This window comes from Neofelis nebulosa, chromosome 14, assembly GCF_028018385.1.
Source record: "Neofelis nebulosa isolate mNeoNeb1 chromosome 14, mNeoNeb1.pri, whole genome shotgun sequence".
Lineage (NCBI taxonomy): Eukaryota > Metazoa > Chordata > Mammalia > Carnivora > Felidae > Neofelis > Neofelis nebulosa.
In genome coordinates, this window is record NC_080795.1 from 6,055,157 (window position 1) to 6,127,245 (window position 72,089).

Consider the following 72,089-nt stretch of genomic DNA (forward strand, 5'->3'; position numbering starts at 1 on the left):
TCTATAAGTGAGCACGTATGAAGCAAACCAAAAAAAAAAAAAATGCCCATTTTTCTAGAAGTTAGAAATAAAAGTCCAGCTCTCTTACCATTAAAACCACTAAGGTATGTCACCTTTTTCTGATTGTTTTATTCTCTGAGCCCTAGACGTCAGGATTCACACATCCTTGCTTGATCAAGTTCTGGAAACGTGGCCCAGCTTGTAGCAAATCTTGGTAATGGTCCCACACTATCCAGTCTCCCTTCCTGGGCACAAAGCCGTCAAAAGAGGGACTACATTTCCCAGCCTTACTTGCAGGTGGGTGTGGCCATGTGACTCATGCTTAACAAATGGAAGCCTTGTGCCTCATTTCAGGAAGCTGCTTATGTCCCCTTCCTCTTTCCCACTTTTGACTGACTAGGAAATGGCAACCAACTAATGCCAAGAAACCCACTTGCACCCTGAGATGATAGCTACCTGTTGAGAAAGCAGGGCCAACTGAGGAGCCCGGCCACCAAGATAACCTCATGAAGCAACCCCGCTTAATTTGCCCAGGGCTTTCTGGCCAGGTCTGGACTGGTATGTAAAAGAGAAAACAGACTTCTAGCCTGGCAAAGCAACTCCCTTATGTGTCTTTTTGTGCCAAAAGTAATGTATAGGTGAAGACTGTTTCTTGATAGCTACATATTGCTTCTGCTATATTCACAAGTTCGACTCAGACTGTCGAGGGCTAATTCATCATCAAGAAGCAAAATCAATGAGCAGTATAACCCTATCTCAAAGCCATGAGAGGCTGCAGTTCAAAGTTCTCCAACTTCGTAGTTCAAAGTTGGGAGTGTCGTCAAGGAACTGAGCCTACTAACCCTACCATAAATACACATTTCTTTTTTTCCCCACAGATACTTCTACACTTCTTTGGGGCGTCTTTTTGCCAGATTGTTTTCCAAACGCTTCAGGGAATGTGAAATGTGAGTGAGATATTATTAGTAGTCCTTAAAGTGTATTATGATGAAGATACCCATAATTTTTTTTTTTTATCCATTTCTAAAACTCCAAATCTGGGGCTTTAATTTAAGGAAGTACTTAATTTTTAAAACGAAAAAAGTGTTGGGAAACCTGGGTGGCTCAGTCAATTAAGCATCTGGCTCTTAATTTCGGCTCAGGTCATGATTTCAGGGTCATGGGATTGAGCCCGCATCCAACTCTGCACTGACAGCAAGGATCCTGCTTGAGACTCCCCCTGCCCGACTCTCTCTCTGCTCACGCTCTTTCTCTCTCTCTCTCTAAAAAACTAAAAACTAAAAAATAAAATGGAAACAGCATTATACAGAAACTATACATTATTTTAATATTTTTAACAAAGAAAAGTACAAACATTTAAATCTCCAGAAATTGATGATGGTTAAGTAAATCATGCTACCGCCTCTCTATGGTGTTTTATAAATATGTCGGGAATTAAATCATTAACATTAAAGGAAAATAAAATGATACACCTAACACAAGGTAAGTCAGGAAAACTGAATAAAAATTTTATTTTTACTATGACTATGAAACATAACACATACCCATTAGGACAAGAAGTAAAGAAAACAGAAAACTGAGGGATTATGGATTATAGGGCTGATACTCTGGATGATGCTGTTTCCTCTTTTTTAGCTGTGTGTTCCTGTTGCTTTAGGACTACTTGAGCAATAAATAGCTGTCCATTTAAATTTATTTTAGATTTCTTTCCCAAATTTATGAGAACATATGCTCACCGAAGAATACGATGCCTTTCAGCGGCACATCACCACTCTTCCCAATGTCCCCAGCCTGCGTAGCCAATATACAGCCACATAGCAACGCTTCCATGGTTTTCTCCATGTTCAAACAATGCATACCTAGAGTCATATTGTAGGGACGCTATTTTGTTGAAAGTTATTTTTAGAAAGCAAGAAAGCGAGAGAGAGAGAGAGAGAAAGAAAGAAAGAAAGAAAGAAAGAAAGAAAGAAAGAAAGAGAGGAAGGAAGGAAGGAAGGAAGGAAGGAAGGAAGGAAGGAAGGAAGGAAGGAAGGAAAGAAAGAAAAGTGTATGGTACTAGACGGATTACCTGCTATGCCTGAGTCATTTAATAGCACATCCTTGATATGTCTTTAAATCAGTCTTTTCCTTTAATGACTGTAAAGAAATACATTTAGCATTTTATAACAAACATAAAACAGAAGGCATTGCCTTCCAATTACGCTTTGTGCCCCTCACCCCACCACCGGCATTTTGAGTGAAATGTCACAAAGGTACGTACACAGCTCTCTTGACCTGCCTGTGAACTTGGCAGAGATCACATCACTAGCTTCAATGCAGTCTGAGGGTCCGTGTAACCAAGGAGAACTATTCGGCCCGCATATTGCAGGACGAAGGCCGGCTTTTTCCTCGGCAGACCCAGGAGAGGCTCCAACAACAATGTCCTCCCATACCAACATCTGCTCTGTGCTCTGATAGTTCGGCAGTGATGCAGGATCTTTGCTCTTCCTTCCATCTCTAGAATATCTGCAGCACTTGATAGAGTTGGGGAGAGCTTTCAGGGCATCGGTAACTCATTGTTCTTTTCTTCTTCCTGTTCGAAATACAGGTCTTTGGGGACTCTGAGACGACGGTCCTTCAATCAAAATCAAATAATTCACAAATTCAACTTTGCCAGCGGGTGATATGAGGTAACCGAAGAAAAACTGTAAGATTCGGCTGGTGGCTTAAACAATTGAATTAAACACTGAATTAAACTTGGCTATCTCAAATTCTGAACTTGCTTTATGAAATGATTCAGAAGATCTCTCAGAGATTTCATTTACTGAGTACTTTTGTCTTCCCACATCACCTCGTCCAGCAGAATGCATCAAGTCTTCACCTACGCCTTATGCAAACACACAGATATCCTTGAGATTATTTCCTTTGTCAGTAAAATATCTCATTTGATTATAAGCCACTTCTTTTTTTTTTCAACATCATTTACTCTTCGGAATTAATAGGATCGGAGTCAATTGCACGGATGGATGTGAAGACAAAAACCCAGAACATTGGAAAGTAGAATAACCATCTTTCTTACGATTGCACAGTCCATAAACTCGAAGGCTTAATATATCATATGAAGTCACTCTCCCGAGACCAATATGAATACAGAAAAGGCAAGAGAAATCAGAGATACGCATACACCTTCCATTTGTGTAGCTCAGAGGAGCAGAAAAGGTTTTGATTAAAGGCTTTAAACTGGCCACGAAAGACAATACTCTGTAGAGTCACTGATCGAGAGGAAAACTGGCAGAGCCCACAAAAGATTATAGCACGTCCACACAGCACAAAATCATATGGAGAACTGGCTGGTTCATTTGAGTCACGGAGAACTCCGCAGGGGAGAAAGCTAAGGTTTTCTTTCATCCGCTTGGAAACTTCCTCATCAATTGTTTTGACATTAGAGGCAACCATTATATGTTGGTCCCAAATCTCACTGCCTAATTAATGACCTTCTCTTTGTCCGTGAAGATCAACTAACGTGTTTCACTTAAACAGGCGGAGAAGTGGAGAATGGCCGAGCAGCCCTGCAAGACTGTTAAAGTTCATTCAGTTGTGCATCAGGGATGAGACACAAGGCTGGTCCCCACTCTGTGCACCGATCGTGTCCTAAGCTGTTCTCTCGAGGCCTTGCTCTCAGACTGGGGACAGGTTTCCCCACTCACATCATGCTGCCCGGTGGCTTCCCCAGCAGCAGCAATCCCTACTCACTTGAGAAACTGAGCATCTGTGGAAATACACCATTTTCATACAATGTCAGAGAGTTAACAGACTCCCTGGAACCCATTCCTGGGTCTTTGGTAAGAATCACGGCCAGTTTCCAGTGTCATTGGGTGGAATGCAAACCCAAACCCTTGACCTTCATTTATAAAACTACCCTGCTCAGGAAGCACCCCATGTACCACAATGTTCAGATAAAGTGCACAAGGAGGGACCTGGAGAAGAAGCAAAGGTAGAAATCAAACATTGTCAGAGGTCATTTAAAATTTTTTTTAATGTTTTTATTTATTTTTGAAGGAGAGAGAGAGACGGAGCATGAGCAGGGGAGGAGCAGAGAGAGAGGGAGACACAGAATCCGAAGCAGGCTCCAGGCTGCGAGCTGTCAGCACAGAGCCCGACGCGGGGCTCGAACTCACGAACTGTGAGATCATGACCTGAGCCGAAGTCGGATGCTTAACCGACTGAGCTACCCAGGCGCCCCTGTTGGAGGTCATTTTAGACAAACTCATCCACTCAACAGATGGGGAAACAGAGAGCCAGGAAGTCCAGTGAACTGCGTGGGGTCACAAGTGAGGGATGGGTAGGTCAAGACTGAGGCCCAGGCCTCTGCACCTCTCTCTAGAGACTTCCTCCTGCCACGTGCACAGGAAAAACCATGGGATGATGCTGGCGTGTAGGAAACCAATAAAGAGCACTTTTTTTTTCTCCTTTGTGGGTCATAATCCATTGAAAATTGGGGCAACTGGGCAACCAGTAGATGGAGTTTATAATGACATTTTTGTTGTTGCTAAGTCATTTTCAAGATATGGTTCTATACATGTGTCAAAGGATCCTGCTCACGGCCCACCCCACCCGAGAGGCTACAAAGCACGCATGCGGACCCAGGATTGTGGGAAGAGAGAAGGAAATGAATCCCTGGTGCTTTCCTGTTATTAATGGATTAGCGGCACCCAGTCAAGGTGGAGGGTCAGCTGCCAATCGGGTAACTCATGGCATGACCGGGGAAGAGAGGAAAGGGGACAAGGTAGCAGACCGAGAGTGTTCCTCGAGTAGAGGCCCCTCCACCTGGAAACACACACAGCTGGACTAGAGTGCACGCGTAGAGCTCTAATCCACAGGGCTGGCGTGCCCTTTATCTTGCCAATACCCAATGGCCACATCCCAGTGAGGCCTACCTCGTCCCACCCAGCTCCGCGTGCTGGGCTGCCTAACGTATGTCTGTGTGGAACCTACCAGATGTAAGCAGGGACAGCATGGGCACAAACCATTTCCAGGGTCAACAGAGTAGGGTTCACTCCCTAGAGAAACCCTGGGCTTCTAAACCTCAGCAACACTGCTCCCCTGCAGGTCCTAGGGCTCTCCTCATGCCAGAGGTCCATTCTTTGCCAGAGGCCTGGCTCTCACTCAGGCAAGTGCTCCTGTCTGCCCCCCCACCCAACCCCCGCTGCAGGGGTGGTATTCGCTGCCCCAAGGGGAAACAGTCTGAACACCGAGGGCCACTCATGGTCCATCAGAAGACAGACGCTCACCTACAGTTGAGGTCTTAGCCTATTGTGCCTCTGCCATAAAAGTGTGTGTGTGTGTGTGTGTGTGTGTGCGAGAGAGAGAGAGAGAGAGAGAGAGAGAGAGAGAGAGATGTTATCAATAAGAAGGTCTAGTCAAGATGAATCAGATAGTTTTATATTAGATAATCTTTTGTTTGGCAAATAACTGTATCATAAAAATAAGTAATTTGGAAAGGCAGCCTCTGGTTGGTTTCTACATTGTTCTATTTAAGCCAGTGGAGTGAATACACTGAGGATTAGCACTGAGTTGTGTATTAACTACGTCTTCTTGTTTTCTGTATGCATGATGCTCAAACATCTGGGGCCTTGCTGACCTGGAGGGACTGCCCCTCCCAGGGGCAGACTTTCTGGAGACGGTAAAGTCTTTCCTAGGACAGCACGTGGGGTACACAAATGGATCAAGCCACAGCCCACACTCCCAACCATCCCCTTGATCTCACGCTCCGGGCCACTCTCCTCCTGCCCTAATCGCCCCAGGGCCGGACACCACACAACTTAGGGACGCTCTTATGCCCAGAACCCCCTGAAATCAAAACTGAGCTTAGCTTGCTCAGCCTGCTTCCTGCCCACAAAACCGCAATAAAGGCTCCTGCTGGCCCACAGGTCCTCTCTCTGTGTCTGCTCATCCCAAGTCCCTGCCTCCCCCTGCGGCCATGTGTGGAGCGCCATGCCTCCCTGTGTCTAGGGGAGCGTGAGGAAAATAAAAATGTCTTCCTTCCGGGGAGCGTGTCCATATCTACACGTCTTACCAAACCTCATTTTTAAAAACTCCCAGGTGCTGTAGCTTTTAACACAAGTCAAAGGCTCCTCTCTCTCCAAACCAGCCAAGTGGAGGAAACAGGGAGGGAGACAGTGAAAAGGTGAGCCCCCAGCATCAGGCCCGACGACACCCCCTGCCACGCTGGCTGGGCTCCAGATGACAGCACCGCACCAGGAATGAGAAGAGGCACAGTGTAAATGAGGCACTGAGTTGTTTGGTCATTAAGATTTTTTAATGATAGAACATCAAGAGAACATGTTTCCAAGATACCTTCCAGAGGCAAAGCCTGTCATTACAAAGTCTTGTCAACAGAGAAAAACGAGAGAGAGAGAGAGAGAGAGAGAGAGAGAGAGAGAGGTGTTGGAGAATGATGCTTTACCCATATCTCCATTGTTTGGTTACAACCAATATAAAATGTAGATAAAATTTTATAGTTTCACAGATAATTTTTTAAATACGTGTTTATTCATTTTTTGAGAGATTGAAAGCATCAAAGGGAAGGGGGCAGATAGAGAGCGGGGCAGAGGAGCCCAAGTGGGCTCTACACTGACAGCAATAAGCCCGATGTGGGATTCGAACTCCCACATCGTGGGAACCGTGAGATCATCACCTGAGCTGACGCCGATGCTCACTTGAGTGAGCGACCCAGGTGCCCCTGGGTAAATTTTTACAATGTCTCCAACGTACCTATATGCCTGATTTGCTTTTCTCATGTAGGACTGGTGGCAGAGATGGCTAGCTGTCCACCTTCTACAGGGTAGAGATGTTTCTGGACAGCAACTACATCTTCCATGCCTCCCGGCACCCGGGGGCCAAGGGGCTGAGTTCATACCTATGGAATATGGTGGAAGTCCTGATGTCACCTCCAGGTGTGCATAAGCCTCCCACATGGTCCTCTTAGGCTCTCCTTTCTTCCCTCTTTGCCCAGTTAGATATCACTGAAAAGCCTGATGAAGGACATTTTGAAGGTTAATACATATCGAAGAGAACCATTCAGTTGACTTTTTTGATAGCTTCATCTGCACAAGGACAAAATAAAAGACAAAGGCTTCATTTCAAAAATTGGCTCATTCATATGTAACGGTGAAATAATCACTGTGATTACTTTGCTTTCAACTTGACCTGTAACTTCAGGGGTCACAGATATATAAAAGGAAAAGGGTGACAGGACAGGTTTGGCCATGTCTGCGTTGCCAGAGGACCTTGTAGAATCAGTAAAAAGAGAATTTGTTATTAGACATCTTTGTGCAAGCAAAACAGGGATTTGGGAGAAAAACTTATTTAAATCTAATGGGCCCTTTCCAGAGAACAATCATTTACCAATCCTAAAATAACGTTATCATTGCCTTACTCCCTCCCCTCTCTCAGATGGAGCTGTCCCCTGAACCATCCAGCAGCACTGGAGACATAGGGAGCCCCAGCCAGGCACAATCCCAGGCAGAATGCGGTAACCTTGCATTCTTCTTTCATTGAAAGGAACAATGACATTTGCAGCCTTCACAAAAATAGCCTGAATCAAAACACTTTGCAGCCTCCTATGTGTTATTACTCTACCCATCAATGGCACCATTTGTATTTCTGGAGCTGGATGTTCCAACAGCCCTCAGGACCCACATCGTATTTGTGAGGGAAATCTCATGATCTGCCTCCAACTCCCTCTCAGAAATCCAGAAAACACACCCCACAGGGCATCTCACTAGCAAAGGCAATTTTATGATTTTTTTTAATTTTATGATTTTTTAAAATTTCATAACCACATTTTGTATCAACTATGGTACAAGGTCTCGTGGGGATCACGACCTGCCTTCTCATTCTCACCAGCCCCAAAGACCACTAGGAGTCCCAACCAATAAGGTGGAGGCTGGTGTGGATTTCACAGACAACCAGATTCACCTGGCCTCAGAGCACCTGGCCTGCCCTTGATTTCAATATGACCAATAGAATCATTTATCCGAAATGTCCAATACCTGACTCAAGATTTCTGGAACCGAGTTCTTTTAACTTCAAAAGAGTACAATGATTTTTAAGGAAAAAATTAAAAATTAAAATTAAAAAGTTTATTTCTCAAAAAAAACCCTGCACATAAAGCCCAGAGATATCATCACACCCCCTGCCTTTCCAGAAAGAATAGAGAGCAATTGCCTACGATAACCTGCACCAATTTGGATATTTGACTAGACGGTGGCATAAAAAATAACTCTAATCATAAGAGCTTTGCACAAAAGTCACAAATCACTTACCGTCACTATGATATCATTGGGGTTTTTTAAGTTTTCCAGAAAAATCATGTTGTTTATAAACCATCTTCTACTATGAGTCACGGAACTTACCTTTCTAAACAGGCGCCATCACAGGGATGCGGTTTTACCAGATGAAAAGAGTTCTGGAAATAAATGGCGGTGACGGCCATACGATATGAAGGTACTTAACACTACTGAACTATAGACATAACATAGGAAATTTTGTACATGTGTCCTTTATCACAACAACAAAAAAAGAAAATCAGGTGCGGTCAAATTTCCCAAACGTGGGCCCAAAGTAGAGCATCGTAAGGGCTCAAATAAAGATACCCATGTGATCAAAACTCTGGTTACATCAGCCCTCGATGTGCAATTGCCACGTTCAACTCAGAAGTTCTGAGTGTTTTTCCTTTTCCCCAAAACCTTTCATTTGGCCCCGCCGATGGTGAATGGGGCTACCATCCACCATTCCCTCAAGCCAGAGACCTAAAAGTCAGACTCACCTCCTCCCTCTCTTCTCCATCATTTTCGGTTAAAAGACTAGACGTTTTTTTTTGTTTGTTTATTCTGTCTCCTTTAGTACCTCCTCCCTCAATATCTTTCTCTCCATTTGCACTACGATTCATCGGTAAGTACCAAAGATTTATTGAGCACCTAGTAATGAGGGGGGATAGGGCCACTGTCCAAAAATAAAGATGTAATGTCTAACTTCAGGGAGATTACGGTCTAATAAGGGAGAAAAACGCGCGTGCACACACACACACACACACACACACAAAATAAGCTCAAACTCCATCATCATTATCATCATCACCATCATCTTAACATTTATTGAGTACTTATATCAGACTCCCTTACATTAAATCCTCCAAATGACCCTAACAGGTAGGGACAATCTTTGCCATCCTACGTATATAATCAGTGGGGCTCAGACAAGAAAGTTTAGTGAGATTGCAAAATACAAGAATAATATACAAATATACATTGTATGTCAGACAATTTCCAGGCAACTGGAAATTAATTTTTTAAATGCCATTTACAATAGTATCAAAAATATGAACGTCTTCAGAATAAATATTCTGTGAGAGTACAGGGGGACACAGCTGCTGGGCACCGGGGTCTGCAACACCACACCTCGGTGCCCCCACCAGATGGTCTGACCGCCAGCCCACCAGCCTGACAGCCAGGAGCCAGGGAGAGGGCTCCAGAGTCCAGGCCAGCGGGAGGGGAACTGTCAGGTGTCTCCTCCCCAAGTAGAGACCTCCCTGTCACCCTGGAAGAGACCCACGAAGATTTTGCAAAGCTGGTTTTGCAGGGAGACGGCTGTACATGAACCTAGTGCTCCCTCTTGCCTCCTAGGCCTCTGTGTTTGTTCCTCACTCTCCCTCACGTTCCTGCCAACCGTGGACATCTGCAGCTATGCACCCTCCCCACTCGTGACCCGTGACCGCAAGGGCAGCCCTAAGGGACAGGGAGACACAATGGGATACGAGACTCCTTCCACCTCCCTCCTCCTTGAAACACCGGTGCTTTTCAGCTCTGCATGCCCTTCCCATGTCCCTACCTGGACTACACCACCATGGGTCCCACCCTCAAGTCCACCCTTCCACCGCTGACTTTGTCATGTCCTTCAACTCTGTGGAACAGCCTTTCCACCTCTACTACCTCCCACCCCCCCATGTTTTCTTCACAGTGTGCCTCAGATCCCAACTCATCCGTGCGATTTGTCTTTTCTTTTTTCAATTTATTTTCAATGTTTATTTATTTTGGTGAGAGACAGGGCATCACCTGTGCGATTTTCCAATAAGCATCTATTGAACGTGCAAGGTGTACCAGACCCTGATCTGGAGGGCCGGTGTGCAGAGGTGGGCAAGAAAACTTATGCCTGAGGTTTCAAGGGGAGCCACAGGACTACCATACAGGGTGAGGAGGAGTAGAGAGACCAAGTAGTCAAGGGTTTATACAAAAAGAGCATCAAGGGCACGAACCTACGCAGCACTGGAAGGAGAGCAGGGAGTCATGGAAATATGGATCATCGAAGGCTAGTCCCAATGTCCAGCCTTCATCACATGTCCTCACCTGAGGACTTGCAAATAGGCACCCCCAGACTTGACCTGTTAGAAGCAGGACTTACAGGAAAAGCACAAGACTTGTCTGTGGACTTCATGGTCATGGTAAGGGCACCATCACACAAGCCCACCAAGGGACTCTGGACTCTGGCGACTCTGACTTACTGTGTACAATGAGGACCTGTTAGGACTCTTTCAAGTGCACAAGTGAAGAGAAAACTAAGCCACAAGCCTAGGAGAATAGAGACGCAAAACCTTTCTCCCCCCAGGGGCAACCTCAATGATCTCATGCTATACAATAGCCAATGACCTCTGCCAGCATTAAAAACTTTACCAGTTTTCTGCCTCATTTATCAGTCTCATCCCAGAAGTGGACTCCTGCTTCATTGGCTCTATACACACCATTTGCCTGCATTCTCCTTGGAAGCAGCTTCCTATCTACCAGAACCCTGACGTGTGTCTCCATGTCATGGCCCGTATTGAAATGTAAGTGAACGATGTTTCCATTTCATTTTGAACATTATGTTGATGCCTCCCTCCTGGCTCTGCATCTCCACTGAGAAGACTGTTTAGCTGAGTTTGTGTGTGTGTGTGTGTGTGTGTGTATACATACACATATATATATGTACATATATATACACATACATATATATGTGTGTGTGTATATATACATATACATACATACATACATATGTATATACATACATATATGTATACCTACATGTATATCTACACATATATACATATACATGCATATATATCTACATATATATGTAGATATATACACATATACAGATGTGTATACATATGTGTATACATCTACATATATGTGTATATATCTACATATATATATACCTACATATATATATACATATACATATATATACACATATATACATATACATACATATATATATATATGTATGTTATTTATCACTGTGTAGGGCTCCCTAGTGTGGATGGAATGCTTTGTTTATCCATTCGAGGGACATTTTGTTTGCTTCCAGTGGTTTGGCTATTACACACTACCCTGCAGTGAACATTTGTGCCCAGTGTTTTGTGGGATTTTAAGTTTAAATTCTCTGGGATAAATAAATGTCCAGGAACCCGACTGCTAGGTTGTAGGGTTTAGGTTCAGCTAGCAAACTGTCTTACCAGAGTGGCTGTGCTATTTACATTCCCACCAGCAATGCATGAGAGAGCCGCCTCTTTCCAACATCTTAACTGTTTCAGTTCAACCAGCTCTTCTAACAGGCGGGGAGTGATTACTCAGTCAGTTGTCATTTGTATTTACCTCATGGCTAGTGATGTAGAACATTTTCTCATGTGCTTATGCCACCTGTATGTTATGTTTGCTGAAATGTTTCTTCATGTCTTTTGTCCATTTCCTATTTGGAAAATGTTTTCCTTATTATTTGTTGTTACTTTTTGTTGCATTCTGAATTTTTTTATACTGTGCAGATACAAGTTCTTTGTCACATGTGTGGTTTGCAAACATGTTCGCCTCGTGTAGAGCTTGTATTTTTATCCTATTAGCAGGATATTTTTTTTATGTTTTTTTTTTTTTTTTTTTTTTTGAGAGAGAGACAGAGTACAAGTAGGTGAGGGGCAGAGAGAGGGAGACACAGCATCTGAAGCAGGCTCCAGGCTCTGAGCTGTCAGCACAGAGACTGATGCGGGGCTCGAACTCATGAACAAGGACATCTTGACCTCAGTTAAAGTCGGACACTTAGCGGACCGAGCCACTCAGGTGCCCCTACATTATTTTTAATATAATTTCTATTATATTATAATAATTATAACTATGATTATATTTATTATTAATATAATTATAATTATGATTATATTTATTATTTATATAATTAATATAATTATGATTATATTTATTATTTATATAATTATAATTATATTAATTATTTATATAAGTAATATATAATTATATGTTATATTAAGTTAGCTAACAAACAGGCTCTTTAAAAGAGCAAAATGTTTTAATCTTGATAAAGTCCAATTCACCATGTATTTTAGTTTCTGAATCTTGCTTTATTGCAATGTGTAAAAATGCACTAAGTTTAAGCCAATGGCTAAATATCCATAATGCACTTTCTTACAGTTGTCTAGGGTAGAAATCCAACAAGGGCACCAGTGTGGTCACGTTCTGGGGAGACTCATCTTCTTGGCTTGCAGATGACCACCTTCTGGCTTTGTGCTCACATGACCTCTCCCTGTATGTGTGCATGGAGAGAGTGTGCCAGCTCTCTGGCATCTCTCCTTGTAAGCATGCTCACTTCATCATGAGGGTCCTAAACTTGTGACCTAACATAACCTCGTTATCTTCCAAGGCCCCACATGCAAGCTTATGGGGATAGAATTGGAAAATTGTGAATGGGGTGGGAGCATAGTGTAGTCCATGGCATGTTTCTTGGTGGGTTTCTTGAGGTTTCAACTCTTTGGTATTTACTCATTTTCTTAGATCATTAGGTTCACATCTTTTGTCAAATTTGGAAAATCAGCCATGTTTTCCTGAAACAATTTTTTGATTTTCCTCTTGAAATATATTTTTAGTCCCTACTTTTTTATATTTTCTCTTTCTGATATTCCTGTGACATAAATATTAGGTTTTATTCTTTGTGTTGTGTGTGTGTGTGTGTGTGTGTGTGTGTGTTTCAAAAATTGTAGTCATTATACTTTTCAGTTGTAGTTGTTGATTATGTACTTCTTTACACCTTTCTTCCTTTCCTGAGACTTATTCTCATTTGTTTCAAACACATTTGTAATTGCTTGCTAGAGCATTTTTTTAACGATGTCTCCTTTCAAATCCATTGGGAATCCTAACACCTAGGTCATCATTGGCTTTGAGGGTCTGTGAATCGTGTGACATATTAAAGATGACATTTCTCTGGGCTTTTATTTGGTGAGTGTTCTTAATTATTCATCTTTCATATTTGGGGTGTGTCATAAGACTCTGGATGTTCTTAAATCTGGTGTGTTAGCAAGTGGTGGGTCAATAAGACTGTGACTAGCAAATGCAGCCCCAGTTCTGTGCCCAAAGCAGAAGGAGCAAAGTGAGCCCTGGCCAGACACAGCTGGGAAGATACAGGGCAACCTGTGTGGAAAGTCACATCATCGTGGCTTTCTTCTCTCCAGGCAACGATGAGTGCATAGCGTAGCTAAAATACATCGTTTGCCAAACGTATTTCCAAAGATGGAAGGATAAGTACTTGTAAAGACCAAAAGTCTGGTTGAGAGTGAGAATTATTGAGGAAAAGTGTGTTCTGTGTGTTGAGGGCATTTGAGAAGTTTAGTTTATTCTAGTGGAAGTAGGCAATGATGGGTTTTAATGGGATGGTTGTCATTGATGTTGGGCTTGCTCAAAGCTTACATCAAATTGGCTCCTCTTACTGGTGTCTTTAGCCTAAATATCATCCCCCCCAAATACCTGCCAAAGGAAGCCAGGTCAGATAGAGGAGTGAGCCCTGAACTGGTGTGCTGACTTGTGTGAGACATGACACATCCACTCTAGCCACACTTCCCGAATGCCTGCTTGGGAATGACCTTTGCCTCATGCCCACCACCACAGTGGAGTCACAGAGGAATGTGCTGGTGGTCAGCTCATCTGGCAACCTCAAGGCCAGTCCCTCCCTCTCTCTGCATAAACTTGGGACAAGAGTGGGGTCCTCTGACATTCACCTTGGCACTCCATAGGAGATGTGGAACACTCACTATTAATTACAGGATCTGGGGTCTCATGTTCTTCCTTCAGACATACACCCAAGGCCATTTCCATCCCTAGTCCAATTTTTTCTGGGGAGCATGCCCCATGTGCTTGTTTTCTGACAGGTTAGTTCTTCCTCTCTTTAGGCAAAACCAGCATCTTCACTTACACTGGAGAACACAGCGACACAGAATGGCTGGAGTAAGTTGACTTTTCAGATCACCCCAATTAGACAGGATGAGGGGAATATCCTTGTACCTCCCAATGTATGGATCAGTCATTTCAACCCAAATATGTCCCTCCCAGAACACTTTCCCCAATATTCCATCAGTCTGGCCCCAAAGATGGGGGAGCCCATTCATTATGGGCTAAGTAAAACATATCTTTGGGAAGTTTTTTTGTTTTTATTTTTTGTGTTTTTCCAAAATTAACCCTGACCCTTTCCTGCAAGGAGTGGTTTTCCTGAAATGGAAGTGATGTCTATAACCACTTCGCAAAGTCAGACACTTCAGCTCCACATGGGAATCTTGAAGATGAGTTCAGCTTGGTCGTGCTGCGCGCCCCTCAGTGTGGCAGCAGTGGGAGGACCGGACTGCAGGGTGGAGGACTGGAGGGGCTGAGACAGGTACAGTTGAGCGATGGCCCCGATAGACTCACCAGAAACAGGGTTGTGAGGGCGTCACAGGACAGTGAAGCTGAAGGTGGACCATGGGTGCACTTGTAGAAACCTTTGTAGACATCTTCTTTCTGCTCTGAAAATGGAGAATGCACTGTGCAGTTATACAAATCCATAGAGATGTTCACACCAACTCCCCTTCAGCAAATGGCTCACGAACCATGAGATCATGACCTGAAGCCGAAGTCAGACACTTAACCGACAGAGCCACCCAGGCGCCCCTAAAACGTAAACATCATTAATCACAATCCACTGTGATTTATTTTAGGAATGCATGGGTGGTTCACAGTTCACAGGTAAAACAATTTTATAAATCATATTTAAAAAGATGAAGGGTAAAAACCATATGATCATCTCTATAGATGCGGCAAAGCATTTGACAAGATACATCATCTGTTCATTTTAACAACTCAACAAAGTGGGTTTAGAAAGTATATACCTCAACATGAAAACGGCCATATATAAAAATAAAACATGCTAACATACCCAATGGTGACAAAGTGAAAACCTTTCCTCTATGATCAGGAAGGAAGTACAAATATCTACTTTTACCACCTTTGCTCAACATAATACAAAAAGTGGTAAACATAGCAATAGGACAAGAAAAAAGAAAGAAAAGTCATCCAACATGGTAAGGGAGAATGAAAACTTACTCTTTGCAGATGATATGACACTATATAAAAAACCTTAATGAATCTACCAAGAAACCTTGGAATTGAAAATTAATTCAATAAAGTTATAGAATACACAATTATTATGCAGGAATCTGTTCATTTCTATACTCATGATGATGTAGCAGAAAGATAAAAAATCCCAGCTACAATTGCACCAAAAAGAAATTATTGCTGAAGACTTCCATAATCTGAGACATCCAAATCCAAAAGATATAGAGAAGCCCCATCAAATTCAGCAAAACAAGCCAAAATCAAATACATATTGTAATAAAATTTGGAAAATATAGAGATAATAAAAACATCCTGAAAGTATAAGAAAAAAGAAGTCCAACCTATAAGGAAAGACAAGTGATGTAACAGCAGACTTCCCCCACAGAAACCAGGCCAGCAGAAGGGAGTGGCATGATATATTCAACACACTGAATGGGAAAAATATGTAGCCGAGAATACTCTATACATGAAGGCTGTCATTCAGAATAGAAGAGATAAATAGTTTCCCTGACAAACAAAACTATATTGGTTCATGAGCATTAAACGAGACCTTCAAGAAATAGTAAAAGGGAATTCTTTGAGTGAGAAAGACAAAAACAACAAAGACTAGAAGGAAAAAGAGAAAATCTCCGTAAGCAATGACAAAACAAACATGGCAGTAAATTAATAACTGAAAATAGTCACTCTGAATGTCGACTGCATGCTCCAATCAAGAGACATAGGGTGTCAGAATGCATAAGAAAAACAACACCCACGAATATGCTGCCTTTAAGAGAATCATTTTATACCTAAAGACCCCTGCACACTGGAAGTGAAGGGATGGAGAGATATTTATCATGAAAATGGATGTCAAAAGAAAGCCAGAGGGGCAATACTTACATTAGAGAAATTAGATTTTAAACCAAAGGCTAACAAGAGATGAATAAGGTCGCTCTATCATAATAAAGAGGTCTAATTAACAAAAAGATCTAACAATTGTACACATTTATGCCCAAATTGGAACACTCAAATACACAGAACAGTAACAAATACACAGGAAGTCATTAATAGTATTAACAGATGTTAAGGCCACAATTACAGCTGTGGACAAATAATCTACGCAGAAATCAACAAGGTAATAATGGCTATGAAAGACACACCTGGACCAGATGGACTTAGCTGATATATTCAGAACTATCCATATTAAAGAAGCAGACTACACATTCTTTTCAACTGCACATGGGACATTCTCCAGGGAGGATCGCATACTAGGTCACAAATAAGGTCTCAGTAAGTACAAAAAGATTTAGATAATACCATGATTATTTTCTAACCACCATGCTATGAAACTGGAAGTCAGCCACAATTTTTTTTTTGAAAAACCACAAGTACGTGAATGTTAAACAACATACTGCTAACGAATAAATGGGCCAAATAAGAAATTTGAAAACATAATGAAAAATATATGGAAACAAATAATAATGAGAACACAGCAGTCTAAAACCTTTGGGGGGCGTCTGGGTGGCTCAGTCGGTTGAGCGTCCGACTTCGGCTCAGATCATGATCTCACAGTTCATGGGTGTGAGCCCCTCATCAGGCTCTGTGCTGACCTCGTGCTCAGAGCCTGGAGGCTGCTTCAGATTCTATGTCTCCCTCTCTCTCTGCCCCTCCCCCACTCACTCCTCTGTCTCTCTCTCAAAAGTAAATACACATTAAAATTTTTTTAAAAAAGAATGAATGGTGAGTGATTTTAGCGTCTTTCCATGTGTCTGTTAGCTATCTCTCTATCTTCTTCAGAAAATGGCTATTCCTGCCTTGTGACCATTTTTAAGTTGATTATTTGGTTTTTTGGTGTTCGTTTTTATAAGTTTTTTTTAATCCATTTTGGATACTAACCCTTTATCAGGTATGATGTTGGCAATGACTTCTCCCAATCTGAAGGCTGCCTTCTAGTTTTGTTGATAATTTAGTTCACCGTGCAGAAACATTTTATCTAGATGAATTCCCAATACTCTAGTTTTCTTTTATTTCCCCACCACAAGAGACATGTCTATTGAGAAGTTGCTTCCAGAGGGGAAGATGGAGGTGTAGGAGGACACTGGCCTCACCGCGTCCTACTGATCACTTAGATTCCACCGATATCTGACTAAATGACCCAGAAAACTGCCAGAAGACTAGCAGATCGGACTCTCCGGAGGCAAGCATAGACAAGAGGCTCACGGAAGAGGGGAGGAAGGGCGGAGAGGCGGTGCCCACTACACGGGTTGGCGGGAGGGAGCCAGGGCAGTGGAGGGGCGGCCCGCCCCGCAAGGCAAAGCCCCCGAATTCTGGCTGGCAAAAGTGCAGGGGCTGGACTCTGTGAGTTCTGACAGCCAGCGGGACTTAACATCTGGAATGTTAAAAGTCAACAGCTCTGCTCTCAGAGAGCAGGGAGGGTGAGAGGACTCCAGGAGGGAGAGTTGTTGCGCCCAGGAAGACAGAGCTCAGCTCAGCAGGGAACAAAGGCACTGGCAAGACCAATTTCCCTCTCCCATCCCCCAGCTGAAATTCCAAAGGGAACCAGTTCCCATCACCGAACTTGCTTGCACCCCCCAAATGCCCAAGGTTGTGCTTCTGTGGATCCATCTCTCTGACTGGCCTGCCTCCCTCATGGTGCTGTAGGGCCCCTCCTGCAGGGGACCACCAATGGCAAAGCTAGCTAAGCCTGCCCTTCCAGCCCCTGTGCGCCTTGCAGACCCTCCCCTCCTAATACCCCCTTGGCCAGTTCCCATCGAAGCAGCACCACAGGCTTGGCAGTGTGCAAGTAGCCCAGACAGGGGCCACACCACAGTGAGTCCCGCCCCTGGGAGAGGGGAAGAGAAGGTACACCCCAGTCTGACTGTGGCCCCAGCGGTGGGCTGGGGGCAGACATCGTGTCTGACTGTGGCCCTGCCCACCAACACAAGTTACTCCAGACAACACAGGGGGGATAAAGAACCTATGTGTTGAGAGATAGGGGAAGATGATGGCATAGGAGAACGTTGGGCTCGCTGCGTCCTGCTGATCACTTAAGATTCCACCTACACCTGCCTAAATAACCCAGAAAACCGCCAGAGGATTAGCAGAAAGGAGTCTCCAGAGCCAAGCGCAGACGAAAGGCCCACGGAAGAGGGTAGGAAGGGTGGCGAGGCGGTGCGCGCTCCACGGACCGGCGGGAGGGAGCCGGGGCGGAGGGGCGGCCCGCCGGCCAAGCAGAGCCCCGAGTCTGGCTGGCAAAAGTGGAGGGGCCGGACGGACTGTGTTCCGACAGCGAGAGGGACTTGACATCTGGAAGGTTATAAGCTAACAGCTCTATTCGGAGAACGGGAGGGCTGGAGGACAACGGGAGAGTTGTTGAGGCCCGGACGACAGAGCTCAGCTTGGCAGGGAACAAAGGTGCTCGCCAGAGCCATCTCCCTCCCCCATCCCCCAGCCAAAACCCCAAAGGGAACCGGTTCCCGTCAGGGAACTTGCTTGCACCACGCAAACACCCAACGCTGTGCTTCTGCAGATCCATCCCTCTGGCGGCAGGTCTGACTCCCTCCCAGGGCCACAGGGCCCCTCCCGAAGCAGATCTCTGAAGGAAAAGCGAGCTGAGCCTGCCCCTCCCGCCCCCATGCACCCTGCCGATCCACCCCAGCTAATACGCCAGCTCCCCAGCACCACAAGCCTGGCAGTGTGCAAGTAGCCCAGACGGGCCACACCACCCCACAGTGAATCCCACCCCTAGGAGAGGGGAAGAGAAGGCGCACACCAGTCTGACTGTGGCCCCAGCTGTGGGCCTGGGACAGACATCAGGTCTGACTGCGGCCCCGCCCACCAATGCAAGTTATTCAAGACAGCACAGAGGAAGTGCCCCGCAGTCCCGCACCACTCCAGGGACTATCCAAAATGACGAAACGGAAGAATTCCCCTCAAAAGAATCTCCAGTAAATAACGACAGCTAACGAACTGATCAAAAAGGATTTAAACAATATAACAGAAAGTGAATTTAGAATAATAGTCACAAAATTAATCGCTGGGCTTGAAACCAGTATAAAGGACAGCAGAGAATCTATTGCTACAGAGATCAAGGGACTAAGGAATAGTCAGGAGGAGCTAAAAAATGTGATACAGAAGCTGCAAAATAAAATGGAAACTACCGTGCCTCGGATTAAAGAGGCAGAGGAGAGAATAGGTGAACTAGAAGATAAAATTATGGAAAAAGAAGAAGCTGAGAAAAAGAGAGTTAAAAAAATCCAGGAATATGAGGGGAGAATTAGAGCACTAAGTGATGCACTAAAGAAAAATAATATACACATAATTGGTATTCCAGAGGAGGAAGAGAGAGGGAAAGGTGCTGAAGGTGTACTTGAAATCATAGCTGAGAACTTCCCTGAACTGGGGAAGGAAAAAGGCATTGAAATCCAAGAGGCACAGAGAACTCCCTTCAGACGTAACTTGAATCGATCTTCTGCACGACATATCATAGTGAAACTGGCAAAATACAAGGATAAAGAGAAAATTCTGAAAGCAGCTAGGGATAAACGTGCTCTAACATATAAAGGGAGACCAGTAAGACTCATGACAGATCTCTCTACTGAAACTTGGCAGGCCAGAAAGGAATGGCAGGAAATCTTCAATGTGATGAACAGGAAAATATGCAGCCGAGAATCCTTTATCCAGCAAGTCTATCATTCACAATAGAAGGAGAGATAAAGGTCTTCCCAAACAAACAAAAACTGAAAGAATTTGTCACCACTAAACCAGCCCTACAAGAGAGCCTAAGGGGGATCCTGTGAGACAGACAGCACAGGGGAAGTGCCTGCAGTTTGGAGTCACCTCAGGGACTACCCAAAATGATGAAACGGAAGAATTCTCCTCAAAAGAAACTCCAGGAAGTAGCGACAGCTAATGAATTGATCAAAAACGATTTAAGCAATATAACGGAACAACAATTTAGAATAATAGTCATAAAATTAATCGCTGAGTTTGAAAAAGGCATAGAGGACAGCAGAGAATCTAATGCTACAGAGATCAAGGGACAAAGAAATAGTCATAAGGAGCTAAACAATGCTATAAATGAAGTGCAAAATAAAATAGAGGTGGCCATAGCACGGATTGAAGAGGCAGAGGGACAATAGGTGAATTAGAAGGTATAATTATGGAAAAAGAGGAAGCTGAGAAAAAGACAGATAAAAAAATCCAGGAATATGAGGGGAGAATTAGAGCACTAAGTGATGCAATCAAATGGAACAATATCCGTATCATAGGAATTCCAGAAGAAGAAGAAGAAGAGAGAGAAAGGGGCAGAAGGTGTACTTGAACAAATCATAGCTGAGAACTTCCCTGATCTGGAGAAGGAAAAAGGCATTGAAATCCAAGAGGCACAGAGAATTCCCTTCGGAGGTAAGCTGCATTGATCTTCTGCATGATATATCACAGAGAAACTGGCAAAACACAAGGATAAAGAGAAAATTCTGAAAGCAGCTAGGGATAAACAGGCTCTAACTTACAAAGATAGACCTATAAGCGTAGTGGCAGACCTATCTACTGAAACTTAGCAGGCCAGAAAGGAATGGCAGGAAATCTTCAATGTGATGAAGAGAAAAAATATGCAGCCAAGAGTCCCTTATCCCTCAAGTCTGTCATTCAGAATAGAATGAAAGATAAAGGTTTTACCAAACCAACAAAAACTGAAGGAATTCATCAACAATAAACCAGCCCTACAAGAGATCCTAAGGGGATTCTATGAGTGAAATGTTGCAAGGAACGCAAAGTACCAGAGACATCACCACAAGCATAAAACCTACAGACATCACAATGACTCTAAACCCATATCTTTCTATAATAACACTGAAAATAAATGGACTAAATGCTCCAAACAAAAAACATAGGATATCAGAATGGATTAAAAAAACAACAACAAAAACAAGACCCATCTATTTGCTGTCTACAAGAGACTCATCTTAGACCTGAGGACACTTCAGATTGAAAGTGAGGGGATGGAGAACTATCTATCATGCTACTGGAAGTCAAAAGAAAGCTGGAGTAGCCATACTTACATCAGACAAACTAGACTTTAAATTAAAGGCTGTAACAAGAGGTGAAGAAGGGCATTATATAGTAATTACAGGGTCTATCCATCAGGAAGAGCTAACAATTATAAATGTCTATGCGCCGAATATGGAAGCCCCCAAATATATAAAACAATCAATCACAAACTAAGCAACCTTATTGATAAGAATGTGGTAATTGCACGGGACTTTAATACTCCACTTACAACAATGGAGAGATCATCTAGACACAGGATCAATAAAGAAACAAGGGCCCTGAATGATACATTGGATCAGATGGACTTGACAGATATATTTAGAACTCTGCATCCCAAAGCAACAGAAGATACTTTCTTCTCAAGTGCACATGGAACATTCTCCAAGATAGTTCACATACTGGGTCACAAAACAGCCCTTAATCAGTCTAAAAGAATTGAGATCATACCATGCACACTTTCAGACCACAATGCTATGAAACTTGAAATCAACCACAGGAAAAAGTCTGGAAAACCTCCAAAAGCATGGAGGTTAAAGAACACCCTACTAAAGAATGAATGGGTCAACCAGGCAATTAGAGAAGAAATTAAAAAATACATGGAAACAAATGAAAATGAAAATACAACAACCCAAGTGCTTTGGGATGCAGCGAAGGCAGTCCTGAGAGGAAAATACATTGCAGTCCAGGCCTACCTCAAGAAACAAGAAAAATCCCAAATACAAAATCTAACAGCACACCTAAAGGAAATAGAAGCAGAACAGCAAAGGCAGCCTAAACCCAGCAGAAGAAGAGAAATAAGAAAGATCAGAGCAGAAATAAATAATACAGAATCAAAAAAGTGTAGAGGAGATCAATGAAACCAAGAGTCGGTTTTTTTAAAAAAATAAACAAAATTGATAAACCTCTAGCCAGGCTTCTCAAAAAGAAAAGGGAGATGACCCAAATAGATAAAATCATGAATGAAAATGGAATTATTACAACCAATCCCTCAGAAATACAAGAAATTACTAGGGAATACTATGAAAAATTATATGCCAAAAACTGGACAACCTGGAAGAAATGGACAAATTCCTAAACACCCACACACTTCCAAAACTCAAACAGGAAGAAATAGAAAACTTGAACAGACCCATAACCAGCAAAGAAATTGAATCAGTTATCAAAAATCTCCCAACAAATAAGAGTCCAGGACCAGATGGCTTCCCAGGGGAATTCTACCAGACATTTAAAGCAGAGGTAATACCTATCCTTCTCAAGCTGTTGCAAAAAGGAGAAATGGAAGGAAAGCTTCCAGACTCATTCTATGAAGCCAGCATTACTTTGATTCCTAAACCACACAGAGACCCAGCAATAAAAGAGAACTACTGGCCAATATCCCTGATGAATATGGATGCAAAAATTCTCAATAAGATACTAACAAATCAAATTCAACAGCATATAAAAAGAATTACTCACTATGATCAAGTGGGATTCATTCCTGGGCTGCAGGGCTGGTTCAACATTTGCAAATCAATCAATGGGATACATCACATTAATAAAAAAAAAAGAAAAGGACCACATGATTCTGTCAATTGATGCAGAAATGGCATTTGACAAAATTCAGTATTCTTTCTGAATAAAAATCCTCGAGACAGTCGGGATAGAAGGAACATACTTAAACATCATAAAAGCCATTTGTGACAATCCCACAGCCAATATCATCTTCAATGGGGAAAAACTGAGAGGTTTCCCCTGAGATAAGGAACACAACAGGGATATACACTCTCACCACTGTTGTTTAACAGAGTGCTGGAAGAGTGCAATCAGACAACAAAATGAAATCAAAGGCATCAAAATTGGCAAAGATAAAGTCAAGCTTTGACTTTTTGCAGATGACATGATATTCTACATGGAAAACCCGAAAGACTCCACCAAAAGTCTGCTAGACCGGATACGTGAATTCAGCAAAGTTGCACAATACAAAATTAATGTACAGACATCAGTTGCATTCTTATACACTAATAATGAAGCAACAGAAAGACAAATAAAGAAACTGATCCCATGCACGATTACACCAAGAATCATAAAATACCTAGAAATATACTTAACCAAAGATGTAAAAGATCTGTACAATGAAAACTACAGAAAGCTTATGAAGGAAATTGAAGAAGATACAAAGAAGTGGAAAAACATTCAGTGCTCATGGATTGGTAGAATAAATATTGTTAAACTGTCAATACTACCCAAAGCTATCTACACATTCCATGCAATCCCAATCAAAATTGCACCATCATTCTTCTCGAAGCTAGAACAAGTAATCCTACAATTTGTATGGAACCACAAAAGACCTGAATAGCCAAAGTAATACTGAAGAAGAAGACCAAAGCAGGAGGCATCACAATCCCAGACTTTAGCCTCTACTACAAAGGTGTCATCATCAAGACAGCATGGTATTGGCACAAAAACAGACACATAGACCAATGGAATAGAATAGAAACCCAGAACTAGACCCACAAATGTATGGCCGACTAATCTTTGACAAAGCAGGAAAGAATATCCAATAGCAAAAAGACAGTCTCTTTAACAAATGGTGCTGGGAGAACTGGACAGCAACATGCAAAAGAATGAAACTAGACCACTTTCTTACACCATTTACAAAAATAAACTCAAAATGGAAAAAGGACCTGAATGTGAGACAGGAAACTATCAAAACCCTAGAGGAGAAAGCAGGAAAAAAACCTCACTGACTTCAGCTGCAGCAATTTCTTACTTGACACATCCTCAAAGGCAAGGGAATTAAAAGCAAAAATGAACTATTGGGACCTCATGAAGATAAAAAGCTTCTGCACTGCAAAGGAAACAACCAACAAAACTAACCAAAGGAATGGGAAAAAATATTTGCAAACGACATACCGGACAAAGGGACAGTATCCAAAATCTATAAAGAGCTCACCAAATTCCACACTGAAAAACAAATAATCCAGTGAAGAAATGGGCAGAAAACATGAATAGACACTTCTCTAAAGAAGACGTCCAGATGGCCAACAGGTGCATGAAAAAATGCTCAATGTCACTCCTTATCAGGGAAATACAAATCAAAACCACACTCCGATATCACCTCACGCCAGTCAGAGTGGCCAAAATGAACAAATCAGGAGACTATAGATGCTGGAGGGGATGTGGAGAAACGGGAACCCTCTTGCACTGTTGGTGGGAATGCCAACTGGTGCAGCCACTCTGGAAAACAGTGTGGCGGTTCATCAACGCATAGGGGCACTTGTACCCTGATGTTTATAGCAGCACTTTCAACAATAGCCAAATTATGGAAAGAGCCTAAATGTCCATTCACTGATGAATGGGTAAAGAAATTGTGGTTTATATACACAATGGAATACTACCTGGCAATGAGAAAGAATGAAATCTGGCCTTTTGTAGCAACGTGGAAGGAACTGGAGAGCGTGATGCTAAGTGAAGTAAGTCATACAGAGAAAGACAGATACCATATGTTTCCACTCTTAAGTGGATCCTGAGAAACTTAACAGAACACCATGGGGGAGGGGAAGGAAATAAAAAGTTAGGGAGGGAGAGAGCCAAGCCATAAGAGACTCTTCAAAACTGAGAGTAAACTGAGGGTTGATGGGGAGTGGGAAGGAGGGGTGGGTGGGTGATGGGAATTGAGGAGGGCACCCCTTAGGAGGAGCACTAGGTGTTGTATGAAAACCAATTTTTTTTTAATTTTTTTTTAACATTCATTTATTTTTGAGACAGAGAAAGAGAGAGCATGAACAGGGGAGGGTCAGAGAAAGAGGGAGACGCAGGATCTGAAACAGGCTCCAGGCTCTGAGCTGTCAGCACAGAGCCTGATGCGGGGCTTGAACCCACGGACCGCGAGATCATGACCTGAGCCAAAGTCGGACGCTTAACCGACTGAGCCACCCAGGTGCCCCAAAACCAATTTGACAATAAATTTCATATTTAAAAAAATGAGAATGTTGCCCTGGAGGTGAGTCTTTAGAGAAGACAGGGTGGAAACTCCACCCCAGGCAGATGTGGTCAGGAAGGCAGTGTTCCTGTCCTCCAGCTCCCAGTTCAGGGATATGACATCTCACTGGCAGGGGCAGGCCATCACCATATTTCATCTCCTTCTACTCGGCATTTTAATTTAGTTAAAACATTTTTTTGAATTTAGTTTTGTGAGACAGAGAAAGAGAGAGCAAGAGAGAGAGAGAGAGAGAGAGAGAGACAGAGCATGAGCAGGGGAGGGGCAGAAAGAGAGGGAGACGCAGAACATGGAGCAGGTTCCAGGCTGTGAGCTCCGAGCTGTCAGTGCAGAGCCCGACATGGGGCTCAAACCCACAGATCACGAGATGATGACCCGAGCTGAAGTCGAACACTTAACTCACTGAGCCACCCAGGCACCCTCAACTCTGTGCTTTAGTGGCTAAATTCTTGCTGAGTATGGCTTCCACCTAGTCCCTACTCAAAAAGTGAAGGCTCTAACCCAGGTGTGGCAGGCTGAGACTACTGGGACCACATCTGCCTGGCCCCAGCTCCCTCATAGGGCCCATCACCTGTGCCAGAGGTTCAGAGATTTGAGGCAGGGGGAGAAGATTTCTGTAAGAACAGAGAGCTCCTAAAAAACACTGACTTTATTTGAAACCGTGGTGAAATTCAATTTTAAGGGCCCTCTCAAACACAACAGAGACCTTGAGGATGAGCATTTAAGAGAAGGCTGATAGCTCTATGACAGCATTCGGGTAAACCACAGGTCAGTTTACTAGAGAGAACCACGGGAGAGCCCTCTGGGTAGAAACAAACCTCAAAGGCTGGCCTCAGAAACTACTCCTGCAAAGGGGTCCAAATTTACTTGGAACCTATCGTAGAGCAATTGATGTCCCAGGGCATTGTTGGAAACGGTAGATCAACCAGACTTCAGTTAGCTGATCTGAACGGCCAAGTATGACCAAGTATGACCAAAAGGACAGATAGCAACGGACAGACCAGGGAAAAAGAGAGCGATAGAGAGCCCTGCTGAAACTGCTATCATCCCACACTCAAGGCTGTGCTCCCTGACGAGTCACATCACTGATTACACACCACAGGGAAAATAGAGTTCACTCAAATAGCCTGGCCAAGTCACTAAAGACATAAACAAGCAAAAAATGAAAATGAACGTTGGGAAGGGAAGAAGAAGATCAGTACCCAGCACTGGTACAATATATTACCTAAACTGTCCAGCTTTTAGCAAAACTATGATGCAAGCAAAGAAATAGGAAAGTATAACCCATCACAGGTAAGAAAAAAATAAGCAGGCAATATAAGCTGAGCAGGCCCAGATGTCATACTCAACAAAGGGGTCAAAGCAGCCATTATATATATATGTTCAAAGAACTAAAGGTAACTATGCATAAAGACCACACTTGTCTCATCAAGTAGACAATATCAATAACAAAATTTTTAAGAACCAGGGAGAAATTCTGGAATGAAAAAGTACAGTAAATGAATTAAAAAAAAAATCAGTAGAGTGGCTCAACAGTAGGTTTAAACTGGCAGAAGAAAGAATCAGTGAACTTTAAGATAGTTAGACATTAAGTAATCTAAAAACAGAAAAATAATTTCTTTTTTTTTTTTTTTTTTTTTTTCAACGTTTTTTATTTATTTTTGGGACAGAGAGAGACAGAGCATGAACGGGGGAGGGGCAGAGAGAGAGGGAGACACAGAATCAGAAACAGGCTCCAGGCTCCGAGCCGAGCCATCAGCCCAGAGCCTGACGCGGGGCTCGAACTCACGGATCGCGAGATCGTGACCTGGCTGAAGTCGGACGCTTAACCGACTGCGCCACCCAGGCGCCCCGAAAAATAATTTCTTTAAATGAAAAGAGCCTCAGAAAGGAATGGGTTACCATGAAAGACACCAACATACACATAATTAGAGTTCCAGAAAGGGAGGAAAACAGAAAGGAGCAGAGAAAACTTTTACAATATCTAACGGCTAAAAAGTTCCCAAATTTGATGAAAACCATTAGTCTAAACATCCATGAAGCTCAATGAATTCCCTGTAAAATAACCATAAGGAGATCCACTCTCAAACACGTTTTAGTAAAAATGGTGAAAGACAAATCCAAAAGAAAATTTTGGAAGCAGCAAGTGAAAAATGACGAATTGTATATAAAGGAACCCCAATAAGATTAACAGAAACATCTGATTGCTCATCAGAAACAATAGAGCCTAAAAGGTAGTGGGATGATGTATTCCAAATACTGACAGATAACAAAACTGTCAACCAAGAATCTTATATTTAGCCAAGTTGTCTTTCAAAAAGTAAAAGCAAAACATAAAGGCATTTCCAGATAAACAACAACTTAGATAATTTGTTGCTAACAGACCCACCTTATGACCAATACTGAAGGAAGTTCTGAAGCTGGAAGCAAGTGACTCAGACAGTGACTTAAATTCATCAGAGAGCGCCAGGAAAGGTAATTATATAATTATAAAAGACAGCTTAAAATGCATGGTGTCTTTCTTTCCTTAAGCGATTTAAAAAGCAATTGTATAAAAACAATGTGTACATAAGTGTATTGTTGGATTTACAACAGATATAAATGAAATATATTTGAAAATAATCAGAAAGGAGGTAGGTGGGAGCAAAACCGAAAAGGAGTAAGGAAGTGATACCAGAGTAATTCAACAACAGGAACAAATGAAAAGAACCAGTAATCTCAATAAGGATAAGATAGCAAACTATGTAGTTATATATTTACTCCCCTTTCTCTTTAACTTCTCTCATAGACATAAAAAGTTGTAGCAATGTACTATTGCGATTGTAACATATATCAACGTGATGGGTGCACAAAAATATGTGATATAACAGCACAGAGGTCCTAGAGCTATGGAGGAATAGTATTTGTATATTTTCCTGGAAATACACTATCATAAAACTGAAGTATTTTCTGATAACTGAAGAAGTGTATGGCGAATCCTAGAGAAACCACTAGGAAAATACCTAAAAATTCTCTTGTGAAAAAAATCTTTAAAAGAATTAAAATGTTCCACTGGAAAATATTCAGTAATGTATAGAAAGCCATAAAAGAGAAACAGAAACAAAAGACAGGAGACACAGAAAGTAAAAAGTAAAATGGCAGACATAAATCCACTATGTCAATAATCACAGTACATGTGAATGGATTAAACCATCCAGTCAGAAATTCAGAGACTCTCACACTGGATCAAAACAAGATCCACATATATGCTCTCCAAGGAGACATCATATAAATATGTTGCAAGTAAAGGATTGAAAACAATACATCATGCAGACAAAATCCACATGAAAGCTAGAGTAGTTATGCTCATATCAGACGAAGCAAACATGAAGACAAAAACTATTATAGAAATAAATGGGGGCATTTATAACAATGAAAATATTAATTTAAAAATTATGAGGGCAAAGTTCTCTTTCAATGCTTTCCTTTAAATGGCAAAAAATATAAATGAATTAAACTTTCAACTCGAAAAGTTACCACAAAAGCACATAGGAGAACACAGAAGGAAATAAAAACGATAAATGCGGAAAAAATAAGACAATAGCAATGGGACGGGTAAAGTAATTCGAGAGCTATTTTCTTGGGTTTTGTGTTCTGAGAGGAGTACAGGGATAAACAAGAACTTTTCACAAATTTAATCAATTTTAGCAGAGCAAGAAAAATGAAAAGTATAAGGAGATATTACAGCAATCAAAGGGAGAATCAAAAAAGGAACCAATTATAAGAAATTATTGATACAACTCTATGCCAATGTATTTTAAATGTATGCAACAAGGGACAACATTTCCAATAAACTAGACCACTAACCACAGAAGAAACTAAATAAGCAACTTTATGTAACACCTCCATACATGCTGTAAGCCTAGAATGTTCTACAGTCTCTTAAATATAATGATCCCAAGTTATGTAATTTATTCCAGAACACGTACAAACACACACAAAAAATTGGGAAAAAATTGGGCAAAGATTTGAAAGCTAGAACCCTTCCAGGTCTGGGTCTCTCCCACCCTGGGAGAGGGCCACCTCCCCACCAGGCTGGCCACCCCCACTGGATCGCTGGGCCCCTGATCACTCTTCCCCACTGGATCACATCATGCAGCCAAGCCCTGTTCTGACCAAGTGCATCTTTGACTTCCTGGAGCCCTGGTGCCCCCACATGCCCCTGTCCACACCCCTTACCAGATCCGAGGAGGATGTTGACTACGCCCTTGGCCATGTCAGCCTTCAAGGTCAAATCTGTAAACTTCAAGGCTGTGAGTGGAGTCACCTGGGAAGGCAGAGAAGGCTGGGTCAGGAAGGACCGGAAAGTGGGGTTCTGCCTTCCCCTCCCAGCAGCCGAGGTAGCAAGCAGGGAGAAGCAGTCATGGCAAGAGGACCCTCCGGGGAAAGCCCCATCGTAGCGGGTACCACCAACCCAGGCAGCTTCCCCGCAGCTCCAGTGGAAAGTGGGGAGTAAGGCCTGCTCCCTCCTGTGTCTTCTAGTGCCTTCTCCTGGCAGGCTCCAGCCTTGTAGCCAGGCCTGGCCCCTTCCTGAATGTTCGTGCCTTCTTCATTCAGGGCGTGGAGCGATCCAGGACTGCCTGGAAGCACCTCAGTGCCAGGCAGTGCCCAGTGCTCCCTGGTGGGTGCGAGGTTCTAATTACCACCTCGTGGCTGGAGGCCGTTGCCCGCCCCAGCCCCGTGAGCAGTGGCTCCTCTTCTAACCCAGGTAATCTTCCTTCTAGAGGTTGGGTTGTGCCCCACCCACCACGTGGTCTTAGGCTGAGCCACAAAATCTGTGGGGTGCTGGCCCTGGGAGGGCACAGGCCTGCTACCGGGCCTTCTAGGGACAATTCCTGGATCTGTGCACAGCAAACCCCAATAACGCGAGAGGTTACGGGTTGCTGCCATGCTCAAATAAGCGAATGTATGTAAATTTTTAATTTTCATAGAATTTGTTATGCACTAAAATGCTGCCGCAGGGTGAATACTGTAAATGCTAGCTGTCGCTATTGCAGGATTTTAAATTATAACTTTCTTGGAGCCAAGCTGCCCCAAAGCAGCCAGGAGACCTCCTGGGCACGCTGTCCAGAGCCACATGATGGAGCATCTTGCCTTCAGCCCCTAACACCCCTGGGGGCAGGCAGGGGACAGGCTGTTACATTCAGTATACAGGTGAAGCAGCCGAGGCTCGTGCAGGGGGTGTCCTCATCCCCAGGGGACCCTGCTCAGGCCCTTCCAGCCTGCCTGAGTGACCCTGACATCTACCTGTGCAGCTTCTGTGTGAGGGGCTTGGGGGGGGGGGGGGGTGCAGGTGCACAAATCCCACAACTCCTTGCTCCCTCCAGGACTTTCAGGCGCTGAAGCCAAATAAGGCACCAAAGCTCTCTCAGAGTATGAGGCCTGGACAAGGGATACCAAACAGGGTTTCGGCTCCCCCAAATCCAGAGGGCTGGTGCCTGTGGGAGAATCCCTAACTCTGCTCACCAAGTAGCCGCAGGTACACACACAGCCGGCTGACCTGACTCAGCCACCCCATGGTCGAATGAACGGACGCTGCCTACAGCCCACACTGACCCCTGCTGCGTGCTGCCCCCCGTCTCTGTGAGCGGAGCTCATGGAAGGCCAGCCCTCATCAGCAGTACCCTTCCTCCCTTGAGGAGGTACCAGTCCTGGGTGGGCAGAGGGCCCAACGGGGCACCTGCCTCCTCCTCCACAGTCCATAGGCCCCGCCTGGAACACGCCCAGACCCACCCGGGCAGGCTTGATCGCCACTGTGTTCCCAGCAGCCAGGCAGGCGGCCGTCTTCCAGGAGAGCATCATCAGGGGGTAGTTCCAGGGGATGACGATGCCACAGACCCTGTGGTACAAAGAAGTGGGTCTTCGTCTCTCCACTCGGCCTGGGTGCCAGACTGCACCTGCCAACTGCTTCCTGTCCCCAAGCCTGACACCCGTTCCACTCCAAGCATCTTGATATGGTGCCCAAGGTCCCCCTGAGAGAGCTCACCCCTGGCCTTCCAGTCCCTGATGGGGCAGTATGTCCGGCGTGGCAACAGCCCCTCTTCCTGGCAGGGCGCAATGCCAGAGAACGTGGTTTCTCATCGGAACTGTCAGACCTGCCTAAGGACAGTCCAGTAGGGCAGGACACCAGGCAGTGAGGGGTTGACAGCAGGCAGGGCCAGGGAGAAGGACAGGGATCACCCAGGTGGGCAGAGAGAACATGGGAGAGAGTTGGAAATGGGTGGGCCAGGAGGAAGTCGGCGAGGGTCCTCTTGGGTGAGGCCAGGGTGTAGTCCCATGGAGAAAAGGAAGCCGTCACCTGGGGAGGCCTAACAAGGCTTGTCTGCTTTGCCTTAAGAGATGGTACCCAGCATCAGTGTGCCCCTTGGTCCCAGAGAAAGCCTCTGGGTGAGCAGTGTCTCCATCAAAGGGAAGCCCCTCATGGTCCCGGGGGGGCCTAATGGTGACACGTGTGGTCCCAGCAGGCATGAGGCCCCGCTTTCCCCTGACTCCTGTAAAACCCAGGGCACTGTCTTCGTCCGTGTCAGACAATTAATGAGCCGGTCCACACAGAGCTGCTCAGGCTGCCTAACTTGTTTTCTTCATCATATTCATGATCATCACCACCACAGAATGTTTCCCTAAAGAGGACTTAGCTGAACCCAGGAAGGGGGAAGAGCGTGTGTGAAGGCTGAGGTCAGGACAATCTGGGGCCCAGCACACCATCCTGGGAACAACAGGGTGCACTCAGGGGTTTGGAGAGCCACCCCCCACCCCCACGTACACCCAGCAGACCCAACAGGACGAGAAGGCGGAGGGAGCACGGTGAGTGTGTCCAGGGAAGAGCGTGAGGTCATCAGGATTGTGGGGGCTCCAAAGGAGAGAAGACATCATGAAGTCCCACTGTCATAGCTGAACTGTACTCCCCAAAATTCAGTTGAAATCCTAACTCCAGAACATCCTTATTTGGAAATTGGGCCACCTCAGATGTACTTAGGTAAGACGAGGTCATACTGAAATAGGGTGTGTACCTAACCCAATAGGACTGATGTCCTTCAAAAAACAGAGCCACGTGAACAGACAGACATGCACAAGGAGGACGCCAAGTGAACATGAGAGCAGAGATCGGGGAACACCCAAGACCGCCGGTAAGCCACCAGAAGCTGGGGGAGACGCCTGGAGCAGATTTTCCCTCACACCCTCAGAAGAAACCAACACTCTGACACCTGGATCTGGAACTTCCAGCCCCAGAATGCTGAGGCAACAGATGTGTGCTGCTTGAGTCTCTTCGTTTCAGTACTTTGTTATGGCAGCACAAGCGGATGCATAAACCCGCCCCTATAGGGACAACTTTCCCAGTCCCCCAACTCCCTGGGAGGCTCTGCATCAGTGTCCTCCTCAGTCTGATGGGGACAGACTCCTCGGGAGGCATCTGCAGGAGCAGTGACCATGCAGATTCCTGGGACTGGCAGCCAGGTGGCCCCTGGTCCCCCTGACCAGCCCTTCTCAAGGTCTGCGCCCGAGGAAGGGGCTCCGAGCACATGGGCTATGCAGGGCTCTCACTCTGACGTCTTGGCAGGGTTGTTCCTTGTTGTGGGGGCCTGTCCCGGGCCTACCTACTGTGTCCTCTGGGGGACAGGCTGGGTGGGAACCCCTGCCCTGGGGTCAATGCCACATCCCACCCAGGCTGCCCCCTCTCTGGGGGCTACAGGACAGGGTTTTCCTGTATCCACAGCCCACTCTCCCGACAGGGGCTGCCCTCACCAGCAGGCCTGTCCTTCAGGACCTGGTGTGGTCATCTGTACTCATTTCTGTCAATGCAGATGACATCTGAACACATTCTCCTTCTGACACCGCCTCCCCCCCACATTCCCAAAGAAGCTGAGTGCCCTTGGCCACCATCCACAGGGAGGTGAGGTCCCTGCTGGTGGATCCCAGAGGCCCCACGTTGCAAGGGGCACAGAGTAGGTGGGAATGCCTGCTGGGTGCTGACCACTCTGGGCCTCTGGTGCACATTTGACGATTTTAGAGGGCATTCGTCAGTGTGCTTCCCTCACACGAGTTTCTCCTGGAGCTGTTCCACACGGTCCCCACAGCTCTCTCTGCTCCAGGCCTTCACACAGCCACGCGCCAAGCCCCGGTTAGGAGGCCGCAGAGTTCAGCACGGGTTGTGCAGGGTTTTGCTCTCAAGGCCCCAATCTGGGGACTGAACAGTCACTGCCAAGTTGCCTTTCACAAAGGTGGACCCTCTGTCCCACCCCAGGCAGTGTGAGGGGGCTTCTCTCTCCCTAGGCCTTGGGACCATCTGATGGTGAGGCGAGGCCCCTCACGTCTGGGTTTGACATCACGTCCCCAATTCCTAGTCTTTTCTACGTTGATTGGGCAGGTGTCGGTCTCCTGTTGAGCACTGGTTCCTATCCTTTGTCTATTTCTCTACTATTTTTACACTGCTCCTGGGTGCCCTGTAGTTCTTAATTTTCTGCATATTCATCATTATAATCTTTGCAGATAAAATTTTTCAGGTGTGCCCTCTGTTTCCCACTATGACCCTGACTGATACACGGCTATTGTGGGGATTAAGTAAAATTACACTTACAAGGTCATCAAAACGGTGCTTGGCACAGAGCAGGTACTTTAAATGTGAAAGCCGTTTGATTTGCTGGAATCTAAGTCCCCTGAGGGCAGGCATTGCCATCAGTTTTATCATCGTTGTATATCCCGCACCTGGAATGTATGGCATGTAGTAATCGGTGAATAAATAGTGTTTGATAGACGCGTGAAAAAGGGATGAGCGCTCACACTACGAATCACGCGAAAAGTGCCTAGTGTGTGGTGAGTCTTTGCCCGGCGCTGTGACTCACCCAATAGGCTCCTTCCCGGTCAAGGCCGGGTTGTGGCTTGGTCTGGCCTGCTTGATGGGGATGGTGGAGGACCGGAAGAAGCAAGGGGAGTCACTGGTAGGGGGCTCCATGGTGTCCTTCCCCCCTTCCCCCTGGGCAGCCAGACTGTGCTTGGCCTGCGGCTCTCAGCCCCATGGAGAGGATAAGCGGCGTTTCTGGCAGAGACCCCAATGAACCTGTTGGTGATGGGTATCTCTGGGGAAGGGGTGACCCATCCCTGCCTCCGGCGGGCAAACCTCTGGAGATGGCTCCCAAGGTCACTGATCCCTGGGATCCAGGACGTGGGGAGCTACCCCTTCTGCAAAGATGCAGGATTGCACAGTTGACCTTAGGATAGGGAGACAATGCAAATGGCCCCAGCATGACCTCGGGAGCCTCCACAAAGGCAGAGTTTTCTCCAGTTTAAGAGAATCGGAAGGATGCCAAGCCTGAGAAAGGCAAGGGGAGTAGGGGGCCAGAGTGAGGCCAGAGCAGGGCCTGCGTTAGCCTCAGCCAGCAGCCAGCAAGGACCTGGACCTTCAGTCCCACAACAACAGGAGCTGAGTTCTCCAACACCTGAGAGAGGCAGGCCTGCAGGCAGGGTCTCCCCAGAGCTCCAGATAAAGCCCAGCCTGGCTACACCTTGACACTGACCTTGTGAAATCCTGGCATGGAACCCAGCCAAGCCTGCCTGAACGCCCCATCTGCAGAAATGTGAGCTGATGGTTGTTGTAAACCAATAAACTGGGGTCATTTGTTGTGCAGCCTTTCGGCTAACACACTGCCCTAGAGTTTCCAGCTGAGTCCAGCTTGCCTGTGTGAGCTCTCACTTGGTGGGCAAGAGCCTCAGCCCCACCTGAATTTTGTCGCACCAGCCAGCAAAGTAGCGGAAGGTCTGGATGGACGTGCCCACGTGGGTCTTCAGGGCCAGTGTGAAGGCAGTGCCTGCATCCAGAGCCTTCATGGTGGCCAGTTCTTCCTGCTGCTGTTCCACGAGGTCCGCCAACCTGGCCAAGGGGTGGCGGAGGGGATAAGGAGGTCACCATCCAAAAAGGCCACCCCCTCTGTCTTTGGACAGCCTTGACCAGAGGAAAGCATGTCCAGCTTCAAGCACCAGCAGATCCAGTGGAGCGTGCCCCCAAGGATGGCATCTGTGGGGAGGGAGAGGTGGGATGATGGGAGAGATTCAAGGGAAGGTTCGTCTACACCGCGCCCTCCTGAAGTGTGAGCTCTCTGCAATCCAGTTGCCCTCCTGTGATTCCGGTGGGTGTGCTTCTGTGGACAGCCTGGGAATTAGATCTTTGCCCCCTTCTCTGATATAAAGGAGCCCAAAGAGCAGAGTGCTCAGGGGACAGGGTGCCCCGAGGAAGGTGGAGGCCTCAGACCCAGAGCGGCTCTCAAACCTGTACATGGGAGAGCTCTGGCCCAGAGAGAAGTCTGGGACGAAAGACTGCTGACCAGCTCCTCTCTGCATTCAGCCATGGCCTGGCCTAAACACCCCAAGTACACACTCACACTGCCTGGGAAGCCAACCCTAATTCCTGCCCACTCTACACCAATAACCTATCCCTCCAGTGTCCTGATAGCAACCTCTACCTGTCTTCAAACCTTGCATGACTGTTACAGATAGTCACTTAGTCGACTATTCCAGGACTATTTGGCTCTCCCTGAGGCCTGGGACAGGATTTGGTCTCCTGCTCCCTACGGACCTCCTACAGCCACTGGGCACACAGTCAGTATGCAGCATAAGGCTTGTGGGTGACACTGTGGGCCTAACAGACACAGGCAATCTAGTTGCATAGCCACATGGTTACTTCAGACAGTGACACATCCAGGGAATTCTCTAGTTAAGAATAGCCAAGGTGTAAATCAGTTTTTGAGAAGCATTACAGACCAAATAACAAAAACACCATGTGGTGGCATTTCAAAGACTAGGGTTGTATCAACCAGGAAAACAGATGTGTCACAGGTATAAATCTGTATTATAAACAAGCCACAGTTGGTCTTTGTGAATTGGCCTCTAGTTGTTCAGCTCTTCACTGCAGGGTGAGACCTGTCAGCTTAAAAGCTTGCTGGATACACATTTATGTCTCCAATTATTTGAAACGTAGCCCAAACAAGCAGACCTTAGCTATTTAAAGTCGTCTTGCTTTGCATCCCCCGCTTGACAGCTATTATCGTTGGAGAGATGGACAATGCGCTTACAGCTGCTGCCTTCCCAGCCCTCTGACCCAAAGATCCCTGCTCTGCTGCTGAGCAACATTGCCAGGACTCGGGAGCCCCCCCTCTCTGATCACCCAGCCTCCAAAAGTTCCTTTGCACCCTTCCCGTTCTGAGTAGAGACCGCCCCGCTACAGTCTCTGGAGGGTCTCCCGCTATGGGGGTGTCGCCTCCTGAAGCCTGTTGTGCTTTCTACTTCTCATAGTCCTATCTTGTCCCTCGATCAGCCCCAAATCCCTCCAATTCTGCCAGACAACGTCACCTGCATGTGATGTGGCCAGGTCACAAAGCCCTGAAGTAACTATCACCTCAGCACGCCATTTGGGAGGCTCGGGGAGGAGAACTGAGTGGGATTGTTCATTGTCAACTTCGTTGAGCTGTACCTCTGCCTCCAGCATCCTGTCCCCAGAAAGCACCAGGGGGGAGGGCAGCGAAGCACCCACCATCATCCCAGAGGTCCTCAGGACAGCCATGAGGAAGGGCAAGTGTGGGCTGCCACACAGGCTCAGCCTCACTTCCAGCAGCCTGGGTCACCACCAGATTCTTGTCTGTGGACCTAAGGAAGTGTCTAAACAAAAGATGACAGCTTCCCACAGACTCCGCCACCAGCTCTCGGTGGCCCCACTCTGGCAGCCGTGGACATTGGCCTCTAGGTTCCCGAGAGGCTCTATCTTCTCCCTCAGTGGTTCTTGGGGCCTGTCTAGTGACTTTCTCTAACACTCTTTTCTGGACCTCTCTTCCTAGTGTCTCCCACAATTGCATAATGTCTCAACCCTATCATGTATTCTGTCTTCCATAATATGCATCCGTGGTGGTCTATTTTCCTCATTGAACCAGGGGCTGCTCCCTCCCGAGCCAGCAATGGGCAAACCTCCACCATGGGGACTGGGAGGTTGCATGAGGCAGGACCAGGTTCCTGGGAGCCCTCAGGTCTGGGCTTGAGATGTCTGTCAAAGCAGCCCAGGTCTCTACTTAGAGCTGTGCAGGGACTGACTCAACCCTTCACTATCATGTCGCTGGTGGTGTTATTATGACATAAGCCACCAGATGGCAGCAGAACTGCTCAAGGGAAACACTCTTGGGTCCGCAAACATCCACCTCTGGAGTCCCTGCTTCAGGGCCAGAAGGCTTCTCTCGGCATCACCAGCCTGGGCTTGCATGGTTCACTTTTGCCTAAACTGGGGGCACTAGGTCACTAGGCAACGGCTTCCTAAAATTGACAGGCTCTTCAAGGGGTCTTGAAACTAGCTTGCCTTAGAGCAGGCTGGGTGCACCCTTGCCTGCCCCAACCTGCACCATCTCTAACCCATTTTGAAACTAGACAGGCCCCTCTCTCTGGGCCTGGAGAGGGTGTCCAGGTGTTTCTGGAGGCTGGAGGCTGTCCTGGTGTTTCTGGCCTCTGAATAGGAAAAAAAAAAAATGGCATTCTGACTGCAAGGCCAAGGTGGGGCCTCTCTCCCACCAGATGACAAGTACATTTGGACCACATCATGACCAGCCTCTATGCCTGACAGCTTCCCCAGGACCCAGAGCATAGAAGTCAGGCTCCTGAAACTGGCTTGTTCACTAGGCTTTTCGACACTGCCTAGCTCCTCTGTGCAGCGCCCTCCCTACTGAAAACATCACACCAGTTCCTTGGGGGGCAACCGCTCCTCCCCCACTGGGACCACCTGATTCTAGGGGAGTAGTATCTCCCCTCCAGGCCGCACTCCCACCCCGTGGTCCTAAGTGGATCAACTCTACGTCCTTCCCTAATAGTTCTGATGAAGCTAAGGGGAGAGAGCCCCTTCCTCCCTGGTTTTAGGAAACAAGGAAAATGGGAGATTCCAGCAGTCAGGGAGGTCTGAGCGAGGACCACCGGGAAGAACGGAGCCCGTGCTTCTGTCACTGGCTTCTACATAAAATAGCCCTGATCTCTCCTCTGGTCCAGTCCACTCAGGGAAGTGGTGAACATGTCCGAGACTGCCCAGGACTATCTGTTAGCTTTGCCAGTTTACTGCTCCCATCTGATTAGCACCTCCACTTTTGTGCCTCATCGTTAATCACACTGTTCCCTCCCCTGAGGACAGTTTTCCCTTAAGGCTACTTGCGTCTTGTGACATCCCTCCTGCGTCTCAAGTCACTTCCTCTGAGAAGCCTTTTCTGAGTCTCAGGCCTCGGTTGCACAACCTGTCTCGGACCCCAACTTACACCTGGCAAAACCCAAGCATGCAGTTCCAGCCCAAACAAAAGGTGGGGTAGCTGACAGGAGGTTGTGGGGCTCTCACCTGTATAGGAGCCGGCCTCAATCCCGTGCACTGATCTTCCCCCACAATCCAATCTCAAAGGCACCCTTAGTGGCATCACTGCCTTGTCAACATCGCCGACCTGGGCCAGGGACACCTGGCAGATGACCCGTGGTGGAACAGCGCCATGAAGCCCTCCCCGGACGCTGGTACACAGATGCCTCAAACTGCTGCTCCCTGGCCAACTGGGCTGGCTCAGTGGGGACAGCAGGTGAACAGGAGGGCCCTGGAAGGGTGTGCACAATGAGGAAAGGCAGGGACCTTCGAAGAGGCTTGTTCGCGTTTCTCCATACCAGGACCCTTCTTTTCAGTTGCCCGCTGAGCCCAGAAAGGGAAACAGACTCAGGCTGCAGCCTTGAGGCTGAGGATCAGCTTAAAATTGTCAAACCAAGAGCAGAAGGTGATTAATTTGGTAAGTCCTAGGAAGAAAGACTACTTCTTAAGTGAAACAGTCTACATGTGGAAGATGACAGGACCATTCCTGTCCCCATCCTTGCTCTGGGTCCAGCAGTGCCCATGGGCACTATAGTGCAGGCTCCCATACCTCCTGACACCTGGGCTTGGCCAAAGGAAAGCCAGGAGGAGAGAGAAGTGGGAGGTGCAAGGCCAGGACCCTGCTGGTTACCACCCGCATGGTACACCCTCCCCGCCCAAGGGCCCAGCACCCAGGCAACCCTGTCCAGACAGCTTCCCTCCTGGGATTCCCCAAACAGGCCTCAAGGTGGTAACAGCTCATGTTTCTGCCTGAGGGCACTGCATCCCCTTGTCTGTGTCCCCACACCCGGTCTATCCCTTTGTCAATTATTTTCTTTAAACTCCCTTCAAGTGACCCAGTTGAGTGTGCTATGTGCTTCCCGCAGGCCCTGAGGGATGCTATTTGTAGGGCAGAATGGAGAACTAAGTATGCACCTGTAGGAGGAAGTGTTGTTCCAAGTAGGCATGTGTGTGTGTGTGTGTGTGTGTGTGTGTGTACGTGTGTGAGACTGCAATATGCGCGTACTGGGTCATGACATAAAAGGGTCAAGGTCGAGAAAGTCTGACAAACATGGGATTCAAGGCAGAATTCCCAACAGTGGGGTGTCACATATTCAAGAAGGTAAGGCCCATGCTGAGGTTACTGTTGACACGGGGAGGGGGAGAGAATGGCTTCATTTCTTCCACGGGGGATGTTAGCTCTCCTCCCAGTCTCTGAACCAGGCTCCAGACCTTTGGAATCCTCCTGCCTCCCTGCTCCAGCTCCGCTCTGGGCCATCCCCGTAGGGAGGACTGGAATCTGACCGCAACCATTCTGTGTGCAAATAGAGGCCCCCTAAGCCAGGATCCCCAGACACCGGGTGGAGCAGTAGATGAGAGAGGAGGCCTTGGAGGGGGAAGGTGGAGGGAGCGCAGGAGGGAGTGCAGGAAGTGCCCTCACACTTCCCTCTGTTGGGTTGACGGTCTCATAGGTCTCGGCACCCCAAACACGTCCCCAGGGAAGAGCTGTGGGCACCTGGAGGGTCAGCTTCTTCACCGCCTTTTCCACCTGGGAAGGGAATTTTTGCACGGATTCACTGCAGCATGGAGTCTTCACAAGGTGCAGTAGTGACAGATATGAACCCACAGAGAGACACAGGAAACACAGATAGATAACCACTCACGCACACACACACACACACACACACACAGCCAAGGGGCCAGGGCTCAAGGCCCTTTGGCCTTCTCAGGTCTCTGCAGCCAGATCCAGTCCTGCTGCCCTCCTTAGCCCAGGGAGCTATTATGGGGGCAGCAGTGGCAGCTGAGCAATAAGAAGGGACAATGAGCACGGGATCTGAGGTCAGGCTTGCTTGGGCTGCCACCCCTGTCCTGCCACATGCCCGCTGTGTGATCTCACACTGGCTGCTAGGCCTCTGCAAGTAGGAAGTGCCGGTTGGCAGACAGACACTTGTGAGTCACCAGACATGACACCGAGCCCATCGCTCGCTTCCCTGTAGACCGGAAATTCCAGACCGAATGGCATCCTTGAAACACCATTCTTCTCCTGAAATCTGTTCATCAGTCACCTGACCACAACCCTAAGGCCAACCTGGTGTCCATCCTGGCCACCTACACTTTCCTCATCAGCTTTTGAGCCAAACAAACGATCCCAAAGTTAATTCCTTTGGCAGTTCGTAGCCTGCCAACACACTTCAGGATGATTTTTCAAGAGTTTCTTTTAAAATACGCTTGCAGGGGTGCTGGGGTGATCTCAAGATTCGTGAGTTCGAGCCCTGCATTGGGCTTCCCGTGGTCAACACAGGGTCTACTTCAGATACTCTGCCACTTGCCTCTTGTCCCTCCCCACATATTCTCTCTCCCTCTTTCTCTCTCCCTCTCCCTCTCTCTCTCTCAAAATTGAATATAACATTTAAAAATTAAAAATCAGTTTGCAATTACACCATCACACTTCCATATATGCAAGTTGAATGTATAAGATCACTTGTTTCCCTTATCGGGAAAATGTTCCCAATTCCTCATTCTCTGTCTCTTTCTCTCCCTCTCTTTCCATCTAGCTCCCTCCCTCCCTCCCTTTCTCTCTTTCCTTTGACATTTCAACAAAAGGAATTTAATGCATGCCGTCGGTTGCACAGGTGATGGAAGAGCTGAGAAGCTAGGAGTCAAACCAGGGATCGGTAACAGCAGGAGGCCGCTGCCATCACTAGGTTAGAAGGACAAATGGCGGGAAGTGGTGGTCCCAGAACTGGTGTTTAGGGTCCCCCAGCAAAACTAGAATCCTGGAAGGGTGATCTGGCAGAGGCTGGAGCCACAGCAGCGAGGAGGCAACTGCTGGGAAAAAACATCACAGGACATAGAGGCTGGGAAGTACTCTGTAAATGCCCCTTCTTCATATCCTACTCTCATATCTTTGGGGGTCATGTGCAAGTGGAAAACTCTGAGCCTTAGTTTCTTCACCTGCAAAACTGCTCCTCTACTATTTTCTGATAAGTAAATGAGATAGTCTACCTGTTGAGAATAATCAACAGGAGATGAAGAATAGTCACTGAAAGATATGTCAAAAGAATGAAAAGGTTGGCACTCCTCAGCGGCTCAGGCGGTTAAGAGTCCAACTCTTGATTTAGGCTCAGGTCATGAGCCCAGGGTCATGGCATGGAGCCCCACACTGAGTTCTTCACTGAGCGTGGAGCCTGCTTAAGATTCTCTGTCTGTTTCTCCCCCTCCACCTCTCTCCCCCAATCTCTCGTTCTCTCACTCTCTAAAAAATAATAATAATGAAAAGAATGAAAAGGCCAACCAAAGATTGGGGGAAAATATTTCCAAAGAAAATATCTGATGAAGGACTTTCACTCAGACTATATAAAGACGTCTCTACTATCAATACTAAGAAAAAAACAAACAATCCAAGTAAAAATGGGCCAAAGATTGAACAGATCCTTCACCAAAGAACAAACGCAGATGGAAAAAGCATATGAAAATATGTTCAACATCACCAGTTATTAGGGAAATGCAAATCAAAGTGACAATGGGATACGTCTACCCACTTACCGGAATTTCTATAATTAAAGTCTGACCATATGTATCAGTGGTAAAGATACAGAGCAACCGAACTCTCATACACTGCTGGTGGGATTGTTTAAAATGGTACTTTGGAAACCATGCTGGAGAGCAGTTTGGCAGTTTCTTAAAAAATTAAACATATGCTTCCCATTTCACTCTCAGGTATTTACTCAAGGGAAATAAAAACCTACATACGGAAAGAAAATGATAGAGTAGGAAGCTCCAAAGATCCATTCCTCCACCTAAACAGCTATTGAACTGGCAGAATTGTCTGAATCAAATGTTCTAGAACGCTATAGAGTCAGTCAAACATTTGCAACACCCAGGGGAAAAGATGATGAAGAGGCTGGTAAATGTTAGCAAATTTCAGCATTTTGTGGGGTGTTACTCCCCATCCTCCTGGTAGGAGGCAGTGGGGGAAGCTGAACTTGTTCCTGGTACAGCTTTCTGGAGCCAGGGTGGGCAGTAAGGACCTTCCCCTCCCTACATCCAGATTGTGTGTTCTTAGTGCCGATGCTCCTTTTGATCACTGAGGGGCCAGCACAAAGGCCGACAGCCACAGTTTTAACCCTCAAAGGCTGAAGCAGCTCCCAGGAGATTTAAAAAGGCAATATTCCCGCCCCCCCGCCCCCCCGTTGGGAGTCAGACATTTAAGAAAATCGTTTTTAGGCCACTGGCTGATCACAGAGATAACAGAACATAAACTTCAATTACTACATACAATGAGGAATAGACACTTTACCAGAAAAAGGAAAAAAAAGTTTGGAAAAGTCACAAATGGATAAATCCAACCCTTCACAAGCAAGACTTAGCAATCACTGAGGGCTGAGAGGATTATATTTTCGGAATTACACAACACTCAAAATGTTGAGTTTTGAACAAAAATAGTAAAACATACAAAGAAACAGGCAAACAACAGCTGATTTACAGGAAAAAGATAAGAATTTGGAAGCAATCATCCTCTAGGAAGACCAAATATTAGAATTACTTGTCAAAGATGTTAAATCGACTCTCTTAAAGGTATACAATGAATTTAAAGGAAACCCTGGACAAAGAACTAAAGGGAATAAGGAAAATGATGTAAGAAAAACATGAGAATATCAATAAAGACATAGGAAATTTAATAATAAACCAAACAAATTCTCAAGCTGATGAGTACAATAGCTACAACAAAACACTCAGTAGAGAGGTTCAACATCAGATTTGAGCAAGCAGAAGAAAGGATTGGTGAACTTGAAATTATGCAGCCCGAAGAAAAGAAGGAAAAAAGAATGAATAAAAATGAACAGAGTCTGTGGGACATCATCAAACTCATCAACATTCTCATTTTCGGAGTTCCAAAGATGAGAGATAGAACGGGCAGATAAAATATTTGAAGAAATCATGTCCCAAAAGTTCTCAAGTCTGAGGAAACACATGAATGTACACATCCAAGAATATCAATCAATTCCAAGGAGGATAAACTCAAAGAGATTTACACCACGACACATTTTACAGTCAACTTGTTGAAACCCAAAGAAGGAATTTAGAAAGCAGGAAGAGAAAACTAATTCATCACCTACAAAGGATCCACTCTACAATGAAGAGTTGATTTCCCTTGGGGCGCCCGGGGGGCTCAGAAGCTCGAGCACTGAGTTCGGCTCAGGTCAGGATCTCATGGCTTGTGGATTTGAGCCCCATATCAGGCTCTGCGTTGACAGTGTGGAGCCTGCTTGAGATTCTGTCTCTTTCCCTCTCTCTCTGCCCCTCCCCCACTACCAGTTTCTCTCAAAAATAAAATTTTAAGAACACTTAAAAAGTTATTAATAAAAAAAAGGACCGCTAAAGAGAATCTCTTGGGCTCAAATGAAAGGACACTGAAGAGTAACTCCAAGTCGTAAGAAAAAAGGAAAGAACACTGGTAAAGGTAACCACAGGGGTAAATATGAAAGCCAGTATTACTGTACTTTTCGTATCGTTTGCAACTTCTCTCTTCTTCCTATATAATAGCCAAATGCAGAACACAATGATTTTAAATCAATATTAATGGCTATGCAATGCACAAGACAATAATAGTTGAAGTAGGAATAGAGATGTATAGGATTGGAGTATACACTACTGAAACTAACTCAACATTATGTAAAACACACTGTTACGTGTTCATTGTAATCTCTAAGGTCATTAAGAAATAACTTTTAAAAAGGGAATCAAAGCGGTACCCTACCCAGAAAAGGGAGGGCAGTAATAAAGAAACTGAGGAACAGAAAGCATAAAAGACGTACCAAAAACAAATTGGAAAAGAGAAGTAAATCTTTCTTTATCAGTAAACTTGTTAAATGAAAATAACTGTCCTATGAAAAACATAAATTGAAATGTTGGATAAAATACATCCTCCAGGGGCGCCTGGGTGGCGCAGTCGGTTAAGCGTCCGACTTCAGCCAGGTCACGATCTCGCGGTCCGTGAGTTCGAGCCCCGCGTCAGGCTCTGGGCTGATGGCTCGGAGCCTGGAGCCTGTTTCCGATTCTGTGTCTCCCTCTCTCTCTGCCCCTCCCCCGGTCATGCTCTGTCTCTCTCTGTCCCAAAAATAAATAAAAAACGTTGAAAAAAAAAATTTTTTTTTTAAATACATCCTCCATCCAGATGCTAGATATTCACTTTAGATGTAGGTACGCACAAAAAATTGAAAGTAAAAAGATGGAAAAGATATCTCATGCTAAGGGTAACCAAAAGGCAGCTGGGTTGCTAGATTACTATCAGAAACAATAGACTTTAGGGGCGCCTGGGTGGCTCAGTCGGTTGAGCGTCTGACTTCGACTCAGGTCGTGATCTCACGGTCCATGAGTTCGAGCCCTGCTTGGGCTCTGTGCTGACAGCTCAGAGCCTGGAGCCTGCTTTGGATTCTGTGTCTCTCGCTCTCTGCCCCTCCCCCACTCATGCTTGCGCGCGCGCGCTCTCTCTCTCTCTCTCTCTCTCTCTCTTTTTCAAAAATAAATAAACATTAAAAATATTTTTAAAAAGGAAAAAGAGAAAATAGACTTTAAATCAAAACGGGTTATGAGAAACAGAGACTCTTAATAAAAGGTTCAACACAATAAGAGGATGTAACAATTATAAACACACAGGCACCAACAACACAGGCCCCAAAATATATATAGCAAAAACCTAAGGAGAAATAGACTTTTCTACAATAGTAGTTGGAGACTAAAATGCCTAACTTTCTTTTTTTTTTTTTTTTTTTTTTTAATTTTTTTTTTCAACGTTTTTTATTTATTTTTGGGACAGAGAGAGACAGAGCATGAACGGGGAGGGGCAGAGAGAGAGGGAGACACAGAATCGGAAACAGGCTCCAGGCTCCGAGCCATCAGCCCAGAGCCCGACGCGGGGCTCGAACTCACGGACCGCGAGATCGTGACCTGGCTGAAGTCGGACGCTTAACCGACTGCGCCACCCAGGCGCCCCTAAAATGCCTAACTTTCAATAATGGATGCAACAACCAGAGAGATGATAAATAAAGAGACAGAGGAATTAAACAACACTATAAACCAATTGTATACATACAGAACAGACGTATACAGAATACTCTACCCAAGAAGAGAAGAATTCACATTCTTCTCAAGAATACATGGAATATTCTCCAGGATAAACTATTTGTTAGGCTACACAATAAGGCTTTTTGCTGTGTTTTTTTTTTTTAATGTTTATTTTTTTGAGAGAGAGAGACAGAGTGTGAGCCGGGGAGGGGCAGAGAGAGAGGGACACACAGAACCTGAAGAAGACTCCAGGCTCCGAGCTGTCACCACACAGAGCGAGGTGGTGTTCAAAGCCACCAATCGAGAGATCATGACCTGAGCCAAAGTGAGATGCCTAACCCACTGAACCACCCAGGTTCCCCAGGCTACACAATAAATCTTAATAAATTTTAAAAGATTCCAGTCTTATAAAACATCTTTTCTGATCTCAGTGGAATGCAACTAGAAATCAGTAGCCGAAGAAAAATTGGAAAAGTCACAAATAGGTGGACATTGAATGGCACACGCTTAAACAACCAATGGGTGAAAGAAGAAATCACAAGGAAAATGAAAATGCCTTTAGTCAAAGACAAACAAAAACACAACATACCAAAACTCATGGATTGCAACAAAGGTAGTCCAGAGAGGGAAATCTGTATCTGTAAATGCACACACTGAAAAAGATCTCAAGTCAATACCCTAATTGTACATCTTAAGGAATTTTTTAAAAGGGTAACCTAAACTCAAAACTAGTAGAAGGAAGGAAATAGTAAAGGTTAGAGCAGATACAGATAAAAGAGAGAATAAAAGGACAATACAGAAAATCAATGAAACCAAAGTTGGTTCCTTGAAAAAAAAAAATCAACAAAACTGACAAACAAGACTGACCAAAAAAAAGAAAAACAGAAAAATACTTCAATTACTAGAATCAGAAATGAAAGTGATTATACCAATTATATATAAATAAAAAGGATAAGAGAATACTGTGATAAATTATACACCAAAAATTTGATTAACTAGGTGAAATGGACAAATTGCTAGAAACATGCAATCAACATAAACTAACTCATGAAGAAGTAAAAAAAATCTGAATAGACCCATAAATAGTAACGAGATCAAATCAATAATCACAAAACCCCCAACAAAGAAAATCCTGGGGCTGAATCCTTCTCAAAAGGATTCACCAATCCTTCTCAAAATCATCCCCCTCCCATAAAAACTGAAGAAGAATGAACATGTCCCGATTAATTCTATGAGGCCAAAAATACCCTGATACCAAAGCCAGAAAAAGACACTACAAGAAAAGAAAACTTCAGGCCAATATTCCTGATGAATAAAAATGCAAAAAACCTCCACAAAATACTAGCATGCTGAATTCACTGTGAACAAGTGGAATTCTCAGTTGCAAGGATGGTCAAGGCGGCAAGGTTTCAGTTATACACGATGAACAAGTTCTAGAGATCTAATGTACATCAGATTGACTATAGTTAATAATATTGTACTGCGTACTAGAAATTTGCCAGAACAGTAGCACTCAGGAGCCCCTGGGTGGTTAAGTTGATTAAGTGTCCAACTTCAGCTCAAGTCATGTTCTCGCAGTTCGTGGGTTCGAGTCCCACATCGGGCTCAGAGCGTAGAGGCTGCTTCAGATTCATTTCCCTCTCTCTCTACCCCTCTCCTGCTCATGCTCTGTCTCTCTTTGTCTCTCAAAAATAAATAAATGTTAAAAAAATTAAAAAAGAGTAGTTCTCAGATGCTCTCACTGCCAAAAAATAAAAGTAACTATGTGAGATGGATGTGTTAATTGGTTTGACTGTAATAATCATTTAACTATATATATACATATATATGTGTATATATATGTATATACATATATATATGTATATCAAAGGATACTATTTTATACCCTAAATATTTACATTTTATTAAATAAAGGAAAAATAAGAAAATGACTCTTAAGCTATGAAGCAAGAAAAGACAGTAATGGAGGAAGAAAGGGCTTATTTGCTCATGTGAGAAGCACAACTGGGTTGTGTCCTCAGTGCGTCTGTGCATGGTCACAGCAAATTATCCCCAGGTTTTTCGTTTAAGGCAGATATCAGTTAGCTACAGCCTATTTTTACAAATAAAGTGTGATTGGAACACACACATGCAAAGATTTCACGCCCTCCCCCCCCCAAAAAAACCTGGCATATTATATATTTAAAAAAAAAACTTGACATATCATTGGTGCTGAAAAGCAAACACCACAGTGTTGCAGGGTATAAAAGCAATATGTGAAAAGCAGTTGCATTTCTATACACTAGAAATGAACACTACAAAAATGAAATTAAGAAAACAATTTCACTTACAATCGCATCAAAAGGAATAAAATAGCAATAAAGTACCAAAGAGACAACAGAGTTGTGCGCTGAGAACTGTAATGTATTGCTGAAGGAAATTTTAAAAGGCCTGAATAAAATGGAAAAAAAAAATCTTCATTTTCATCAATTAGGAGATTTAATATTGTTCAGATGAACCACTCCCCAAAGTGATCTTCAGTTTCAACGACACCTCTATCAAAATCCAAACACGTTTGCTGGTTTTCTTTTCTTTTCCTTTGTTTTGTTTTGACCTACCCAGGCCCACTGATCCCCCAAGACAGCTCACAGAACTCACGATGTAGTCATACTTCTCAGTAAGATTTATTACAAGGAAGGAAAAGAAGGGGAAACTAGCAAAAGAAGTAGGCATGAGATCAAAGCCGGGAGGAAGCCAGGTGCAAGGATTCAAGGACTGTCTCCCAGTGGAGTCACAAAGGCCATGCTTATTTCTTCCAGCAATGAATTGTGACAACACAGGTCTTTACACCGTGTCCCCAGTGACTCGGCACCTAAGGCGTTTCCTTAAGGCTAGCCATCTAGACACCCGCTGCCTTGCACTTAACCAAAACGACTCCCCAAAGCAAGGCAAGTGCTCAGCGTAAGCCACATTGTTTGCGTGATTTAGAGGCGATGGATTGTAGCCTTCCAAATCTCAGTCCAGCATGTGGGGTTTGGAAGTCCTCACTCCCGTTCTCACAAGAAGAAGACAGCTTGAAATCAAAACTCTTCCAGGATCCACAAGAGAACGGAGGTCCCAGGGCAGAGTGCTGCCCCCAACACTGGAGTGGCAGACCGAGAGAAACACAGCTTACTTGAGCAGAATCTCACAAGTAGAAGTTGCTGACACGAAGACTTTAAACCGTAATTTAAGAATTGTTGGGGGCACTAATTGGGAATTAAAATTACTGAGAACCAAATAAAAGTAAGTTGAGAACTAGTTGAGAATTAAAAACTCCTGGGGATCTGGTCTTATGGGGGACCCCATGCTTTTGTGAGTTTCACCTCTAGGAGTCGCACATCAGGTTCTCAGGTTTTCGAAAGACGGGAGGAAAATCCCTTAGTGCTTCCGGCAGGAGGAGGGGAAAGTAGCCATTCTGAAATACCCCCCCACAGCATTCTGCTCTTAACAAGGCGTGCCCTCAAGAGAAACTGTTTTATGGGAAGTTAACAAACCTGAGGGAAGGGTAATACCTATCTCTGGCCCTCTCTACCTTTCCTGAAACCCCAGAATGGAGAACTGAAATAAAGATACCTGTGAAGATCATATCCCAGGGGTACAGGCTCACTAAAAGACTGAGACCTGGGGCGCCTGGGTGGCGCAGTCGGTTAAGCGTCCGACTTCAGCCAGGTCACGATCTCGCAGTCCGTGAGTTCGAGCCCCGCGTCAGGCTCTGGGCTGATGGCTCGGAGCCTGGAGCCTGTTTCCGATTCTGTGTCTCCCTCTCTCTCTGCCCCTCCCCCGTTCATGCTCTGTCTCTCTCTGTCCCAAAAAATAAATTAAAAACGTTGAAAAAAAAAAAAATTAAAAAAAAAAAAAAAAAAGACTGAGACCTAATCATACAACTACCCAAGGTTTCCTTTCCCACCACATCTTAACACTGGATCAAGATCACTCGTGCAAAATAATAGGCGGTTATTGTGAAAAGGCGGCAGCTTCTCTTTAATTATTCTCTAGGAAAACCCAAAGACAACAGAGAACACAAAACCAAAGATGCTGGAAGTTTTATTCTTTGACACCTACAGCTGTAACACAGCCTAACCCCTAACCAGATAAACATAAAACTTCACACTAAAGGCCTATCTACTCTAGTTTCCATTACTCCATATTGTACATCCACCTTTCAACAGAAAATTACAAGGCATACTAAAAGTAAAAATAAACAGAAGAGACCAAGAAAGGATAAGACCCAGACTCAGATATGGCACATTTGGGGAATATTATACAGGGGAGTTAAAGATTAATATATGCAATATGATAAGGGCTTTAAATGGGAAAAGTGGAAACATGCAAGAAAGCAGTAGTAATGTAAGCAGGGAGATGGAAAGATCTTTCCTTTCTTTAAGAAAGAATTACAAGCAAATGCTAGAAATAAAAAGTATAGTAACAAATGAGGAATGCCTTTAAGGGTTCATCAGTTGACTGGACAGAAGGAAGAAAAGACTCAGCAAGTATGGAGACAAGTCAATAGGAAGTTCTAAAACCGAAACACAAAACGAAGAATGAATGAAAAAGAACAGAATGTCCAAAACTGTGAGACAATTACTAAAGGAATAACACAAACATAATTAGAATATCAGAAGGAAAGGCGAGAAAGGAATCGAAGAAATATTTGAAGTAGTAATTGCTGAGACTTTTCCAAAATCAAAGAGAGACACAAAATCACAGATACAGGAAGCTCAAGGAACACCAAATAGTATTTTTTAAAAAACTCCATATCTATATAAGCACATCATATTCAAAGTGTAGAAAATCAAAGATAAAGAGAAACTCTGGTAAGAAATAAGAGGAATAAGTGTCTCACTTATAGAACAGGGTGATATTTACATTGGACTTCTCTTCAGAAACCATGCCAGTAAGAAGAGAATGGAGTGAACTATCTAGAGTATTGAAAGAAGTCAACATAGAATTCGGTATCCAGAAAAATTATTCCTTTGTTTTTTAAATGTTTATTTATTTTGAGAGAAAGAGTGCACATGCATGAACAGGGGAGATGCAGAGAGAGAGAGGGAGAGAGAGAATCCCAAGCAGTCTCTGCACTATCAGTGCAAAGGCAGGTGTGGGGCTCAGTCTCATGAAACCATGAGATCATGATCTGAATCAAAATCAAGAGTCAGATGCTTAACCAACTGAGTCACCGGGCACCCTGACAGCAAAATTATTCTTAAAAAGTGAAAGAAGGGGTAACTGAGTGACTCAGTCAGTTAAGCTTCTGACTCTTGATTTTGGCTCAGGTCACGATCTCATGCTTGGGAAGACTGAGCTTTGCAATGGGCTCTCTGCTGTCAGCATGGAGCCTCCTTTGGGATATTCATTCTCTCTCTCTCTCTCTCTCTCTCTCTCTCTCTCTCTCTCCCTGGCCAGTTCTTGCTCTCTCTCTCTCTCAGAATAAATAAACTTTAAAAAAATGCTTTTAAGTGAAAGAAAAATAAAGGCTTTCTCAGAAAAACAGAAATGAGGAAATTTGTTGACATTACTTGCTTTGTCTCGGAGCCCCTGACACCCTCATGTTTATACACACAGATATACTAGATATAGAGGAGAGAATACATATACATAAATAGATAGAAAGATAGATAGATTAGATAGATAGATAGATAGATAGATAGATAGATAGATAGACAGACAGACATGGGTATATATACCGAGTGATAGCTATAGATATATTTTCTGCACTGTAATTGGGTAGAGCCAAGAAACAATAATACATGAGTAGAAAGGAGCACACTTATCACCCATATCTTGGTTTCTAATTCCATTCTCCAATAAAAGGAAGCAAGGATCCTAGGAGAAATGCCTGATCCCAGGGCTGTGGCAGGGAATACACAAGAACATCTTACAGTGCTACAAATAATGAAGAGCTTGTAAAAGGATGGGGACAGGTCACAGGTATACAAGACACAACTGAAAGAGCTTGCACTAGACAAAGCTTAAACAATCTGAGGGGGAAAAAAATCAGTAAATTAGTATTGGATTTAACCCAAGTACAAGACAAATATCTAGAACTCCATACCGATATAAATAAATGACTAAATAAATAAATAAATGGGAGAAAAGAGACAACTCTCCACGTAGGAGAATTTTAAATAATTTAGGTAAATACTCTGTTTTCAGGAGCCTTGAACATGGGCTGCACTTAGTAGTTTCCTTCCAAAGAATACAGTATGGAAATGGGAGGAAAAGAATCAGTTCACAGTAGGGACACCCGACATGCATGAACTCAGCCAAGTGATTATGGTCACTATAAACAGTGATATCATCTTGATAGCACGCTCCCTTGATAGGTGAGAAGAATGACACTTTATCTCTGTATTTCCTCAAACCCATACCCCTTTCTAATTATGAGGGAACACATCAGATAAATCCCCACTGAGGGATAGTTTCAAAGGGGGCCAAGATGGCTGAACAGCATGGATGTTCTCAGCTTCTGAAATGCAGCTACATCAACTCCGAACCATTTTGCATACCTAGGAAATTGAGCTGAGGATTGACATTAGCAATCTGTATAACTTGAGCCACAGAATTCAGCAGGTATATGCTCTGGAGAGGGGAACTGGGAGACAGAAGCCATGGAGGGTAGGGAGCTGTTTTTGCAGCGAGAGGACAGAGAAGGGTTGGGGGGGATAGTGTGGTACAATGGGAGAGTACAGGAAAAGCACTCCCCACCAAAGTAGCTGGACAGAAAGAGAAAGAGTGGAAACAGTCACAAAGGACTGAACACGAAATCTGTTCCCCAAAACCACTGACAGTGATAAGGGAGACAGTTTCAATACCATTAGGGCTCTATCAACAGGGGAGTGCAAAGTCAGAAATTCTGGAGCTCAATACCAGGTGGTTTTCTGGTGAGGAAGCAAGGCGAATCCCCAGGAGCACGCAGTGAGATCCAAGGGGTCCATAGGTCACATGGGGAGAAGCCCTTCCCCTGCATGGAGGTCATTTCTTTTTTTTTTTTTTTTTTTTTGAAGGTTTAATTTTTTTAATTTTTTTATATTTTTTATTAATAGAACTTGTGTCTGGAGAATGAGATCCAGAGGCCAAACATCTGCCTGGCACACAGAGTTAGCCAGCCCTTGAAACCAGCCCTGAATGCTCACCCATGCCCTATCAGGCGCCCTCCACCTCAAGGGAGAGCTTGCAATGCTGTTGGTTCATCCCTGGTCCCCTCCCAGGATCTAAACATAACCCTAGCCATAGATCTGGCCTCTAGGGGTGCCATGCCCCACCTGTGGGCCAAGAACAGAACTGGTGCTCATAGCCAACTGAGATTTCTTCAGAGAGGAAGCCAGAGTTCTTCATGACCAGTGCAAGGCCGGATGGGCCTGCAATCTATCTATTATCTATCTATCTATCTATCTATCTATCTATAATCTATCGGAGAGATCGCTTTAAAGGAATGGGCCCTTGGGTTTGTGGAAATTTGGGGAATCCAAAGTTTGAAGAGGAAGGCTTGCTGGCTGAGGACTCAAGAGAAAGGTGCAGTTCGAATCCAAAGACTGTCTACCATGGAACGAGGAAGAGCCAGTGTTGCAGATGTGCATCATGAGCCCAGACCTCGGCCTGAGATGCTTGCCCACACCCTGGAACCAAATGCTAAGCCTGACTGCAACATTAACACACACCCTCAACTCAGCCCTCTGGGCAGGTCACTCACTGCATGGCTGTTGTTTCAGAGTCTGTGTCCTTCAGTGGCTTGATCATAACCCTACCCACGGTTCTTGCCCTCAGGGGGACCACTCACTAGGTAGTCAGCAAACAACAGAATCGGGGCCCATGCCAGGCACAATGATTCAGGGAGAAGCCCAGAAGTTCCCCATGCCACTTCCAAGGCAATGACGGGGCTACAGAAGGGGATTCTGAACCCAGTCCTACCCCTCACCCATATCATCGGCTGGCCCTCTAGCCCAAACCTTCAGCCTGATGCTCACCCTATCCCATGCCCTCAACACAGTCCTCTGGGGGGAACACGGCCCTGATGTTGGTTTTCACCTTGTCTCCTCCAGGGACCTAAACCTAACCCTAACCCTCACCTTGGCTGTGGTCTTAGGGGCCCCGCATCCTAGGTCTGTAGAAAGAATGGACTTGAGACCCCTGACCTGAACGACATTCGCAGGGAAGAATACAGCAGATCACTATGACGTTTCATGTCTGGGGTGGAACTCCACAAAGGGATCCCCAGCTAAAGCTGAAGCCTGTCCTAGACTATCGGCCAATCCCTGAAGCCAAACCCTAAATCTGATCCACACCCTGGTATGTGCTCTCAACCATTCCCACGGGGGAGATCACTGCACTGTTTGCAGTACACCCTGTGCCACCCTCAGGAACTGAACCCTGTCCCTATCTAAGTCTCTGGCTCTGAGATTGTCCAACAAACCAGAGTGAGGAGAGAAGTGACTTGAGGCACTTCACTGGTGCGGAACAGCTCAGCGAGAAAGCCTGAGGTTCACAATGACATTTCCATGCTTTTGAGGCTTGTGCCTAGACAATGAGATACCCAAACCTCCAATGAGCCCAAACCTCCACCTTGCACACAGTGTTAGCTGGCCTTTCAAGACAGCCCCAAATGCTCTCCAGTGCCCTATCAGGTGCCCCCCACTCAGACCACGGGGGAGAGCTTGCAATGCTGTTGGTTCATCCCCGGTCCCCTCTTAGGACCTAAACTGAACCCTAGCCATTGGTCTGGCCTCTAGGGGCGCCATGCCCCACCTGGGGCCAGGAACAGAACTGGTGTTCAAGCCACCTGAGAATTCTTCAGGGAGGAAGCCAGAAGTTCATCATGACAAGTACAAGGCCATATGGGCCTGTAATCTATCTATCTATCTATCTATCTATCTATCTATCTATCTATCATCTATCTATATACCTATTATCTATCTAATTATCAATCTACACCAATGTATCTTCCTATCACCTATCAGGTGTAGCTTCCTATCACCTATCTATCACGTATCTTTCAATCTAGCTACCTAGCTAGCTGTCTTCCACCTATCTGTCACCTATCATCTTATCCTTTTATCTGTCTATCTACCTATCACCTATCCTCTTATCTAAATATCTAGTATCTATCTATTTGTCCATCTATCTATCTATCATCTAAATATTGGTGAGATTTCTTTAAAGGAATGGACCCTGTGGTTGTGGAAGTTTGGTGAGTCCAAAGTTTGAAGGGGAAGGCTTGCTGGCGGAGGACTCAAGAGAAAGGTGCAGTTCGAATCCAAAGGCGGGCTACCATGGAACTAGGAAGAGCCAGTGTTGCAGATGTGCATCATGAGCCCAGACCTCGGCCTCTCTGAGATGCTTGCCCACACCCTAGAGCCACACTCTGACAGGCTGACCTTTTCTTTTATGCAGACCTTCAACTCCTTAGATGGGGCCCAACAGGAGCCATTGGTAACCAGGGACACGGCCAGGGTTTCAGGCCAGAGACATGGCCAAGATGTCCCAGAAGAGACAGAAGTCACCCTGACTCCCTTTTCTCTCACACACCTGGTGAAGGATGGATGCATCCAGAGACAGGCCCAGACTTCCCCCAGCTCCGTGGTTGGCCAGCAGCTGCCTTCACCTCCCCTCCAGCTCGCTGGCAGTGGGAACAACTGAATTTTTGCTTTGATGGACCAACAAACCCCATGCCTGAAGCTCTGGATCTCACTTCCTGTTTAAAGAACCTACACCTTGGACCTAGAGAAAGCAACTTGTTTGCAGTGCAGTCTAGGATAGCCCAGGCCTTGTCTGTCTGGCACCTGGAACTCCTCTTAGGTCCCTCTCCCAGGGTCTGCGGTAAGTTCTTAGTCGTGACTTTAGTTCACTAGCACATTAACGACTCGCCAACCCAATGCCTTGACTTACTTCACTCGAACCAGGACACTCGGAGGCCGGAAGGCAAGACTTATCATGGCGTTGATCTCCAAGCGCATTAATTGGCTCATCCTCAATTTTTCTCTTTCGCAAATAAAATGGTTGCCATGTGCTCATCCAACCATACTTGGGTTCACCTGCGCACCCTCCCAACCCCGTCCCTCACACATAGACTAGAGATCACGGACACAGTGACAAATTCCTCACTCGCGCCTTGCAGGTGGTTGGATTTATGCATTGCCTTCAAGAGAAGTCTCTGTGGGGCGCCTGTGGGGCTCAGTCTGTTAAGCACCTAACTCCAGATCTGGCTCAGGTCCTGACCTCAAAGTCGGTGAGTTCAAGCCCCACCTTGGACTCTGCAAACACATAACAGACCCTGCATGGTATTCTGTGTCTCTGCCCCTCTCCTTTGGACACCTTCTCTCAAAAGAAATAAATTTGAAAAAATCTCTTTGCTCCTACATACAGAACACAAACTTAGCAACTTAGAGTGCTCAAAATTCTGACTTTGCAACGGAAGATGGAGAAGGGAAAAAACAGCCTTTGAGTTTTACTTGCCTTTCAGACTCAATTTTGCTTTTCTGGGCGTCGCGCAGCCTCTCTGATGGTGGCTCCTGCCGCGACGCCGCACAGCTGAGGGTCATCTCTCCACCTGCAGGCCTCACAGCCCACCAGGCCCAGATCCACCTGGTCTGGGCCCCCCTGCTTCAGGGTCCATGCAGTAAGTCTCCCACCTTTGGTGGATAAACCCAGTTCGAAACTGTTTTCCAATGGGAAAGCTTTCGGGTCCTAAAACCCCGCAATCACCCGCTGAAGTGACCCAGACCGGTTCCCCCAGGATGACCTGGCCCTGACCTACTCATTGGCTCCCCAGGGTGGCCTGGGGCACAAGTGTCCTGAGCACAATGCCGAGGGCGGGGGAGGGGTTGGGGGGTGAGAAGGCAGCTCTGGCTTCTCCTAAGCACAATAAGCCTCAAGATCTCGCCCAGAAACGGAAGCCCCCCCAAGAACTCTCCAACCTGGATCCAGAGCCAGGCTTCCAAGGCCAAGCTGGCCCCTGACACTCACCATCCTGCAAACACATCCCGGATAATCACAGCCTTCACACAAGGAGCTCGTTCTACCAGCAGCAGGCGCGGGCGGTCCTGGAAGACGCCCGTGGGGGTGTTGGGGGGAGGGGGGGGTTGACGGCGCCCGCCTCCAGGGAGCCCAGGAGCCCACCCTGGAGAGCACGCCCAGAGCGGGACACTGCGTCCTCCTAGCGCCCTCCGCAAGGGCCCCAGGGCTGTGCGGCGGGACTTGACAGCTCTGCGAACCCCCGCGAGGGCCCCCAGGACGGTGCCGCAGACGCGATGGCTCAGACACCCTCAAGGTGGCGCCCTGGAGGTGGTGGAACCGCGAGACCTGATGGCTCCCACAGCCCCGCGAGGGCACCCCCACCCGGGCGGTGCCGGAAAGTGACAGTTGGGACACCCCCGCGATGGCCCCCAGGGCGGAGCCAGGGGACATGAGGGCTCTGACGGCCCCTCGAGTGCACCCACCCCGCCGGGCGGTGCCGGGAAGTGACCGGTGGGACACCTCCCGCGACGGACCCCAGGGCGGAACTGCGAAACCTGAGGTCGCAGACCCCCGCGCGAGGGCACCCAGGGCAGAGCCCCGAGTCCTGATGGCTCCTGAAACCCCCGAGAAGACCCCCACCCGATGGCTGTACCTGGAGACGTGACGGCTCCGAAGCCCCGGCTCCCGCCCAGACGGCGCCCCCGAGACGCTCGGCGCAACTGTACCCACGAATGGCTGAAGCCGCGCTTGTTCCTCCTCCTTTATACCCCTCTGGCGGACCGGATTGAAAACCAAGGACCAGGGTCCTGCGGTGGACTTCCCGCCGCCTCTGGACGAGGTGGGAACTGCAACCCGGTGTGGCTCCGCAGATCTGCGATCCCTTCCAAGATTTATAATTTTTTTGGTATAAAATTTTTATTTTATTTACTTTTTAATTTTATTATTATTTGTGATATAGTTGTATTAAATTACATATTAAAATAATATCAAGTAATTACAATATTTAATTATTCTTAATTAAATAATTTAAATTAAAATTATTAAATTAATAATACAAATTACTATTATTATTATTTTAATGCTTATTTATTTTTGAGACAATGCGAGAGACAGAGTGCAAGCAGTGGAGGGGCAGACAGAGGGAGACGCAGAACCCAAAGCGGGCTCCAGTCTCCTAGCTGTCAGCCCAGAGCCCGACGTGGCTCTCGAACTCACTAACCGAGAGACCATGATCTGAACCGAAGCCTGACGCTCAACCAACTGAGCCACCCAGGCGCGCCCAAAGTACTGTTTTTTTAAATATAACTTATTGCCAAATTGGTTTCCATATAACACCAGGGCTCATCCCCAAAAGTGCCCTCTTCCCTGCCCATCACCCAATTTCCCTTCTCCCTCACCCCTGCCTACCCTTAGTATGTTCACAGTCCTTAGGGGTCTCTTAGGGTTTGCCTCCCTCCTTCTCTGTAACTTTTTTTGTTTTCCACTTCCTCTCTCCCATGGTCTTCTGTTAAGTTTCTCAAGATCCACATAAGAGTGAAAACATGCTATCTGTCTTTCTCTGCCTGGCGTATTTCACTTAGCACAATTCCCTCCAGTTCCATCCACTTTGCTGCAAATGGACGGATTTCATTCTTTCCCATTTCCGAGTAGTATTCCATTGTATATATAAACCACATCTTCTTTAGCCATTCATCAGTTGATGGACATTTAGGCTCTTTCCATTATTTGGCTATTGCTGAGAGTGCTGCTATAAACATTGGGGTACAAGTGCCCCTATGCATCAGCACTCCTGTATCCTTTGGGCAGATTCCTAACAGTGCTATTGTTGGGTCATAGGGTAGTTCTATTTTTAATTGTTTGACAAACCTCCACGCTGCTTTCCAGAGTGGCTGCACCAGTTTGCATTCCCACCAGCAGTGCAAGAGGGTTCCCGTTTCTCCACATCCTCGCCAGCATCTATAGGCTCCTGATTTGTTCATTTTGGCCACTCTGACTGGCATGAGGTGATATCTCATGGTAGTTTTGATTTGTATTTCCCTGGTGATGAGTGGCGTTGAGCATCTTTTCATGTGCCTGTTGGACATCTGGATGTCTTCCTTGGAAAAGTGTCTATTCATTTCTTCTGCCCATTTCTTCGCTGGATTATTTGTTTTTCGGGTGTGGAGTTTGGTGAGTTCTTTATAGATGTTAGACACTACCCTTTTATCCAATATGTCATTTGTAAATATCTTTTCCCCTTCTGTCAGTTGCCTTTTAGTTTTGTTGATTGTTTCCTTTGCAGTACAGAAACTTTTTATCTCGATGAGATCCCAGTAGTTCATTTTTGCTTTTGATTTGCCTTTGGAGATATGTCAAGTAAGAAATTGTTTCAGCTGAGGACAAAGAGGTTTTTTCCTGCTTTCTCCTCTAGGGTTTTGATGGTTTCCCGTCTCACATTCAGGTCCTTCACCCTTTTGGAGTTTATTTTTGTGTCTGCTGTAAGAAAGTGGTCTAGTTTCATTCTTCTCCATGTTGCTGTCCAGTTCTCCCAGCACCATTTGTTAAAGAGACTGACCTTTTTCCATTGGATACTCTTTTCTGCTTTGTCAAAGATTAGTTGGCCATACATTTGTGGGCCCAATTCTGGGGTCTGTGTTCTATTCCGTTGGTCTATGTGTCTGTTTTTGTGCCAATATCACACTGTCTTGATGATTACAGCTTCATGGTAGAGGCTAAAGTCCGGGGTTGTGATATCTCCTGCTTTGGGTTTCTTCTCCAATATTACCTTGGCTATTCTGGGTCTTTCGTGGTTCCACAGATTTTAGGATGGTTTGTTCTGGCTTTGAGAAGAATGCTGGTGTGGCGAGGTCAGCGGCTCAGTCCTCAGCAGGAAAAGGCGGTCCTTTATATTCCCAGATTTAGAGAGTATGTATGGCCTGGCAACTTGAGGGACAGTAAGAAATGAAAATGAAATAGGAGAGCTTGTTTTCACGGCTTAGCATTGCATTTTAATTAAAACACAATCATAGTCTTTTTTTTTTTTTTTTTACTTGTGGTCCAGCATCTTAACTGGTGGATTACTCCAGCTCAGCCAGGGGGCAGATTTGGGGGATGAGTTCAGCACATGACACATGTCGCCTCCTTTACAGGTTCACCAAGAGCCAGTGCGGTCCTTCCAACCATGGTCATCCCTTGGCTCTCAAGGGAGGGACAGCCCAGCGCCATTTCCTCCATCCAAATCTGGCTGCAGTGCCTGATCCCACACAACCACAGGCATCTCCCAGAAGCATTTTCCGGAATGCGTGGATGTTGCGAGTTTGGGTCCAGAACACTGCAATAAAATGAATGCCACTACCAAGCAGCTCAAATGAATCCTTTGGATTCCTAGTGGGAATGAAAGTTATCACTTGACTGGAGTCTGCCATGCACAATAGCATTATGTTGAAAAAAATAACAAAAATACCAAAATTAAAAAGCACTTTATGGTTTTTAACATTTTTAATATAGTCATTTTTCTTTTGAACGAGAGAGATGGAGCATGGGTGGGGGAGGGACAGAGAGAGAGGGAGACACAGAATCGAAGCAGGCTCCAGGCTCTGAGGTGTCAGCACAGAGCCCAACACTGGGCTCCCACCCGGGAGCTGTGAGATCATGACCCGAGCCGAAGTCCGCGCTTAACCACCTGAGCCACCCAGGTGCCCCTTAAAAACACTTTCGTGTTTAAAAAAATGCTAAGCATCACCTGAGCTTTCAGCAATAGGTAATCACCGATTGTAGATCACCATAGCAGATATAATAATGAAAAGAATATAATACTGGGCAAGAATTAGCAAAGCAGAGACTTGGAGGCAGCAAATGCTCTTGGAAAAGTGGCCCCCGTAGACTCGCCCTACACAGTCACTAACAACCCTCCATTTGCACAGAATGCAGTGCCTGCAAAGCTCAAAAAAGCAAAGCACAATAAAACGAGGTAGGCCTGTGCTGGGTAAATTGGTGGGGGAGGAGTTTTCTGCTTCTTCGTTTGGTCACTTCAGACCCAATAGGGTGGAGACACATCTCCGCTGATCTCTCCTGCATCTACTCTCAGGGTAGGTGGTCACCATGGGGAAGAGTCGAAGCTGGGGGGAGATGGGTGTGAGGGTCTTCTGGAGCTGGGGTGCAGGGAGAGGGAGAATTCCCAGTAGGTAACTGCATACGTGACCACTGGCTGTCCTTCTGGCCCATTTTTGTTTGTTTGCATCACGTCCTCCTCATTCATATGGGTCCTACAGAGACACTTCTGTCAGGTCATGAGTGGCCAGCACGGATGCGTGGGCACTCTGAGGGACAAGGGATTTTGGAAGTGTTTGTTTTGCATGCTCCTGTCTAAGCTCGGATTGGCTGAGACAAGTGAGACATCAGGTGGCTTCTTAAGGTGAGATCCTTAGTTGCAGGCGGGGCCCAGCTGAGATCCCCTCTGCCATGAACGGAGTTGTGTTGCCCACAAACGCCTGTGTTGGAGCCCTAGCCCCCAGCAGGAAGGTATTGGGAGGCAGGGCCTTGGAGAGGTGATTAGGGCAGAGCCCATGGGAGCAGTAGCTTCATAAAGCCAGGAAACAGCTTGCTCTTGTACTCTCTTTCTCCTCTGTGTGAGATTTCCCCAGACCCAAGCATGGCATCCTGATCTCAGACTCTCAATATCCAGGCAGGATGACACATTTTCCCTCAAACCAGAGGACCGTACTTCTGTCAGGTCCTAGAGGAATAATTTAGCTAAGGGACCAGTGAGGCAGGACCACGGACCACACAGAAGCTGCATGGGTGGGCAGGAAATTGCTTCTGCCTGAGCTCTGCCCCCAGCCTTTGTGGGATGAGGACTGTCTGAGATCTTGTGTGGGCCACCATGGGGAGCTTTGCTGCTGCCTGCTGAGTCGGCAAGAAATGTCGCAGCAGGGCAGGGTGCGCGCCGCTTCACAGACCAGCCCCTTCACCGTCTGCTGATCCCACAAATTCAAAAGGTCTTCCTTGTTCCAAGTCTGAGGGTCCGGGTGCTCTCCTGATGCACCAAGAGCAGAATCACACGTTGGCAATTCCAAGGGTCAGGTGCTATCTCCAATCCCCAAAACTCTATGGATTACATGATTACCCCTCACAGCCCTTGGTACAGATGACGTATCCAAAGCATGCAACAGGGTAAAATTGATCCCAAGCTGTGTGGCTTGTACATTATTGCCAGGCAGCCAGGCTTCCGGTGATGCTCCCACTCTGCCTGGAGTGAGTACCAGATGACCAAGGACTCTCAGCTGCTTCCTCCCAGCTGGCCCATCTGGGTTTACTTCCCTCCTCGGGGTCAGAAGCAAAAGGGGCAACACTAAGCAGTGTCAGTTAAACAAGACGTGTCAATTCTATGTATGAAAACATGTCCAGGGGCACCTGGGTGGCTCAGTCAGTTAAGCATCCGACTTCGGCTCAGGTCATGATCTCACAGTTCGTGGGTTCAAGCCCGGTGTTGGCTCTGTGCTGACAGCTCAGAGCCTGGAGCCTGCTTCGGAATCTGACTCTCCCCGCGTTGGGAAGAACAGTGTGCTTGACTCCATGCCCACTGATTTCAATAGTAAATTCACCTAAGAACATTCTCATTGAAACATTCACAATGACGTTTCAACAGATATCTGGCCTCTTGGCCCAGACAAATGGGCTGCAATCAACCACATCAATGTCATAAGTCATATTGATAGTATATACCCTTGATGTGATATGATGTAGACGGCACTTTACCTCTTTGGTCTTCCTCCCCGAAATCCATAACTGCAGCCTAATCATAAGAAAAACGTCAGATAAATTGCAATGAAGGGCATCCAACAAGACACTTGAGCGCTATTCTCCCAAATGGACAAGGTCATTAAAAACAAGGAAAGTTTGGGAACATGTCACAAACATGAGAATTCTAAGGAAACCTGTCAACTAAATGTAATGTGGTATTTTGCATGGTATCTTAGAAAAGAAAATGGACATTTGGGAAAACGAAGGAAATCTGAGTAACTCTGGACTCTAGTTAAGAATAGGGTACCAATATTGGTCCATTTATTGTAAAATATACCATACTAATATAAGACGTTAATAATAGAGGAAACTGGGTGTGGGGTGTAAGGGAACGCTTTATACTAGCTTGTCAATTTTTCTATAAATCTAAAACTGTTCTAAAAAACAAATTGATTAAAAAACACTAACAAATAAAAACGCTCGCAGGGTCATTCAAAGAGCTTCCGTGGGGATTGAGGAGAACACAATAAATGTTACATAATAAGCTCCAACATTTATCCACTACTCTCTAGTTTAGGAAATGACTTAATATATAGTATTTCATTTAATCTTTAAACCATCTAGTGAAGTAGATACCATTATTTACTCCCATTTTGCAGTTCGAAAGAGTAGAGTTCAGAAAGATGAAGTGACTTGCTGGGAATCAAACATTGTTCTGACTCTAGTTTAAATGTCTAGTTACCTATCTATCTATTGTTCCCAAAGGTTAGCAGCAAGGCGAGCACTAACAGCACTAGGGTTTTAATGATTAATGAACGTAAGTCAAGTGAATAATTCCTGCCTATTTGACCTTAAAAGACATTTATCTAAGACCTTTATTTAAGTGTTGGTTAGTAGCATCTTATCCGGAAAAGTCCATGAATTGTGTTTGTCTCTCACAGCAAGGATATAGAATGTGTTACCACTGAGAGCAGGCAGTGGTTAGCTTCTCATCAGAGAGCTTTATTTTTCAGGTCTGCACCCTTTAGGAATATGACCTTCACTCAAGGCTGCTTTTAAACGTTTCATTTGGCTTTTCAGAGTTGGCTGATGATAGATGGTGTTCGTAGTTTAAACTGGGGAAGTGTTCAAAGACCAGCAATGATTTGGGGGATGGTTTACAAAACATTCCAGCTGTGGTGGACATAAGCCGCTCCATCTGCCTGTATGGTGTGGGTATTGTTCTGCAGTGTTCCATAGCATGGAACACTTGCTTTGGGATTGCAAACTCCTTGGGGTATGGATGTGGTTTTTTGTTTGGACCATTTTACCTGTTGCAAAGCAACGTGTACTCTTTCTCCCTCTGAATCCAGAGGACATGTGACTCCTAAACTGACATCTGTAGGAGCTGTGAAAATATCCATGTATGAAACTGTGTCTTTTGCAATCCATTTATCATGGAAAGGTGTTGGGGGGGGGGGGAAGTCTACTACTTAAAATGTCAGTTGGATCATGTAGAGCAACAACACTAATTATTGGATAACCTTAAACACAGCTACGTGAGATGCACTTACCTTACAGAATCTGTCTCTAATCCTATCAGAAGCTGGTTTATGATTATAGATCTTCTTGGATGTTCTGAGGGGTAGTGGGCCCAGGTGCCTGCTAAATCTTAGTTGGAGAGTGGGCATGGGAGGGGGTGGACAAGGCATATATAGAGAATTTTGAGGAAGTGAACTCCCCCAACAAATGTTTTTAACTTCTCGTATCACTGAAAACTACCGGAAAGAAAGTCTAGATTATTTTGATCACACTTGGGGGCCTTTGGACAGAAGATATTTTTAGCACCTATAGGGTTCAAATCACTATACGACATCAGACTATACTCCATTCCTGTACCACACAGAAGCCATTTTTCTCTTGTTCCCCTTGTTCCCCTCCTCTAGGAGTCATCCCAGATTGCCTGCATTTCCTGAGCATTCAAGCTGTGTTCTCTCTTACCCTCTGCTCTTTACATCTCTTACTGGGTCCTTTACCTAGGATTCTTCCCTCTTCCCTACTTATCCTTCAAAACTCAATTCACATTTTACCTGACTCTAGGAAATCTCCTTCGATCATTCCTCCATTTTAATTGCAAGTGTACATTAGGCACACTTCCTTTGTGGACCCCAAAACCTGTACACAGAGCTTTCTTACCTTTTGTTTCTTTATTCATTTATTCACCCATTCAGTCAAAACTACTTATTAAACATCCACTCTGTGTCAGAAGCTGTTCTAGCTGCTGGAGATACAGCAGGGCACAAAACAGGTCGGGTTCCTACTTCCATGGAGCTTACGGTGGGGAAGATTGCCAATCAATAAGTAGGCAAAAAATTAAATAGAATTTATGATTGTAGATGGTGAAGAAAAAAAAGCATAACGTGATAATGCATGCTTGAATGTGGGAGCTGTTTTGATTGAGTTCTCAGAGAAGGTTTCTCTGTCAAGGTGACATTTGAATAGAGACCTGAATGATGAGAGAGCAAATGATGCGAAGATATGAGGGAAGAGAACTCCAAGCGAGGGAACAGGCAACAGGTAACAGTGAAAGATGCAAAGGGGAAAAAGCTTGAGGTGTTTGAGGAACAGCAAGGAGCCTGTGTGACTGGAGCGTTGGTGAATAAGGAGGAATGTGGTAGGAGGAGAGATTGGAAAGTCAGGCCCAGCAAAGTCATGTTGGACATTAAAGGCCTAGAAGAGAGCTGTGTGGGTTGATGGGGCCACGATTTGTAGCTAGACCTGTCACGCTCCAAAGCGTGTGCCTATCATAGTATATTACCTATACATGTCACATTCTATAATACAGTGATGGGAAGTGAAGCATTTAAGCTGTTCAAAAGTATCTAATTAAGATGTATTAACATGTAATGAAAGTGCTTTGGAAAAATTAATCATATGGATTAATTAGGAAAGAAATATACAGCTTTAGGCCTACTATTAGTCACTGACCTATTTTGATCAGTTCAGTGAGGATATAGATTTTTATCTGGCTGAACTATTTTGAAAACTGCTGTGTTTATACATCAGAGAACATCTCAGTTCTAATTCCAGACTTGTATCACTTATGATATTCAGCTTTCTTTTCACATATTGTATTAAAAAGAATCATGGCCAAGCATTTCATTACATAGGCATAAATTTTCAGACAGTTCTGAGATTTATATATTTGCATACAGAATTTTAGGGATACTGTGACCATTTACTGGACGTAGTTAACTCACATATCAATCACTTCCTCTTAAAACTAATAGAAGAGATGTATATTAATTTGAGCACATCCTGAAATTTGCACTCCAACAATTCTGGATATTTAGGTTCTTTGGTATCATAATCTGTGAATCTCTTCTGAAACACTCACTCTGTTTCTACCACGTGACTTTATGATTCTAAAATTTGTTACTCCTCCGAGTACTGGAGAATGAGGTTCTAGGACTCATATTCTATCTAAATGTCTTCACTTCCTTGAAGAAGTCAGTCGCTGCCTTGGTTCGTTTCCTAAAGTTTCAGTTTCAATGTGTTTAAGTATTGGTCATATCAATAAGAAAGACTAATCTTTTTTTTCTCTTTTTTTTTCTCTTTTTTTTTTATTAAGCACATAGTTGGGTTTTTTTTAACGTTTATTCATTTTTGAGACAGAGAGAGACAGAGCATGAACCGGTGAGGGTCAGAGAGAGGGAGACACAGAATCGGAAACAGGCTCCAGGCTCTGAGCTGTCAGCACAGAGCCCGACGCGGGGCTTGAACTCACGGACCGTGAGATCGTGACCCGAGCCGAAGTCAGCCGCTTAACTGGCTGAGCCACCCAGGCGCCCCAAGAAAGACTAATCCTAATGACACTGGGGGACCTACCAAAATGGAGTCCTTTAGTTCTGAGTCATTTAGCTTTGAATCTTTTATGTTATTTCTTTAATAAATTTAAACAAGTAATCTCATGTCATTAAAATAAATGAGGTGTCCACACCCTACTTCGTCTTCTTCCAAATACACCATAAATAAGTACCAGTTAAGGGCGTGAGCATGAGTAAAGTTGGAGGTCTTGATCTGTACCTCCATGAAACCACAGAGGACTCAGCACAACTGTTTCATACCATGCACCCTTTTTCTGAAAGAGGCATGGAGTCTGGGCTTGCACAACTCTTCTTTCTTGATGAAAATCAGGTATTGACAACAATTTTCCCCCTTTTTTGCAGGGGCCCCATCTGTGACAAGGGCAATCAGCTTATCCATGTTTAGACCAAACTTCTCAAATTTCTTCTTGGCAGATGGCTAAGTTCTATCAGTTCATGTGTCCTGGCTATTTGGGGAAAACATTTTCTTCCCCAAAAATATCACAGCCAGCGTGTTGGCAAGTGTTATGTGACCGGTACTCACATGCTTTGCCACTGGAAGCATAAAGGGGTGAGGTCTTTGGGGAGGACTGCTTTCAGATTGTTTCAAGAGACTTGAAAAAAGCATCTCCTTTGACCTAGTGACCTGATATCTAGAAATGCAAACAAGGAAGTCATCAGAGATGATGATCAAAGATATATGTGTAAGGATGTTCACTGCAGCATTATTTATAACCGGAAAAAGCAGGACTTGATTGGCCCAAATATCCAAGAACTGAATGGTTTAATTAGTTATGATGCATCCCTAAGATGGATGTTTTGCAACAACAGAAATAATGTTTTCAAAGAATGCTTTCTGACACGAGAAATAATAAATTAATATTAAGTGATGAAACTAAGGTATAAATGATACATAGTTTAAGATCTGAATTAAAGAAATTAAGTTTATATGTGGGTATAACACATTCTGTCCATCTCTACTAGAGTCACTGGGTACTAGGGGGTTGGTGAAATCTGACCCTTCTTGAACTGCCCTGTGTTACTAATCTCACTCAAACGAAGAACCACATAAAGTATACAAAATTGCTTATGGAGGCAGCCCTTAGCAAGGAGTAGGAGAAATAGAGACTGGAACCCATTCATCTTCAGGAGTTCCTTATATGGGAACGTGAAGCTTTTCGGACTGGGGCCTCCAAAAAGAGGGTGGCCTCTGTGAGAATTTCTATCCTTGGGACCTCTTTCCCTTCTCAGTTTCCCTGAACTTTTTCCTCTTTAACCCCATCTTCTAACAAATCCCCTGAACGTTTTCCTCTTTAACCCCATCTTCTAACAAATCCCTGAGGTCCATGCTCTCATTCCCTCCTTTGGGAATTCGACTTCTCATTTCTGAAGGAAAACAATCTGCCCCTCTGACCTTTTGTATATTTCTGGTTAGGACCATTTTTCCCTCAGCCCCTATTCTTCTCGGTCGTTTCCTGTTCCTCAAAGAAAGATCATTACTGCTCATTTTCTCTTTAGTTCACCCAAGAAGTAATCATATCTCACCAAGGGGTGGTGTGTGTGTGTGTGTGTGTGTGTGTGTGTGTGAGAGAGAGAGACAGAGACAGAGACAGAGACTAGAGAGAGAGAGAGAGCGATCTTCATATTCCTAAATCCACCAAACCAGCTGTCAATGGCTCCCCCTCTTTGCTACCCAGAGTTGTGTCACTACCAATTGCATAGCCTTTAATGACATGACGTAACCATAAATTTAGAGGACAGAATTTTCATTGTTACAATACCCTAGCCATCAAATCGAGCTGCCTTTATATTATCAATATGACTTGAAAGTTTGATATGGAGAAGGCTGGGAACTAATGGAATGCATTAATGAAAAGCATGATCTTTGGAATCATGCCCGGCTTCAAATTTTCCCTCTACCGCCTAGTAGCTGTGTTACATCAAGCAACTTATTGACTCTCTCTGTTTCCCGTTAGTAAAGTGGGGATAAAACCTATATCATGTGCAGAGAAAGCGGGACCCTCTTATGCTGTCGGTGAGAATGCGAACTTGTGCAGCCACTCAGGAAAACGGTACGGAGGTTACTCAAAAAGTTAATAACAGAACGATCCTATGATGCAGCCATTAAACTATGAGGTATTTACCCAGAGGATACAAAAGCACTGATTTGAAGGGATACACGCACCCTGATGTGTACAGCAGCATCATCAACGATAGCCAAATTATGGAAAGAGTCCAAATAGCCATCGACTAACGCATGGACAAAGAAGATGTAGGGGCGCTTGCGTGGGTCTGTTGGTTGAGCGTCTGACTTCCGCTCCAGTCATGAGCTCATGGTTGGTGGGTTGGAGCCCTGTGTCGGGCTCTGTACTGACAGCTTGGTAGATTCTGTGTCCTCCTCTCTCTCGCCCCTCCCCTGCTTGTGCTCTTTTTCTCTTTCTCAAAAATTAATAAATAAACATTAAAAGAAAGAGCCTCCACTGAAGAAAAATAAAGATGTAGCATATACATACATACAAATGTGTGTATGTATATACATATATGTATGTCTGTGTATATATATATATGTATATACATATATATATGATGGTATATTAATCAGCCACAAAAAAGAATGAAATCTTGCCATTTGCAGTGACATGGATGCAGCTAGAGAGTAAATAAGTCAGCCAGAGAAAGACAAGTACCATATGATTTCACTCATATATGGAATTTAAGAAATAAAACAGATGAACATAGGGGAAAAAAGAAAGTGACAACCCAGAAAACAGACTCTTAACTATAAAGAACAAACTGAGGGTTACTGGAGGGGACGTGGGTTGGGGAGTGGGTTAAGGAGTACACTTGTTGTGATGAGCTTTGGATATTGTATGTAAGTGAGGAATCACTGAATTCGACACCTGAAACTTATATTACACAGTATCTTAACCAACTGCAATTTAAATAAACGACCTTGGGGAAGAAAGTCAGTATTATCTGACTAGTTGGATAGTTCTTCTTCTTGTGTATGAGTCTCAAAAAGTAAATAATGAGGCATAGACTTTGAGTTGTCCCTCAGTGTATGTTTTCCTCCTCCTCTTCATTAGAGAACCCCAATTTTTAGAGAATCCCGGATCAGAATCAGTTTCATGGGCAGTAACCCACGATGCAGTGCTCAGAGCGTCCCAAGATTACTTTAATGCTTTGCTGTTGCCATCTTGAAATTCTTAATACTTGTATAACAAGGAGCCCCACATTTCCTTTTGCATCGGGCCCTGTCAATTGTCTTTCTAATCTTGATCTGTGCACAAAACTGTCCACGATAGAGACTCATTTCTCATTCTGTCTTCAGCTAAGAGTGTTTCTGCGCAAATTCTGCTCAATGGGATGTAAGTAAAATTGTATGTGCAGCTCCTGGAATGTGTCCTTAAAAGATATTCCTCCTTCTTGCTGGAAGAAATATGGTATTCTTCTTGTTTTATTTTTATTTTTATTTTTTAAGAGAGAAAGATGGGCAGAGGGAGAGGGAGATGGAGAGAGAGAGAATCAAGTAAGCTGACACCCAGCATGGAGCCCGATGCAGGGCTTAAACTCACAACTGTGAGATCATGACCTGGGCCAAAACTGAGAGTTTGACACTTACTTAACTGACTGACCCACCCAGGTGCCCCCAGAAATATAATCTTAATAACTAGAATCTCAATAGTCATCTTGGATCGAGCTGGAAATCATGCCAGGTGGGGCAGCAGGATATGATAGTTTGATCCTTGACACTCAGAGTAAGTAACAGACCTGAACTACCTGCAGACTTCCTCAATTTAAGAAATAAGAAACACTTTATCTTAAGCCACTGATATTTTGAGTTCTCCTGTAACTTGCACATGAACCTACCCCTGACTACCTAAAAGTTTTGGGAGGAGAGGGTGGTGGGGGGGAGCTAGAGACAGAGGAAATACACAAAACTAGAAGCTTTGAATAGATCGGTAAAACAGATATATCTGTAGTAATATCAATCAAGAAGAAAATGAAATACCAAACTTCATAATAAAAAAGAAAAATATACAGTCACAAGAGAGATTTTAAAAGAAAAATATGGTAACACATAAATGAAATTCATGTATTTCTGAAAAATATAAAATGCCAAAATAGGCTGAAGAAAGTACAAATTAACAATCGTTAAAGAATTTGAAATGGTAATTAAAAATGTTCCTCCCCAAATTCTCTAGGCTCAGATGGTCCGTTTTATTTTGTAACGTAGGCATAAATATTTTATTTTATTTTAATTTTTTTTAATATGAAATTTATTGTCAAACTGGTTTCCATACGACACCCAGTGCTCATCCCAACAGGTGCCCTCTTCAATACCCATCACCCATCCTCCCCACCCGCCATCAACCCTCAATTTATTCCCAGTTTTTTAGAGTCTCTTATGGTTTGACTCCCTCCCTCTCTAACTTTTTTTTTTCCTTCCTCTCCCCTATGGTCTTCTGTTAAATTTCTCAGGCATAAACATTTTCAATGGAATAGTTGACTGAATCCAACAAGGCATTACAAAACTAAACTGAGATCAATTAGTATTTATCCCGGAAATGCAAAGATGATTTAAAATTAGAGTACCTATCAATTTGTTTAGCCACATTAGAGGAGAAATATGATTATCAGAGTGCATGCAAACAAAGTTTTTGTTTTAAAATTTAATATCTCTTTGTAATTTAAAAACTCTTTGCAAGCTTCCTCAACATGTCTTAGACTTTATGTCAAAGTCTACATTTAATGAAAAACATTTAAATGCAGTATTTATTATGAGGAAAAGACAAGAATCCCAACTATAAACTACATTTTAATACAATACTAGGGGCTCTGGCTAAAGCAATACTAAAGTAAAAGTAAATATATTAAACAATGGGAAGGGAAAAGACAACTGCTATTTTGCTGTTGATTGTTCTTATAGGTTAATATAAATCTGAAACAGTCACCAAACTATTAGACATAATATGAGAGTGCATAGAATTTTACAATTATAGTATTAACTTACAAAATCAATAGCACTTGTCTACATGAGCAAAGCACATAGAAAACAGTACAGACCCTGAGATATCACTTGCAATATTATAAAGACTATGAAATATCTAAGAACTGCATTTAAAATTTTTTTAATGTTTATTTATTTTTGAGAGAGAGACAGAGAGTGAGAGCAAGGGTGAGGCACACAGACTCCAGGCTCAGAGCTGTGAGCACAGAGCCTGACGTGGGGCTTGAACTCACAAACCATGATGAGATCATGACCTGAGCTGAATACCACCACTTAACTGACTGAGCCACCCAGGCGCCCCTACGAAGTGCATTTAAATAGTGTTTTCAGGGAAGTCTTCTCCAATAACGTAACATTTGAGGTGAGATCTGAAAGAAAAGAGAGTCAATCAGGCAGATTATCTGAAAAGGAGCATTCTGGGCCAAGAAACTGCAAGGACAAATGACTTCACACCTTGGATTTTTCTCTTCCTCTCCACATCAGAATATTTTCCTTTCTGTAAAGTTCAGACACGTTTCAACATTTAAATAGTTTGTCCAGGTTAAGAAGAAACCCTCAAATAACTCTTTGGTAGCCTTGGCATAGAGTAGTTGATGCTTTCTTAAACAAAGCTTAGAAGATGAGAAAAGAAATGATAACATTTCTCAAAGGTCAAAAC

General features: G+C 44.8%; 1 protein-coding gene across 2 annotated transcripts; it reads right to left on the reverse strand.

The window, feature by feature from the left end:
- Positions 1-6,408: 6,408 nt before the first annotated feature.
- LOC131494850 (cytosolic 10-formyltetrahydrofolate dehydrogenase-like) lies at positions 6,409-57,611 on the reverse strand. 2 transcript variants are annotated; one of them, XM_058699563.1, is made up of 7 exons: positions 57,507-57,611; positions 56,864-56,940; positions 34,320-40,364; positions 31,213-31,318; positions 29,659-29,746; positions 14,748-14,842; positions 6,409-7,013 (listed from the first exon to the last, which is right to left on the reverse strand). In XM_058699563.1, the coding sequence occupies exons 3-7, from the start codon at positions 34,427-34,429 to the stop codon at positions 7,002-7,004; spliced, it is 411 nt and encodes a 136-aa protein (XP_058555546.1). In that variant the 5' UTR covers positions 34,430-40,364; positions 56,864-56,940; positions 57,507-57,611; the 3' UTR covers positions 6,409-7,001. The 2 variants fall into 2 exon arrangements, with proteins under 2 accessions (XP_058555546.1, XP_058555547.1); XM_058699564.1 differs by lacking the exons at positions 6,409-7,013; positions 56,864-56,940; positions 57,507-57,611 and having other exon boundaries at positions 12,697-14,842; positions 34,055-34,436.
- Between the last annotated feature and the right edge of the window lie 14,478 nt (positions 57,612-72,089).

Excerpts from the sequence above, each read along its gene's own strand:
- LOC131494850 (XM_058699563.1), bottom strand. The coding sequence starts at position 34,429 with ATGGAGCCCCCTACCAGTGACTCCCCTTGCTTCTTCCGGTCCTCCACC. Across the intron at positions 31,319-34,319 it reads ACCGGGAAGGAGCCTATTGG|GGTCTGTGGCATCGTCATCC; the intron begins GTGAGTCACAGC and ends TTTGTACCACAG. Across the intron at positions 14,843-29,658 it reads CAACATCCTCCTCGGATCTG|AGCAGAAAGAAGATGTCTAC; the intron begins GTAAGGGGTGTG and ends CTCCATTTTCAG.